The sequence below is a fragment of the Typha angustifolia genome, chromosome 7 (genome assembly GCF_048772165.1).
Source record: "Typha angustifolia cultivar Huaian chromosome 7, ASM4877216v1, whole genome shotgun sequence".
Lineage (NCBI taxonomy): Eukaryota > Viridiplantae > Streptophyta > Magnoliopsida > Poales > Typhaceae > Typha > Typha angustifolia.
Window position 1 is genome coordinate 5,253,404 of NC_133245.1, and position 60,948 is coordinate 5,314,351.

Consider the following 60,948-nt stretch of genomic DNA (forward strand, 5'->3'; position numbering starts at 1 on the left):
GCGTATAAAGGTGTGATTTTGTTCTAATTCTTTCTCTTTAGGTTTTCATTGTATTCGGTGATACTTGAGAATAAAGGTATTTTGGCCAGGGTTTGGACTTTTTCAATGGATTTACTTGCACAAATATCTCATTTTCATAATTTTAAAATTAAATAGTTGTATGCATCCTGGACATATGTCTAGTATTGAACAACAAATCTTCAAAGGACTGAAACAACATAATATTCAATTAGAAAATTATCTCTCTGAACGATTGTTCTTCAAAATGCTTGCCATGGCCATGAATCATTCCAGGTGCTTAGTGGACCTTCAAAACCGCCAATGAAGACTAGGACTAGGGTAACAAAAGAATGCTGCACGTCGACACAATATGTTCTCTTTGCCAAACCAATGTGGAAACGATCGAGCACCTACTCATCTACTGCCACTTCTCAAGAGCTACATGGTTTGCGAGAGCCTTGGGACTCTGGCTAGATCAAGACATATTTTCCCAAATCAATAGTTCCACATTGAAATTGTAGCCCTCCTATGCTCCAAGCATTTTGTTGCTACAGGACTAGGACATGTAACCTGTTCTGAACCCAGCAACGGGAGAGGAGGCACAAAAGAGTTTTGCATGCTAGGTGGATGCGTCCTAGAGAGGAGGCAGCTATGGTTGAGTAGGAATCTTCATTACTAATGAAAGAGCAGACCAAACACGCTACAAATGCATCTTCCTTGCCAGCTGCAGCAATGCGCTCATGGGTGAAACACACGCCCTACTGTTGGGTTTACAAGAAGTGGCCAAATTCGATGATCAAAGGAACGATACTATCTACAACGATAGTAGTAAGATCGTGAGAGCAACAAACTCAAATGCTAATGATATAGAATGCCCTCGTTATGCAAGAATGCCAAAGGATAATCAAACGATTCTTATCCATCAAGGTGCTCTACTCAAGTAGGATAAACAACTCGATAGCTCACAATCTTACCGGTCTAGCAATTTTGAAAATATGTTCTAAAGAATGGACCAATTACAACTCCATTAGAATAATTACTTAATATACAATGAATTTGTCTACAGAATTTGCCATCAAAAAAGAAAAAGATTAGGGCTAGGGTGAATTGGCATGCCCCGACTGGGGATTCTAACCAGATAAGGTCGAATGAATCCTTCAATAAACTAGATGGGAAAGCTAGTGGGATTACCTAGTTAGAAATTCTAATGGTAAACTACTCGTCCTTGACTCTGTATAGAGGTCAAAGCTCTTAGACTAGCCTGGACGAAAGCAAAGGAGGTTAATCTAGTCAGAATCACAATAGAAATTGATTCTTTAATCCTTATTAACATTTTGGACCACCGTGCTTTGGCCTATTGGAGGCTAAAGCATATTTTTCTTTAAATTTAATTCATATCCTATCATGTTTTCATTCTGTCTCTTTCTCTAACTATTTTTGAGAATCTAAACTGTGGCTGCATTATACTGTTTACTATATAGGGATGCCCCTAATATCATTATTTTTTAGGCTTTTTTTGCCCCTCGTTTGATGTAATACATTGCTTTATTCTATAAAAAAACCAGTTGCATAAATCTTGATATCTTTCTTAGTTAGATTTATTTTAAAAGAAAATATATTTTATCCCCTTAATAATTAAACCAAAATTTAATATATCTCTTTCAACTTTTGTTTATGTTACTTAATTTCTGATAGTTTTAATTTATGTGAGCAAGTTAGGTTTTTTTTTTCATCCAAAATTAACAATGTAGATAATTTTTTATTAAACTTCTTAAACTCTTGACCAGATTTCCCTTTATGTTGTTTCGTTTTGCAATATTATGATTGACGAAAGGATTTGACAAAAAAATACTAGTTTTAACTGGTTATCGCAAAACAAAAATCAACAATTTTATTTTCTATATTACAATTAATATTTGTCATATATATATATATATATATATATATAACTATAAACAAGTTTAAGTAACACAAACTAAAGTTTAGGAAGACACTCTCAATTTTGGCCAAATTATGTGGATGTTATTTTCATTTTATTTATTTTTATTTTTATTACAACTTTTTCCTGCTTTTTCTATCATAAAGGACACCATATTTTTTTCCTTGGCATTTTAATATAATTATTGTTGCCAACTTTCGAAATATCATAATTACCATCGTCAAAATATCATAATTGTCACCTAAATTATTATATTTTTCTAATCAATATCGTTCTATTAAGATAAATCTAACTAGTCATGATTAAAAAACACAACTCAAAGTATTAAAAATATTTTAAAAACTATCCAATATTATACCTAATACCATAGAACAACAAATATCTATTTTTTATGCAAAAAAATAAATTACTGAAATATTTTATATTCTAAACTTAAAAAAGAGAGGATATTTTAGTCATGTACATATATATCTTAATATTAATAATAATAGAAATATTATGTTAAACATGATGGCAATTATAAAAAGTTTAAAAAAAGTTATAAAATATTGGAATAGTTCTTTTAGAAATGGCAATTATGATGAGGGTTTAGGGTATTTTCAGTGGCAATAATGTAAAAAAGCCTTTTTTTATATAGATTCTGCACGCAAAGCATAAAGCTAGAGAGTCTCCTTGCAACTATAAATAGAGTCGTCTTGTAGCTAGAGGTAATTGATACACAGCTAGTGAGAGCCAATCTCATAGCAAGAGAAAGAAGGAGATGGCTCGTTTGATATCCCATTGCACCCATCCAAATCACGAGCTGGTGAAGATCCTAAGAGAAACGTTCTACACCTGCGACATGTGCAAACAACACGGTATAGGCATCCGGTACCGGTGCGATGACTGCGACTTCGACCTCCACCAGCACTGCGCGTTTTGCCCCGACACCATCGACTCTTACTTCGCCCATCCCTGGCACACCGTCACACTATCTCCACCTACAACCGATTCCCGTGTCTGTGACATCTGCCGAGAACCTGTGAAAGGATACTCCTATCGCTGCGTACCCTGCGGCTTCGACTTGCACCCTTTCTGCGCACTAATTCCGCAGACGGCGAAAACCAAGCTGCACTCCTGTCACAGGGTTACGATGACTCCTGCCAGCCAGTTCAAATGCAACGGCTGCGGGGAGCAGGGCTGTGTCTGGCGATACCGCTGCGGTCCTTGTGGGGTTAACTTCCACCCTAAGTGTGTCCATGGATCCCCGTTTAGAAAACTTAGTACTACTTAGTAATGGTGGTGGTAAGTATAGTAATCAATCGTGGAATCAACTATATTGGTGTAAGAAGAAAGCTGCAAGCACCGTGATTCTACTGTAAGAATATATTTTCTTTTTTCTTTTCTTTTTTTACTGAAACAAAAGAGAAAAGAAAAGAAAAAAGAAACCTGAACTTAATTACGGGTTAAGCAGGAAAGTCAGAATAAAACTATACTATGGTTAAGTCATTGTGCTTTGTAAATCTACTTGCATATGTATATATCTAATGAAGTTTGTATACCAAAAGAAATCGATCCATGGCCCCCGTCGAGTCGCGAAAAGGCGAGGAGAGGACAGTGGCAAAATGGATGGTGGTGTCAGCTATAGTGGAGTTACTAGGCAAATGGTGGATGGTGGATGGCGGATGGTGGAAGACGGACATCATCTTCAAGGGGAGGGGAGAGATGGCGATAGTTAGTGCACGGTGGAGTTGGGAGGAGGAACATTGGACTCTTAGGGGGAGAGAAGAAGAAAGAGGGAAAAGGAGGAGGAAAAGTGCTCCCCTCCCCTAAACCGTGGCTAGGGGAGGGGAGAGGAAAGCCTCGCCAACGGTGGCGAGGGAGAAGCTGCTAGGAGAGAGGGAAATAGCCTGCCCCAGTCATAGACTAGGGCCGGCGCAGAGAGAGGAAAGCCTTGCCGCCGACGAGGAGAGAGAAACTCCCTCTAGGAGGGAGAAAATGATTTCTATGCTAAACCCTAGTAGAGCTAGAGCCAGTGCAGTAATTATAACATCTCTTAGGTAGCTCTTTTCATTTCAAATCTAGAATTCATTTTATAAAAAAAGTGTAGTGAATCTTTCCTTAATTTCTAGAATTTCTCAAGGAAACCTTGGGTCCCACTAATATTTAAGTATATTTTATTATTGTTTATTGCTTAAGAGGTTGAGAGTGATAAATAAAGGAAGTGAATCTTCTCATGTCCTCTCTCTCTCTAATTGTGGGATCAAGAGAGATATTAAAATATTTTAACAAATTTGATCGCTCAACTGTATGGGGTCTACTACGTCAATTAATTAAAAAGTAACGAAGGATCGCAAAGAGCAATCAAATTCAAATAGAATAATATTTTTTTTTGTAGATGTTAAAGATCTTATTTAATTGTTATAATTAGCTATTAGAATTTTCATCTAGTTGATCTTCTATCCTATTGTTATTAGGGTTTTCTTTAATTTTAGCCAATCAAAGAGATATTAGTAATAATGAAAAATATATTTTAAAAAGAAGTTGTTGAAATATTGATAATTGTATATTAATGAATAAGAGAGAAAAAGAACTAATTTATCCTTAGTGCTTTGTACTTTTAGTCATACCCTTAGCGCTTTGTACTTTTGGTCCATTGATAATTGTTGGCGGCAACAATTTGATTCTAAAAAATTATAAATTTTTTTTGATCTAATAAAAAATAAAATTAAATAAATTTGGGCTAAGCTCTGACTGACTTGAGCATGAATTAGTAATGGGTGTCACAGGTTAGGCCTTTGCCCGTCTAGCCCTACTTGCAAACCCTACCCTTTACGCACACCTATAGCCCAACCCATCGTACTAGTTCTATGATTTTTAGTTCCACATTAGATATTTAGTTTATTGGATACCACTATATAAGCATATTCATATAAAAGCTAACTAAAATATTCGCATGGGATGCCCGTTATGCTCAACTTATTGTAATATAATATTTTTTATAACTTACCTGTTATGCTCGGCCCTGGCCTAATATTTCGCATGCTAGTAGACGATTGATGGACCGGGCTGTAAACAGAGACACCTCTATTCGGAACAAAAGAACAGAAATTAATCAACTTCGTAAGTGTGTTCATAGCCGTTCGAATGCACATAGCAAAAGTAGTCCAAACAGCCAAGGTCTTTCGAACGCCCGCAAGACGCGTTCAAACGCCTATTGTTTTCTTCTATCTTGGGAAAATGAGTTCAAATGCATCCGGGCCATTCGAACGCTCGTCAAAGCCCACTTCTCTCAAGGAAACGCATTCAAATGCTTCTAGCGCCGTTCAAATGCCTGTTGAATGCCACTGTTCTCCGAAAAACAAGTTCGAATGCTTCCGATGGTGTTAGAATGCCTTTCTAAACTGCTCCTCTCGGGATTTTGTGTTTGAATGCTAGAACGCTAGATAAAGGTATATCTTGCAGGTGACTTTTAAAGGATTCTATGGTATCATACTCTTTATAAAAATCTATCAATACAAATAAAATAGAATTTTGTTTACTTAATTGCCAATAAAATAAAGTTACAATTCACAAGGTAATAAAGATGCATATATTAAATCATAAATTTGATATAAGAGAAGCATTTTACATATTTACATACCGATTTAAGTTCTCGCTGATACTGTAGGATCTTCTCTGTGCTTATTTTTTGAAGCATTGTTGTTAAAAATCCGGGTTGTACTGCACTGCTTGTCTCGACAAATATTGCTATCTTTTTATAGTCAATCACATCCTCAAAAGGTAATTCAATGAAGTAGCTAACTATGACAGGTATGCACAAACTAACAATGGCATCAAACAATCGACAAGCTGAAGGAGTATCTCCAGCAGGATGTAGACAGAATTTGGATGAATGCATTCCTTGTGTTGCCATCCGCCGGCTCTCCCTAGACTGTGTTCCATGCTTAATGATAACATTCTTCTCATTCCCAAGTGTACTTGGAAGAGTATATCACGTACCATTCCACACCCTGAATCATGAAAAGAACTAAGTCATCTCTTGCTAACTATTACTTACCGACATGTTGTAGTGAAACATATCTAAGTGAATATTGTTGCATCCTCAAATCCGATAATACTTAAAATGTCATTGGTAAAGACTGTTATTAATATAATAATATCAGAATACATCACCTGGTGAAAGCAGTTGAAGTAATAGTAACATTATACACGTCATTCATTACCTAACTTTACTGCATGTAATTAAAAACGTTCAAACTCAAGATTTTTACAATTATTACAGGCTCCTGACGCACATAGAAACATATTAACCACATAAGGACTAACTCTAATATGGCAATTGCATCTGAGGGCCAAGTAAATAAATAAAAATGGAATCAATCTTCAAAAGATGATCATTGAAAGATCATGAAACAAAATCTCGTGCATAATTCTCGTAAGATTTGAGAAGATTCATATCGGCCTATTATTGGTGTGTTAGTGTCATTCTATCTACAATTCAATTTGTAACAATTTTACTCACTAAACTTTGCGATACATTATTTTAAATTTTCAAATCTCAGTGACCCTCAAGATTAATTATTCTAATATTTAATGACCTTTGAGATATAGTTCTTTTAGATTTTATGCAGATGTATAAAGAGATAATAAATTGCTTGTTTATGGTTAGATTAAAACCCCTTTTCTACTTCTTAGTTCTTCAAAAATTCTTTATAAATTATGTTAAAAGATTTCATGGAATAATGTAATCTGTGAAAAATCCTCGATATCGTTTGAATGCAGGTAATAATCGTTTAACGACTTGACTCTTACTTGATTTCAAAATCAATCTTTTATTTTAAACATCTCATAACCTTTGTTAATATATTTATTTACTCTCTCACACACAACCAGGAAAAAAGCTCTCACATTTTCTTCACAAATAATCTCTTAGGAAGAACCATGCTCAAGTTGCATAACCATGTCGTGGTTGTTGCTACATTGATACTTGAAAAAGAAACAGATCTAGAAATTAATCGGTTGCTGCTCCAACCTTAATTTATGTACAAGCAGATATCTACATAGATCGTCAATGGAATTAAAGAGAATATACCCGTGTAGTCACAGGTGTGACAAATGGGTAATACTAATTAAGGACCCATTACAGATCAAATATATCTGTATTAATTTTTTTTTTTTCCTTTAGATATAGATAATGAGTGGACAGTGGACCTACTTACTATATCCGCTAAGTGCATTCATAGATACGGATCAAATACTGTAGCAATCGGAAAGACATTGCTCAAGCATCACACTTCATAGTTTTATTGATTGACGAACATCAGATTACATTAGATTACAGTCTCCTTATTTATAACAATACGGAAAGGAAAGCACAAACTTTATTTTTTTTCTTTCTTTCCGATGGATACGTAGAAAGGATATTATCTACAATGATGATATCCCCGTTTATTATAGAAGCCATCTAAGTGGAGACCATAGCTTTTAAAGAGATAAGTAGTTGTTGCCAAAGCTAATTCGGGCGCAGATAAACCCCAATTGCATCAAGAAGTGCACCAGATCGCCCAAAGAAGCCTACAATCTTACCCTCTTGCAGAGGAATAGAGAAGGTAGTTCCCTGTTGCTCGCCATAGGGCCCATAAGTAGTGTTTAAATTGGTGCTAAAGCTAAGTGATCGAATTACAGTTATGTTCCCAAAAGAACCATAGTGGCCTGATATTGAAGTTAGGAGTTCCCCATCTTTAAGACTAATCTGCGAAAGCGAGCAAAGGAGTCAACGCAATATAAGAAACAAAAGGTTATATTATGTGTGTGTGTACACACACACACACAGAGGATGATACACACAGAGAGAGAGAGAGGATGATATATAGTTGATATATACCTCAGTGAGGGCTCCCCCATTGCCACCAAACTGAGTACTCCATTTCATCTTCCCATCCACTTCATACATAATCTGGATGGCATCAATGGCAGCTCCATGACGTATTCTGATATTCGCCAGCCTCGTGGCAGCTCCCATATCAAATGGGCCGCCTCCATCTCCTCCCCACTTACCCACCTTAACGACTCCGGCCTGCATTGCATTACACATATATGCATGGATAAAAATTTGAGATATCATCAAAACTAAGATGGATAAATACTGGAAAAAAAAAATGGATCAAATAAAGTATATTGGCATATTATTCACCATATATATATATATATATATATATCTTCGGAAGTGTGATTTATTAAGACACTTGCTATTTACGTGATGGAAGTACAATATGGAACCAATGGTGCATGGTGGCCTATTTATAAGACCCGAGAAGAAGAGCAGTTCCGACTTTTTCCGGCTTCGTGACAAGTTTCTGACCTGGTAAACCAATTAAAATACATGACTTTATTTGAGTCAATTGGATAATCCAACAAGCAACTTGCTAATCCTCCCTCCATTAAAAAATAGATAGTTGTTTAATTCTCAATATAAGGAAAAAATAATAATAAACTCCATTGACCAAGAATATTGTAACCTATAGTAGTGGTGTAAATAAGATGAGCATGAGAACCCATATACTATCTAATATTTATATATTTAGCTTAGCATATATATATATAATTATTTCACATATTATATATGCAGCTCGGCTCGGTTGGCTCAGCCTTTTGAGCTTAAAAATTCAGTTCAACTCGATTCGATTTGGCTCATTTAAAATTTGAGCCGAGTTCAAGTTAAGCTCTAAATGAGTTGCGAGTCTTGAAAACTGCCTAAACTTGTTTTTGACAGCCCTAATCCAGTCTATCAATTATGAAATAATAAAAAAATTAAATAAAAGTCTTCGCCCTTAATGATTGAGATGAGCAATTAATTCCTCCGTGGCATGTGAGCCATGAAATTAGAATACGTACGTGGCTTTATATCATCCATATATATAATAGGGACTGAAGCAAGCTGCTCCAGTCAATTGGATTATCCAATAAGCATCCTACCACCTAAGCCTCCCAATAGTTAAATTATATTTTGACCCTTTCTTCGCTGCAGCCAAACAAAGGTGAGTTAGAACTCGTGTTCATGTGGGGTCCACCCATCATCAGTATCCAATGGCGTTTTAGATAAACCCTAACTGTAAGCATAAACGATTGTGGATAAGGAAGGTACTAAAGAGTTCAGCTTTTTTTTCTACCACGAGTGCATTACTGGTTTTTCAAACCTGATTTTAATTGTTTTATTTAGAAAATAGTGATCTATGGAGATGCAAGGGAGCTCGGCTATTCAGAGGTGGACTGAGAAAATTTAAAAAAACTTAAAAAATTCTAAAAGTGTCTTGTTTGGCGAAACAACACAGAGACTATTGAACACCTTTTCATTTACTACCACTTCTCTAGAGCAGTGTGGTTTGCAGGTGCATTAGGTTTATGTTTGGGTCATGAAACACTCAATATAGATGGCTTGGTCAGTTACCTCACCTCAAAGTTAACAAAAGAGCAATTGTGCTATGCCTATTTATAGGATTAAACAAGCTTGACAAAGCGATGCACCATTTCGGATCTAAATCGATAAACGGTTTTATTGTAAAGGGATGCACCATTTTAAATTTGACCCATGTGCAAAGCAAGTCGGGCGGCACACCCGTGTGAGTTAAATTGCATAGTATAATTTATAAGATAGGGTGGTTCGTGGAGATGATGGTGAGATAGAATTAGGATTAAGTTAGATATACTCTTAGGAAAATAAAATTATCTTACTCTTACTGTTGAAATAAACTCAAAACTAAAATAATTTCTTAATATTTTGATACTTGGATAATTAAACAAAGAAGCTGAGTCCCTATATATATAGATGTTAGGTACAATTAGTCTTACTCAGACTAGTCCTAAAGGTTTATACGATTCGAACTAAGATTTGTCTTACAGGCTTATATGATTTAATTAAACTTGTCTTAATAACTTACATGATTTAATTTGACTTGCATTAGTGGTTTACACAACTTAACTAGACTTGTCTTAAGGGCTTACATGACATAATTAGATTTACCTAATAAAACTTATATAAAAAATAAATATAAATCAATTAAAAGATAAATAGACACAATCTATTGAACCAAATATTATTAATGGTGACGATGGTCAACCGGAGATCGATATACCTTACCGTTATTTTAGAGGAAGAGAAGAGAGGAAGAGGTGAGTGGGGTGAGAGAGAAGATATTGTTTTGATTGAATGGTGTAGTGTAGAAGAGAGGGGAAGGGGAGAGAGACGAGGAAAAATGATGATGTGGCAAATGATAAATGAGAGAAAAAATTATTATATATATAGATAATTTAGAAATACTACTATTCTTAAAATTATATCAAAATATTATTAGAAAAAACAGTCACCTCTTGCTTATCATATAATCTCTTATTCGAAAACAGAAATTCAATCGTGTGCAAGATATGTAGAGCAATTTATATTAAATAGAAATAAGAAAAACATCTATATATATATAGCATCCCTTATGGATGGAAATAGGACTAAGATAATAACTTTACTTCTATTGAATTAAATTTCAAGAGACAAAAAATACGGAAGAAAAGAAGTAAACACGTTATCCCTAGCGAACAGGTCTACTTGAGAATCCAAGCAGCTGTTTGTGAAAGGAGCCCTTGTCTTGCAAATGAGGCTGCTTTCTGCTTCTAGGGAGTGTTGTTTCCACAGGTCTTCCACAAACATTTCAACGCCGCTCTTCTCTTCAAATCTGATAGATTCGACCTTCAGAATGAACCACAAGCATTTCATTGCTTGAACAAAACCCTAGCTGAAGTGTCAACGAATAATGCAAATGAAAGACAGTAGTAGGAATATGCACAAATATAACTGGATCGATCAACACAATAATCCTCATTGGAAAGTTAAAGACAAATGGAAGAATCTGATTATATATTACAAATATCTGAGAAATATTGGACATCAAATACATAATCAATAGATACGGTTAGCCTAGCCGGAAAGACAAGCTTCTGAGGTTCTTCAAAGCATCCAACACCACAAAGAGAACTTTGCAATTCAGCTGGAATATAAGCATCACAAATCAGTATTTGACATGGGCCTATGATCCGACAAACTATGGAATCGCCTAATTATGCAGCTAAACCAGTAGCTGCAAGTAGGCAGTGCCCTCATATGATGGTCCGCCTGTTATAATCTGTCAACCTGAAAAGGTTTTACCTCTAGTAACAGCATCTAATAATTTAATATACCAAGCATTACAATTCCAATTTCATTCTGAATAAAATAAGAGCTTGCTTAATAATTATTAAATGACAGATTAATCTGCCAAAAGATAAAAAAACTTTATCTTCTTCTGAACATTAAAATCAAGCAGCCAAAAATTTAGTAAGTGGCCTTAAATTTTGACCGAAGATGAACATATAAAATCCTATTTTTGCTCTAATTGAGTGAAAGACTGTTCTTTCATCCTTATAGGAACTAAAGCTACAAGGGATATCAGCAAAGAATATAAATATAAATGAAAAAATTACCTCTGCATTACAATCTGCGGAGTAGTGTGATCTCATCAATTCAAAAAAAAAAAAAAAAGATTCTCATTCAATAACAGCTACAGCAGACTAGTGCCAGAAAGCTGTAAATATTTCATCATCTGGCAATGGTTGTCTCATTATTTCTTGAATAGATACAGGAGCAGGCATGATCATCTGGATCCCTCCTGACATGCCGTTTGTCACGGTTGATCATCAACTTTATTAGGGGTAACTTTGAAGAAACTTGGTGCCATATCTCACTCACTGTTCCATTTCGATCTTCATATTCAAAATATTGCCTCACCTGAAATAAATGTATAGACTAAGCGTATCAGATATTTATAAGATGTACAACACTTCATTTTCTTTTCCTTTTTGTTTAATCTGACTATCAAAATTTGGAGCTTCTGGAATGATAGATCATATAAATTTCAATAAATATGTATGGTCACCTACCATGAAAAGATAGTTGGACCATTGAATATAACCAGTAGCTAATAACAGGAAACTTGCATCTTGGCCTATTTTTTTTCAGTCAGACAAAATACTACAATACTACTTTATTAGCTTCACCTAAAATATAAACACCTGCTTTCTAATTGAGTACTACCTGAATAAAAGTCTATTAGCGCAATTATTCACTACCTGAATAGGTGTCTAGATAAATAGTCATGGTGGCTTCTCAGCCACAGTTAAGAGCAAATCTTTGGAACAACTGCAAATTATGTCAAGAACTTGCACGTCTAAGCAAATTCAAAGAGAATGGTGTGGCACTATAGATGTACCCTGCTTTTACCTAAGAAGCTTATACAATAAAAAAGGTTACAACATTACTTCATTGAACACTAAATTTATTATAATGAAACCTGCAGTATTTAAAATCTTTTGTGATACCTAAAACACAATTCGAAATATTGATCAGAATTCTCACTATTTTGAAACAACAAACTTGCATGTACAAGCACATCCATAAAGAATGGGAACATGATATGGACGTATATAGTATATAAAATGTTTCCTAGATTATTATTTGAGATGATAGAATGTAAGTGCAATGGAGATCATTGTCTTAAGCAAGGAGAGATGTCCAAATGCCATTTGTTGACCAATTTCCTTATTGCTTTCAAAGAGGATGAAATGTAATTCGGAAGTATATATTGTATAAAGTGTTGCTTATATTATTATTTGGAACGAAAGAATAATAGAATATTAACAGAGAGTGTTAAATGAAAATTATAAAAAAAATAGTAAGAGTCAAGTTATAAAACCTTAAAGACGAAGTGTAGATCACAAAATAGATAAAATGTAGAGTGTGATTTGTAAAATTTTTTTAAAATAATATTTATAATTTTATATAATAAAAAAATAATTCAATCTAATATAGGCGGCCGATATGACAGACAGCTGGCACGACCGATATATATCATTTTTTTTAATGGCTGAACACGATCTCAATGCTGAGTTTCGAAACCTTGATGAAAATTCATTCTAGAAAATGGCCAAATAAGTTTCTTCTAATGTTTTAGGAAAATTTTGACAGAAGAAGGCATAAGAGGTTACTTACATCATGAATATACTTAAATACATATGGAACTTCATTAATAACATGGACTGTAGGCAACTCCCTAGGTGGCTGCCTAGAAATCAAGGTGGATTAGAAAAAAACAAACAAATAGAACAAATAATAATTAAAATAAATATTAAAGTTAATACATGTATACAACAACAAAACATTTGATCCTAGCTATTAGCCATGGATGCCTGTGCTGACACTTACTGTGCTGATACTAGGTTGGCACGCAATACAGAAGGTGCTGATGGCACCCCCAAAAACCAATGTGGAAGGCTACAAAATACCTTCTAATAATGTTCCACAATAATATGAGGCCCTTCATGCCCACCCACAATGGCCGAAGAAGGTTAGGAGGCCAGGCCCCTATTCCTCTCATCTACTCTCTCAATCACTCGTTTCTCACTCTCTTCCTCTCTCCCACTCTCATACTCTCCATTTTGCTCTGTCTTGCTAAACAGAGAGGAAGATAACAGTAGGTGAGCAAAAAGGAGAGGTTGTCGGAGAGAGAAAGAGGTGAGGAGATCGCCGGAGAGAGTGAGAGGAGGGGGAGAGGAAATATAAAAAAAATGAAAAGAGAGAAAAACTACTTATCTGAGGTCGTCAGAGTGTGGTGTAACTGAATCTTTTACAGGAGAAGCTCATTGAACTTGTATTTTGACAGATCGGTATCAAAAGACTTCGTTGGGGTGTTTCAAGAGATAAGGTGAGTCTTATAGGATTGTTTTGACCAAAATGGGTTTGACCTAGACCGGGTATTAGCCAATCCGACTGGCACCCCACCAAAACCAATCAATTGACTGATTTCTGGGTGAGATCGAATCAGCTGAAACTTAGAACTTTAAGTAAGATGGTCATTTCTTAAAATCACAGCCTAAAGTTTCATCTAGGAAGGAGAAGGAAATAGTACGACCAAAAAATAATAGAAAATTATGGTTGAAATCTGGAACTTATAAATCAAGGTAAAATAAACAAAACTTATAAAATTGTTTCATCTTTGTCTTAAACAATTATTGGCTGAAATTTTCAGCCCACATTTTTCAGTTTTCCTCGTCTCAAACTGAAACTAATAGAAGCAAAAATTTTGAACCATGCTTAAAACAATGGTCAAAACATTAATTTTTGGAATAGAAGAGCATAAGGAAACTTTTGTTTTATTTCATCATTTGTCTTATTGGCTAATCGCAAAACACCTCTTGACTGCACTCTTTCATATATGGTTGCAGAAGGACGTGAAGGAAAGCTATCTTATATCTGGTTTTGTTAATTTAGGGAATTGCAAAACAAACTGTATCATGCTACCTTACAGGAAAAGAAATTCTACAAAGTTTGTAAATCTAAACATTGCCTCTGCAGCGTTATTAACTTTTAGAGATGATTCTAGGTACTAAATAAATCATTCACAAGGTAATAAACATGCATATATTAAATCATAAATTTGACATAAGAGAAGCATTTTACATATTTACATACCGATTTAAGTTCTCGCTGATACTGCAGGATCTTCTCTGTGCTAACTTTTTGAAGCATTGTTGTTAAAAATCCAGGTTGTACTGCACTGCTTGTCTCTACAAATATTGCTATCTTTTTATAGTCAATCACATCCTCAAAAGGTAATTCAATGAAGTCGCTAACTATGACAGGTATGCACAAACTAACAATGGCATCAAACAATCGACAAGCTGAAGGAGTATCTCCAGCAGGATGTAGACAGAATTTGGATGAATGCATTCCTTGTGTTGCCATCCGCCGGCTCTCCCTAGACTGTGTTCCATGCTTAATGATAACATTCTTCTCATTTCCAAGTACTTGGAAGAGGATATCACGTACCTTTCCACCCTGAATCATTAAAAGAACTAAGTCATCTCTTGCTAACTTTTTATGCACGGACATGTCGTAGTGAAACATATCTAAGTGAATGTTGCATCCTCAAATCCAATAATACTTAAAATGTCATTGGTAAAGACTGTTATTAATATAATAATATCAGAATACATCATCTGGTGAAAGCAGTTGAAGTAACAGTAACATTGTACTAGTCATTCATTACCTAACTTTACTGCATGTAAAAACGTTCAAACACAAGATTTTTATAATTATTGCAGGGTCCTGACGCACATAGAAACATATTAACCACATAAGGACTAACTCTAATATGGCAATTGCATCCAAGGGCCAAGTAAATAAATAAAAATGGAATCGATCTTCAAAAGATGATCATTGAAAGATCATGAAACAAAATCTTTTTCATAATTCTCCTAAGATTTGAGAAGATCATATTGACCTATTATTTGTGTGTCAGTATCATCTGTTCAAAAGAAGTGATCTTTCGGGAATAAATAAGAATTACAGTTTAGCGAATAGATTAAAGAATGAAAGAGAATAGCGAAGTTCTTACCTCCTTGCGATATCGGTTACCCATGAAAAAGAGTAGCGAGGGTCTTCCCTCCACCCCGACCTCCCCGTTATACATATTAATCCGATGCGAATAGGGCAAGATCACATCCTTGACCAGCGACGCCTGGTCAGGCCTCAACCTCCCAAAATCCGAGACAAGCAGGACTGAATTCCGGATTCGATCCACCACCTTATACAGAGCATTTGGGTCCTGGCAGATGAACACATGGTCCCTCCCCCCATTCCTCCTCCAATACTCCTGCCCTTCCAGCCAATTCATCAGCTCCTCCTGCATCCCTTCATCACTATACGACGCCGAGTTGGACAATCCGGCGCCTTCACCAACGCCCGGAGGACGGATTGGGTTAACAACTAGGCTGAGAGAGGAGAAGAAGGGAACGTAGAAGAGATCGGCGTCGGCGGGATCGTCGACACGAACAATCGGGGAGCCAGGAGGGCGATCCCGGCGGATGAGGTCAGAGAAGAGCCACCATTCGGCGGAGTGCTGGTGACCAGGGTAACGGAGTTCAGAATCCTCTTTGGCGGCGGCGGACGCGGCGGCGGGGGAGGAGGAAGAGCGGGCAAGGAGGTAGCTACGGATGACGCCGTAGGTGAACTTGGATGGGAGGTCGTAGAGGTAGATCTTAGTGGAAGGAGATGAAAGGAGGTGGTTTTGCTCGGAGACGCCGACGGACGGGAAGCGGTGTGGAGGGGAGAGGGAGGCGTGGAAGATGGAGTAGAGGGCGAGGAGGGAGAGAGCGGTGAAGAGGGTCGGCTTGAGGAGGGAGCGGCGGGCCATGCGGGCTAGGGTTAGGGTTAGCGATTTGGAAGGGGAGGAAGGAGAGAGGGGGTTGCTTCTCGGCTTTCGGGGCTTCCCGCGGTCGGACATGACGCTCTCCAGTCTCCACGCTGCCGCAGAGAAAGAGAGAAGCTTTTATTTTATATAGCAATGGAGGGGTTGGATAAAGAGTAGAGTAGGAATTGCGAAAGGTATCTCTCTTCTTCTTCTTCTTTTTTCCTCTTTTGAAGATGGAAAGACTTAGAAAGCTGGATTTGCTTACCAAATCTATCTGATTTGTTAAATCTATCTCTAGTTATGAATAGAAGCCCGAGATTCAAATCTAAACGAATCTCTATTATATATTTAGCTATAATTCTCATCTAAGGAATTAACTATCGCTTTGGAACTGAATATATTCATTGGTTAGCAAATATTACATTGGAGAAACAGCACTTATTATTTTCACTATGAAAGGAATAATTTGTGAACAAATTGAAGATACAAAATGAACCAGTAACCAAATATTCTTTTAATTTTTTTTTATATTTAACTAGTTTTATTTTCTAAACAAATTAAGACTAAATAACTCGACTAACTAATCTGAGCTTAGCCTCAAATTAAATTATACCTCCATGAAACCCTTTGATTTCTTTCCGTCCGAGAAGCATGATTGACTCAGTTGAGAAGTGAGAAGCTTACTTCTTGCTTCATGCTTCATATTTCATATTTCATAGGCTGAGAAATTCTTTTATTTTTTTTATTTAAATTTAAGGTAAATTATAGCTTACCCTCTATAGCTTGGCACAATATTTTTTACGCTTAAACATCGTATGGTTACCAGATTTTCTCATTTGAAGTGTGATTAATTACCAAACGAGGCCACAGAGGAAGTACGTTGCCTGTTACAAATAGGATCAATACCCAAAAAAGAAGAAGAAGCATTTCAAGATCTATCCTGCTCTTCGCATCATCAGCCTAAATTCATCCAATTATTTGCTACAAAAAGGGGAAAAGAAACTCCTATTTCCTGGCTTCTTTCTCAGCTTTCCTTCTAGCTCTGCGCTCCCTGGAGCTGGCAGAGGACCTGAAACCACCCCCAGTTTCTGATTCGGACGACTCATCCAAGTCTTTAAAAGATTTCTACAGAGAGAGAAAGAGGGAAAAGAAAATCAAAATTGAGGGATTTAGCATGCAGGAAACAAGGAGAATTGATGGGTATTGGATGAGAAGGAAGCATCACCTCTCGTATCTCCATGAAGCTAACAGCGTAAAAGGTAACAGCGGCCGCCGCTACTATCCCCAAAATGGGAACAGCAATTTGGGCAGCTCCGTCCATCTCTCCCCTTTGCTCCTTGCTGTTACTTAGTAACCAATCGAATTGGCTGTGGCGTAGACATCTTATCCCTACCATTTTATATATAATTTCGGAATAGAGGTGTCTCTCTTCACAGCCCGGCCCATCAACGTATACTACTAGCCTGTGAAATATTAGGCCAGGGCCCAGCAGAACAAGCAAGTTATAAAAAAAAATAGTATATTACAATAGGTTGAGCATAACGGGCAAAAGCTTAACCCGTGACACCCATTTCTATATCATGCTCAAGTCAGTCTGAGCTTAGCATTTATTTTATTTTATTTTATTTATTAGATCAAAAAAAATTTATAATTTTTTTAAATTAGATTATTACCGTCAACAATTATCACTAAGGGTATGACCAAAAGTATAAAGCACTAGGGATAAATTAGTTTTTTTTTCTCTCTCTTATTCATTGATATAGGATTATCAATATTTCAACAACTTCTTTTTAAAATATTTTTCATTATTACTAATATCTCTTTGATTGGGCATAATTGAAGAAAACCCTAATAACAATAGGATAGAAGATCAACTAGATGAAAATTTTGATAGCTAATTATAACAATTAAATAAGATATCTACAACAACAAAAAAAAATATTATTCTATTTGAATATGATTGCTCTTTGCGATCCTTCGTTACTTTTTAATTAACTGACGTAGTAGACCCTATACAGTTGAGCGATCAAATCTGTTAAAATATTTTAATATCTCTCTTGATCCCACAATTAGAGAGAGAGAGGACATGAGAAGATTCATTTCCTTTATTTATCACTCTCAACCTCTTAAGCAATAAACAATAATAAAATATGCTTAAATATTAGTGGGACCCAGGGTTTCCTTGAGAAATTCTAGAAATTAAGGGAAGATTCACTACATTTTTTTTATAAAATGAATTTCAGATTTGAAATGAAAAGAGCACCTAAGAGATGTTATAATTACTGCACCAGCCCTAGCTCTACTAGGGTTTAGCATAGAAATCATTTTCTCCCTCCTAGAGGGAGTTTCTCTCTCCTCGTCGGCAACAAGGCTTTCCTTTCTTTACGCCGGCCCTAGTCTAGGGCTAGGGCAGACTATTCCCTCTCTCCTAGCAGCTTCTCCCTTGCCACCGCTGGCGAGGCTTTCCTCTCCCCTCCCCTAGCCATGGGTTAGGGGAGGGGAGCACTTTTCCTCCTCCTTTCCCTTCTTTTTTCTTCTCTCCCCCTAAGAGTCCAATGTTCCTCCTCCCGACTCCACCATGCACTAACTGTCGCCGTCTCTTCCCTCCTCTCAAAGATGCCATCTGTCGTCCACCATTCGCCATTTGCCTAGCAACTCCACTATAGCTGACACCACCATCCATTTTGCCACTATCCTCTCCTTGGCTTTTCACGACTTCTTCATTTGCGTCGAGCGCCAGGGGCCATGGATCTTGCCTTCTTCTGCTCCTCGACCCTCTGCGACATCGGTGCCACCAGCTGCGGTGGACCTCATGTGCCCTGCTTCCACGGCACCACCGTCCACCACAACTGTCATGGATGTTGCTTTCCATAGTCTCGACCCTCAGTCGTAGTCGCCCTTGCCTGACCGCCCCTACCTCATATCGCTTTTTTTGCTTTGCCGTCATTATCCTATGCTTTGGAAAATTAGTTTCTTAGTTTTGTGGATGCATTTGGCAAATCTTTCACTGTCATCCTTTCGCTATTTTTCTTTCTTTTGTTGTTTTGTTCTCGGTGTTGTTCTTGGTTTCACAAGTTGCTCAAATGGAGTCTTCAGGTAATTTTGTTATGATCATTGGATTCTGCCACTAGTGAGCCTGGAATCCTACCTAGGCTTGCTCTTTTGTTGAGTGTTCAACATTTCAAGACTTATGTCGTTATATTTGTAGTGCATTTGTAGTTGGCCAAGTGGGAAGCTTGTTTTTAGAGCATTGTTATATCTCCTCTTTTCTTATGCTTGAATGCTTGTTCTTGATACTTGATGCTTTGTGTTTATTATAGTTCAGTTTGTAATACAGCCAAATGAGGGATTTGTTTCCAAGGTTTTTACTCTATTTCCTTTTTTTTTCTCTTGTATCTGGTTTGTTAAGTTCAACTTTCTTACATGCATGACTTCAATGCTAGGTCACTAACACTAACCCTGATTCAAGGTAGGAATGATTTTGATCTACGACAAGCTGTGTGTGGAACAGTTGTGAGATCGGAAGAGCGAGTTCGCGATGAGTCATGAAGAGCAGTTGATGACGTTACAATTAAAGCCGGACTAATGAGACAGGTTGGTGATTGGAAAAGAAATTAGATACAAAGTTTGATTATAAACCGTAGATTGGACTCAAGGTTTGTACTAGATAGAGCTCCCGGGGATTCTTTCACGAATTCTTCTACTGCTTCCTAATACTTTGTGAATCTCTATTAATATATAATCCATGCATGCATTTTACGACAACTTTGTGGTATATCTTAGCAGTATTTGGTAGTGTAATAAATTGAGGTAAGCGCAAGGAAACGATCGATTTCTTTTGGTATACAAACTTCATTAGATATATAGATATGCAAGTAGATTTACAAAGCACAGAATGACTTAACCATAGTATAGGTTTATTCTGACTTTCCTGCTTAACCCGTAATTAAGTTCAGGTTTCTTTTTTCTTTTCTTTTCTCTTTTGTTTCAGTAAAAAAAGAAAAGAAAAAAGAAAATATATTCTTACAGTAGAAGCACGGTGCTTGCAGCTTTCTTCTTACACCAATATAGTTGATTCCACGATTGATTACTATACTTACCACCACCATTACTAAGTAGTACTAGGTTTTCTGAACGGGGATCCATGGACACACTTAGGGTGGAAGTTAACCCCACAAGGACCGCAGCGGTAATGCCGGACACAGCCCTGCTCCCCGCAGCCGTTGCATTTGAACTGGCTGGCAGGAGTCATCGTAACCCTGTGACAGGAGTGCAGCTTGGTTTTCGTCGTCTGCGGAATTAGTGCGCAGAAAGGGTGCAAGTCGAAGCCGCAGGGTACGCAGCGATAGGAGTATCCTTTCACAGGTTCTCGGCAGATGTCGCAGACACGGGAATCGGTTGTAGGTGGAGATAGTGTGACGGATTGCCAGGGATGGGCGAAGTAAGAGTCGATGGTGTCGGGGCAAAACGCGCAGTGCTGGTGGAGGTCGAAGTCGCAGTCATCGCACCGGTACCGGATGCCTATACCGTGTTGTTTGCACATGTCGCAGGTGTAGAACGTTTCTCTTAGGATCTTCACCAGCTCGTGATTTGGATGGGTGCAATGGGATATCGAACGAGCCATCTCCTTCTTTCTCTTGCTATGAGATTGGCTCTCACTAGCTGTGTATCAATTACCTCTAGCTACAAGACGACTCTATTTATAGTTGCAAGGAGACTCTCTAGCTTTATGCTTTGCGTGCAGAATCTATATAAAAAAGGCTGTTTTACATTATTGCCACTGAAAATACCCTAAACCCTCATCATAATTGCCATTTCTAAAAGAGCTATTCCAATTTTTTTATAACTTTTTATAATTGCCATCATGTTTAACATAATATTTCTATTATTATTAATATTAAGATATATATGTACATGACTAAAATATCCTCTCTTTTTTAAGTTTAGAATATAAAATATTTATCAGTAATTTATTTTTTTGCATAAAAAATAGATATTTGTTGTTCTATGGTATTAGGTATAATATTGGATAGTTTTTAAAATATTTTTAATACTTTGAGTTGTGTTTTTTAATCATGACTAGTTAGATTTATCTTAATAGAACGATATTGATTAGAAAAATATAATAATTTAGGTGACAATTGTGATATTTTGACGATGGTAATTATGATATTTCGAAAGTTGGCAACAATAATTATATTAAAATGCCAAGGAAAAAAATATGGTGTCCTTTATGATAGAAAAAGCAGGAAAAAGTTGTAATAAAAATAAAAATAAATAAAATGAAAATAACATCCACATAATTTGGCCAAAATTGAGAGTGTCTTCCTAAACTTTAGTTTGTGTTACTTAAACTTGTTTATAGTTATATATATATATATGACAAATATTAATTGTAATATAGAATTTGATTTTTGTTTTGCAATAACCAATTAAAACTAGTATTTTTTTTTTGTCAAATCCTTTCGTCAATCATAATATTGCAAAATGAAACAACATAAAGGGAAATCTGGTCAAGAGTTTAAGAATTTTAATAAAAAATTATCTACATTGTTAATTTTGGATGAAAAAAAAAAATCTAACTTGCTCACATAAATTAAAACTATCATAAATCAAGTACATAAACAAAAGTTGAAAGAGATATATTAAATTTTGGTTTAATTATTAAGGGGATAAAATATATTTTCTTTTAAAATAAATCTAACTAAGAAAGATATCAAGATTTATGAAACTGGTTTTTTTATAGAATAAAGCAATGTATTACATCAAACGAGGGGCAAAAAAAGCCTTTAAAAGAATGAAATTAGGGGCATCCCTATATAGTAACCTGCATAATGCAGCCACAGTTTAGATTCTCAAAAATAGTGGGAGAAAGAGACTGAATGAAAACATGATAGGATATAAATTAAATCTTAAAACAATGTGCTTTAGCCTCCAATGGGTCAAAGCACGGTGGTCCATAATGTTAATAAGGATTAAAGAATTGATTTCTATAGTGATTCTGCCTAGATTAATCTCCTTTGCTTTCGTCCAGGCTAGTCTAAGAGCTTTGACCTCTGTACAGAGTCAAGGACGAGCAGTTTACCATTAGAATTGCTAACTAGGTAGTCCCACTAGCTTTCCCATCTAGTTTATTGAAGGATCCATTTGACCTTATCTGGTTAGAATCCCCAGTCGGGGCATGCCAATTCACCCTAGCCCTAATCTTTTTCTTTTTTGATGGCAAATTCTGTAGACAAATTCATTGTATATTAAGTAATTATTCTAATGGAGTTGTAATTGGTCCATTCTTTAGAACATATTTTCAAAATTGCTAGACCGGCAAGATTGTGAGCTATCGAGTTGTTTATCCTACTCGAGTAGAGCACCTTGATGGATAAGAATCCTTTGATCATCCTTTGGCATTCTTGCATAACGAGGGCATTCTATATCATTAGCATTTGAGTTTGTTGCTCTCACGATCTTACTACTATCGTTGTAGATAGTATCGTTCCTTTGATCATCGAATTTGGCCACTTCTTGTAAACCCAACAGTAGGGCGTGTGTTTCACCCATGAGCGCATTGCTGCAGCTGGCAAGGAAGATGCATTTGTAGCGTGTTTGGTCTGCTCTTTCATTAGTAATGAAGATTCCTACTCAACCATAGCTGCCTCCTCTCTAGGACGCATCCACCTAGCATGCAAAACTCTTTTGTGCCTCCTCTCCCGTTGCTGGGTTCAGAACAGGTTACATGTCCTAGTCCCGTAGCAACAAAATGCTTGGAGCATAGGAGGGCTACAATTTCAATGTGGAACTATTGATTTGGGAAAATATGTCTTGATCTAGCCAGAGTCCCAAGGCTCTCGCAAACCATGTAGCTCTTGAGAAGTGGCAGTAGATGAGTAGGTGCTCGATCGTTTCCACATTGGTTTGGCAAAGAGAACATATTGTGTCGACGTGCAGCATTCTTTTGTTACCCTAGTCCTAGTCTTCATTGGCGGTTTTGAAGGTCCACTAAGCACCTGGAATGATTCATGGCCATGGCAAGCATTTTGAAGAACAATCGTTCAGAGAGATAATTTTCTAATTGAATATTATGTTGTTTCGGTCCTTTGAAGATTTGTTGTTCAATACTAGACATATGTCCAGGATGCATACAACTATTTAATTTTAAAATTATGAAAATGAGATATTTGTGCAAGTAAATCCATTGAAAAAGTCCAAACCCTGGCCAAAATACCTTTATTCTCAAGTATCATCGAATACAATGAAAACCTAAAGAGAAAGAATTAGAACAAAATCACACCTTTATACGCTCGTCCTCTATGGAAGTAGTCTTCGAGCAAATCGCAACTTGGGAACCTTACTGCTATGGACTTGTGTGGAATGATCTTAACCAGTCTCCGGACCACTCTCGCAAACTTTTGGAGGAGTATACACTTTGTCCTCTTATAAATACTTCTTGGAACAATCACATTTAGCACCCTGTCTTTCAGCTATTTAGTATACACACATTGATATTTATAATTGAGCCCTATTTTTACTAAATATTTATATAAATTATCTGCCTATTAGATATATTAATTATACTTAACTAAACTCCTAAGTTAAGTTAACCGTTCTATAAAGATTACTAACTATATACCTCCACCTGACTAAAATAACTTATCGTGATACCGGAAATCAATTATTTATTTTATTCTAGTATGATAAACCTAATTGCTTGCTAAGCGAATAGTGCTATAATTGTTATAAATGATTTTGATGTTGTCATGCTTCAGTCCTAGTTCCTTAGCCAAGCCCTCGGCAGCTTTCACTATACTTAAACTCCAGTTGTGGATAAAGCGAGTCTTAGACTAAAGCATAGCTTTCAAACTGATAGATCCAATTGCCAAAGTAAATATATAACTCTTCTTGTCCAGTCGCATCCATAATTTATCCTATCCTGCACCATCTTGTCACTCAAGCAAGATGTCAAAATCCATCGTAGAATATCTACTAAATTTCGATCGCTTAGTCCTTTTTCTGGGTCTTCCATGTTCCTATTAGCAACACTAGCAAATTAAATCTTTCTAAAATCTTCACCATATACTTCTTTGGAATCCATATTATTTTGTTTTCTACTCTACTTCTCGGAGATTGTAGTAGTTCAGACTCTATCTTTCCATTGATGCATCATGAAGAAAGGAGTACTTCTTGTAGGCCTCATCATAAAGAAAGGAAAGCGCGTTGCAAGGAAAAGATATAATATGCATGGTGTATTGTGGGGATCGATTATTGTCTTTCAAAAAGCAAGACTCATAAATTTGAAAGAAGTGCGTATCTTATTGTTTTGGAATATTTCATATATAATAGAATATAGTGTACTAGATTGATACTTCACCCGACTATATACCAGAGAATAGGACAAGGAATTTAACACGTTACGAGATTAGAATGGTGGAGAATAAAAAAATCCACTAAATGGGACGCTGAATCAAGTAATAATGCTTACTTTATACGAAAGTGGATGCTGTGAAATAAGTGATTACATAATTCTAAGTATTTTTTTCTTTTCGCGTGTTTTAAAATGTAATTGTCTGGATTTTTTTTTGCCTAAAAGTGTTATATTTACCCAGACTATGTATGTACGTCACTTATCGAGGCAATCCTATATATCTAGAATGGGCCCTCTATTTAAATCTCATTACGATAGGTGTGCTGGGGAATTATAAAAAAGTTGTAGGAGTAGAGGGTACACAAGATTATCGCATATTAGGCCTTGTAATTGGGGACACTGGCTTTTGTTGTCTAGTTTACTTAGTCTATGAGCTGTTACTAATGAATAGAGAATATTCTGCGATAGTATTGATTGAGCATATCAACTGCCCAAAGAGAGAGTTTGTGACAGGATAGAGTGTGCAGCAGCACTTCAGAATCGCACTCTAGCCAGAGTGCAGATATATCTTCATGTCTACGGTATTGAGTAGTGTGAGACGGAGACTGAGAGCAATGGTTTCAATGCGCAGGGCACTTAAAGTTTCTTCTTTGGGTTTCATTATCCGAGAAAACTCCATCAATGTTCAATTTGATCCACCCACGGGAGGAGGCTACCATTTAACCCAAAGTTCCCTTAGAGAGGGCCTGAGTCGAGCTTGTAATAGTACTCAGAAGCAAGCCCAGTGAGATAGGCTTAGAATGCAGATCCACTTATCACTAGTAAAGAAAGTTATGAGAAGATGGATTAATTTAAGGATAGAATCCGCAAGAGAAGGGTTCCCATTGACTTACAAAGTTCGATCGCCGGAGTTACTCACTATATTATCTCGAAAGAAAATGTTCTCTCGCACACACAATATTTGAGAGAGTGAGAGTTTATTAGATTATAGAATTACTATTAAAATCTAAAAAAAAATTATAGATTATAAGTGCGGCTCTATATGCACCATCTCATCTTCTATGTCCCTTATATAAGCATAGCTACCACTAACAAATTCTTAGTGCACCAACCGAGGGACGTTTTTAGGTTCTATACAAGAAAGAAGAGAAAGAAGGAACTAAAGTTATTTTAGTTATTTTTAAAAAAAATAATTAAATTTGATGGAATATTTTTATTTGTTTAAACGGTTTTAGTTCAAATCTAATCTAAGATATTTTCTGTATATATTCGCTAAATTATAGATCTGAATTTATAAATAATAAAAATTTTAAACATAAACTGTAATTTAGAGTGTTATATACAAATTTTTCTAGATAAAATTGAGATTATTGGAGAACTTTATGCTCTGCTAACAGTTCAATTCTCCCTCCACCCTCCATCATCTCCGCTCCTCGCCTCCTCCTAATCACCGTTTTTTCCTTGCCCCACTCCTCCCCTCCTCCATCCTCCTGACCCACCTGTACCCATTAATTCACCCCTTCTTCCTATATTTTTTCTTATCCTTCCTCTCCTCTCCCTTACTGGGCTAGCCTTTTCCTTCTCTCTATATATACAAATATATAGATTCTTCAGTGGAGTGGCAAGAAGGGCATATTATTTTTTAAAGTACGAACTTCTTAATTAGATATGTTCATTAACACATAAAAATAGAAATATAAATCAAACGATTGAGAACATAGTTCTTTTTTAGATCATAGTTAAGTATACATCTCTCTCTCTCTTCTTTTCGAGCTTGAAACAAATTTATCACACTCACAATAGATTAACAACCATTTGTTCAGTTGTTTTATTCTGTAAGTCAACACACGGACATTCAAACCACTTCCGAAGCCCCAGGGCCAGTTTCTGATGATCTTTATTAAGTATCGCACCGGCAGCTGGCCACCGGTTATTAGCTGCATATATAATTAAATGGATAAAGGTTAGGCTCTCGAACCCGATTATCTGTTTAAAAGAAGAAAATGAAAGAAAAAAAGAAAGAAGAAAGAAGAATTTATATAGACAGGATAAATAGAAGGCCAAATTGCAATATATATATAGCTACTCACAGTAATATAGCGGAGACACCGTGAGCTAGAGAATGCAGGACTACTTGTTTTCCAACCTTCACTGCGACCTTACGTGCACGACCTCCACCTCCTTCACCACCACCATCTCCACCACCGTCGTTGTGGCCTGCACCATTACTGGTACTTTTAGACGGGGATCTGTGGAGGCACTGAGGGTGGAGTTCAACCCCACACAGACCACATCGGTATCGCCAAACCAAGCACAGCTCCCCGCAGCCGGAGCAGTAGCATGGGCCAGCAGGGATCAGCGTAAGCCTGTGAGCACGGTGCAGATTGGTTCGCACCGTCTGCGGCGTTAGCATGCAGAGAGGGTGCAAGTCGAAGCCGCAGGGTTCGCAGCGGTAGGTGTACCCGTTCAAGGGTTCGCGGCAGATGTCGCAGACGCGGGGATCGCTTGGAGGTGGAGAGAGTGTGAGGGGATGCCAGGGGTGGGCGAAGAAGGTGGGAAGGGTGTTGGGGCAAACCGAGCAGTGCTCGTGGAGATCGAAGTCACAGACATCGCACCGGTAGCGGACGCCGGCTGTACCGCGTTGTTTGCACAAGTCGCGGGTGAAGGATGTCTCTCTTAGGATCTTCTCCAGCTTGTGATTTGTATGGGTGAAATGGGATATAGAACTTGCCATCTCTCTTCTTCTTCTTCTTCTTCTTCTTCTTCTTCTTCTTCTTCTTCTCTCTCTCTCTCTCTCTCTCTCTCTCTCCCCCTGCCTCTTTCTCTTGGTAGGAGATATGCTTTGCAATTATTAATTTTTTCGAGGGTTTACTGCTTATAGTTGCATTTAAATATGCTGCAGTTGGTTAGCGATATTACTTTATTGCATTTAACAAGTTGTTTGATCCGGTCTTTTGTCATTTAATTCGTCATTGAGTGCTAGACTAGCAATCGCATTAGCCGGGCCACTTTGTCTCTTAGACCATTAATAATAACGAAGTCAACTCAATACCAAGTCTGATAGTAATTCTTTAATAAGTTTTATGTGAGTGGAGTTAAAATTTAACGTTAAAAGTAGCTAATTATTATATATTTCTTGGTATCTAATATACCAAGAAATGAAGAAAAAAGTCTAGCAACAGCGTGGAGGAAGAACAACACAGGGACTAAACTATTATTTCTTGGAAAAAAATTAGGTAAAATTAAATTTTCGGGCTCCCTCCGTGAGGGCTATAAAATGTTCTTCCTTTATCCATCTATTATTATAAAAAAAGTTGTGGTGAGAACCTTATGCTGTTATCATCATAATTAGGTATATTGGAATGTTGAAATCTTAAGGCTGACAACAAGTAAAATGGATAGATGGCAAACAACTAATGTTACTTAACGACAGAAGCTGTAATCTATTAAAACTTAATTTTCTAGAAGGAAAACAAACAAGTTGGAAAAAATAAGCTCCATGTTTCTAGACCTCGGGAGTTAGTTAAATCTCACGAAGAGACAGCCTCTATAATTAATTAACCTAGTTTTTATTAAGATAATACGTATATACTTTATACGAAATGTTATTTAATATTTAATGAATTAAAACTCTACTATTATATCCTTAGTTTTGTTAACCTTCGTTATCAGATGACTATAAATACAAATAACCCTAATCCCTTGAATGACTTTTTAAAGTTACGATAAAAAATAAATAGAGAACTAATTTTAAAATAAAATGTTTTTTTATTTATATATTTTTGTAAGTAACAAAATATTTTCTATTTTGTTTTAACTGCTATTAGAGTAAAATTAATTCAAGGTCCTTTTAAGTCATTTTAGATAAAATATAGGAGTCTTGACTAATAAATATCCATATAGTCAGTCGAATGTAAAATAAATTTAATAATAAAAGTAAAAGACAGTATTTTTGATAAATCTCCCTGTAATTTTTCCTAAATTTTTGATAAATTTGATCGTCGGAGTTACTCACTATATTATCTCGAAAGAAAATGTTCATATTCATAAAAGTAGGCATAAGAGAATGTCGAGAAAGAAGAGCGAGGTAAGACCTTGCGCGGAATGAAGGGATCCGTACTATGCCATTTGTGTATTGCCGTTTCTATGTGATGTGCATTCAACTTAGAGAAATATTTAAAACTTGGATAAATATATAAATATATATATATATATATATATATATGTTGACATGAATTATTAGAAATTTTCGGTTATTTATTATTTGTATCACTGTATATTTATTTATGTGAGCTAATTTTACTGTATAGAATTAAAAATTTTAATTGTTTGGCTTTCAATTTTTTATTAATTAATATCAGCCTTCCGGTGATCTTAATATATTTAAGTCCTGATAAATCCATCGAGCTATCAAGTCGAGCTCGAGTCTTGTCGAGCTGAACTGAACCGAACCATGTTTTTCTAACTTATTTGAGCTTGAGCTGAAAAATTTTATAATCGAGTCGAGCTGAGCTGAGCTAAGTCCACCTCGCTCAAGCTAGGCTAATTTACACGTCTACATAGGGTGCATTCGAACACTTTTAATTAGATTAAAATACTCTCCATCTATTTTTGTTCTTAAAATAGTTAAAACCATTATCTTTGAACACTTTTAAAAGCATTTGAATAGCACTAGAAGCATTTGAATGCGTTTACCTAAGAGAAGTGGGCTTTGGCAGGCGTTCAAATATCCCTGGATACATTTGAATGCATATTCCCAAGATAGAAGAAAATAATAGGCGTTCGAACGCGTCTTACGGGCGTTCGAATGACCTTGGCTATTTGGACTACTTTTCATATGTGCGTTCGAACAGCTATGAACACACTCACAAAATTGGTTAATTCTGGACCGACTTAAACTAGGTTTCTCATCTATCTTTGGAGACCTGTATGAGTCTTTAAAAGCCTAGAAGATAGGTAGAGATTAGAGAACGTGAATTGAAGCTTTGACAAAGATTTGAGTGGAAGTTCTTTATTGATTAAGAAGCTACAAATGTTGAGTGTTCAAAGATTGTTCTTGATCGTTGCAGTGTTGTACAATTTGTCTTGCGGGTTACTGAGACAAGATTTGTTTTGATCTCAATGGTTAAAGAGATCGGTCCAATCAACCACTAAAAGCAACTAGCAAACAAGATATCTTCAGATATAGTTGTAGGTTTCAACGGTTAATCTGTAAGCGATTCCTATACTTGCTTTTAGTTAGTGGTTGATTTGATCCTAGTAAAAAAGATCCGTTGTTTTTATCTTAGTTTGAATTTTCCACGTAAATCATGCGTATTTGCATTAGTTACTATTTAGCTTTCATTATTTATCATTTAGTCTACTCGTTAAAGGTGATATATTTAAGAATAAGGTTTGCCTTAGATATTCTTTGTTCATGAATCATTTATTTAGTACCTAAATGATAGAATCATTTCTAAAGTTAATAACGCTGCAGAGACTATGTTTAGATTTACAAACTTCGTAGAAGTTTTGTTTCCTGTAAGGTGTTGTAACAAGCGTGAAACAGTTTGTTTTGAGATTCCTTATAAACTAACAAAACTAGACATAGGATAGCTTTTCTTCTCTTCCTTCTGCAACCGTATATGAAAGAGTTCAGTCAAGAGGTCTTTTGCTATTGGCCAATAAGACAAATGGTGAAATAAATAAATAAATAAATAAATAAAGTTTCCTTATGCTCTTCTATTCCGGAAATTAATGTTTTGCCATTGTTTTAATGATGGTTCAAAGTCTTTGCTTCTATTAGTTTCAGTTTGACCTGAGAAAAACTTTAAAATGTGGGCCGAAACAAAGAAAGGTTTTATTTGTTCTATTTGTTTGTTTCTTTCTAATCCACCTTGATTTCTAGGCAACGCCTAGGGACCTGCCTTCAGTCCATGTTATTATCTACCAGGTTACGTTACAAGAACCAAATTGTCAAATGTGACTCACCATCAATGAATGGTTCTTATGAAGATTATTATGCTTCCAATATTTTCTAGTGAGAGAGTGGGAGAGAGAGGAAGAGAGTGAGAGATGAGTGACTGAGAGAGTAGACGAAAAGAGGAGGGGCATGCTAACCTTAGGAGGCCATCCCGATGGGCTCAAGATTCCTATAAGAAATTCAGGCTATATCGACAGTTAGAAAATACTTACTAAAAGTGGTCAAAATGCTACTATAGATCAACACCGACATTTTACAAAATGTTACGTAAAGTTGTGTCGATATTGACCAGCAGTTTTATCATATTCAGGCATATAATATATGCTGGTGAAAGTTATAAACAACGACATTTACACTGCTTTTAGCGACATTTTCAAATGCCGGTGAAAGGTTTTGCCAACAATCAGTAAAAATGCCAATAAACGCCTTTTCATTTAGTGGCATTTCAATAATTGTCGGTATATATAATTTGTGTCATTTGGTCAAATGTTGATAAACAACCAATAATTAGTGACATATTTCTAAATGCTGGTATTGTTCTATAGCAATGATAAATGAGAAGTTAAAAGAGTAGGTAAGAAAGATAAGAGAAATGAGAAAATAAAAACACTCATTTAAATTCACTAGAGTGCAAAGTAGCCAAAGAGGCTCACCAAACTAGCATCGAATGAGCTCGGTGAAGTGTTAGAAATAGGAGGAGAGTGTGTAAAAGATAGTGGGTAATAAGGCCTGAAAGACAATATTATCAATAAAAATGAAAACTTAAAAGAAGGTAGTTAAGGACATCAATTATAGACCGGATACTTTTTAGATTCGAATTGAATGTAATATATGCCAATGAAAGTTATAAAAAACGACATTTACACTACTTTTAGCAGCATTTTCAAAATGTCGGTGAAAGGTTTTGTCGACATCAGTAAAAATGCCAGTAAACACCTTTTCATTTAGTGGCAGTTCAGCAATTATCGGTAAATATATAGTAGCATTTTATTAATGCCGGTGTAGATATAATTGGTGGCATTTGGTCAAATGTCGATAAACAATCAATAATTAGTGGCATTTCTTATCAATAATTAGTGGCATTTCTCTAAATGATGGTATTGTTATATAGAAATAATAAATGAGAAGTTAAAGAGTGGGTAAGAAAAAGAGGAAAAATGAGAAAAAAAAGAGCACTCATCTAAATTTACCAAAGTGCATAGTAGCAAGAGAGAATCACTAAATTGGCATCAAATATGCTCGGTGAAGTGTAAAAGATAGGAGGAGAGTATGTGAAAGATAGAGGGTAACAAAGCCTGAAAGACCAAATTGACAATGAAACTGAAAACTTAAAAAGAAGGTTGGTGAGAACATTTATTATATATTAGATACCTTTTAGATTCGAATTGATTTTTCTTTTTAAATAGTTTTGGCCGGTCTACTCAGGTACATGCTTGTTGTATGCCAGTAGTTAGTAACTTAGTATTATTAGAGACAGGTGACAGCTTGAAAAGAAGGGATAACGACTCTTACCTCATTGGTTAGGGTGATCTATCTAAGGTTTTATAATGGGCTTCCCTGGATAGTGATTATCCAAAGATAACTATTCTATATCTTTTTATTGTTTCAAAACAGTGAGAATTCTGAGCAATATTTTGGAATTGTGTTTTAGGTATCACGATGGATATTAAAGGCTGCAGGTTTCATTATAATTTTTAAAAATCGGAACTTTAGTGTTCGATGAATTAATGTTGTAGCCTTTTTTATTGTATAAGCTTCTTAGGTAAAAGCAAGGTACATCTATAGTGCCACACCATTCTCTTTGAATTTGCAAAGACATGCAAGTTCTTGACATAATTTGCAGTTGTCCGAAAGATCTGTTCGTGGATGAGAAGCCACGACAACTATTTATCTACACACCTGTTCAGGTCTCGAATAGTTGCACTAAGAGACTTTTAGTCAGGTACTACTCAATTAGAAAGCAGGTATTTATATATCAGGTGAAGCTAATAAAGTAGTATTATAGTATTATATCTGACTGAATAAAAATAGGCCAAGATGCAAGTTTCCAGTTATTAACTACTGGTTATAATCAATGGTCCAACTATCCTTTCATGGTAGGTGACGATATCATATTTATTGAAATTTATGAGATCTGTCGTTGTGGAAGCTCCAAATTTGATAGTCAGATTAAACGAAAAGGAAAAGAAAATCAAGTGTTTTACATCTTATAAATGTCTAATACGCTTAGTCTATACATTTATTTCAGGTGAGGGTATATTTTGAATACTAAGATCGAAATGGAACAGCGAGTGAGATATGGCACCAAGTTTCTTCAAAGTTACACCTGATAAAGTTGATGATCAACCGTGACAAACGGCTTGTCTGGAGAGATCCAGATATCATGCCTGCTCCTGTATCTATTCAAGAAATAATGAGACAACCATTGCCAGGTGATGAAGTATTCACAGCTTTCAAGCACTAGTCTGTTGTAGCTGTTATTGAATGAAAATCTTTTTCTTTTTCTTTTTTTTGAATTGATGAGATCATACTAATCTGCCGGTTGTAATGCAGAGATAACTCTTTTATTTGTATTTATGTTCTTTGCTCATATCCTTTCATGTAGCTTTTGTTCCTATAAGGATAAAAGAACAGTCTCCACTCAATTAGGCCACTTACTAAAATTTGGCTGCTTGATGTTAATGTTCCAAAGAAGATAAAATTTCCTTTTCTTTTGGCAGATTAATCTGTTATTTATTCATCATTAAGCAAACTCTTATTTCGTCCAGAATGAAATTGGAATTGTAATGCTTGGTATATTAAATTATTAGATGCTGTTAATAGAGGTATTCCAGGTTGACATATTATAGCAGGCAGACCATCATATGAGGGTACTGCCTACTTGCAGCTACTGGTTTAGCTGCATAGTTTATGCAACTTCATAGTATGACAGACATGGGTGATATCGGATCGTAGACCCATGTCAAATACTGGAGAATATGATGCTTATAGTCCAGCTGAATTGCAATGTTCTCTTTGTGGTCTTGGATGCTTTGAAGAACCTTGAAACTTGTCTTTCCTGCTAACCATGTCTATTGATTATGTATTTGATGTCCAATATTTCTCAGATATTCTTAATATATTAGTAAGATTCTTCCATTTGTCTTTACTTTCTGATGAAGATTATTGAGAGCGATTCAGCTATATTCGTGCATATTCCTACTACTGTTTTTTTATTGAATTATTTGTTCATTCAGACACTCCAGCTAGTGTTTTGTTCAAGCAATGAAATGCTTGTGGTTCATTCAGAAGGTCTAATCTATCAGATTTGGAGAGAAGAGAGGCATTGAAATATCTGCGGAAGGCCTTGTGAAAACAACCCTCCCTAGAAGCAGAAAGCAGCCTCATTTGCAAGACAAAGGCTCCTTTTCACAAACAGCTGCTTGGGTTCTCAAGTAGAACTGTTTGTTAGAGATTACAACGTGTTTACTTCTTTTGTTCCTTACCTTTTGCCTCTTAAAATTTAATTCAAATAGAAGTAAAATTATTTTCTCGTCTTCCCTTCTCTCCTCTCCTGTTTCCATCCATAAGGGATGCTATATATATATGTATTTGCACTGGATGTTTTTCTTATTTCTAGTATATATAAATTGATCTACATATCTTGCACACGATTGAATATCTGTTGACAAATTAAGAGGTTATATGATAAGCAACAGACGACTGTCTATTATTATTATTTAATGACATTTTAAAATAAATTTTAAGATTAGTAGTGTTCTTAACTATCTATATTTTTAAGTTTTACTCTCAATTATGAGGGTTTCTTCCGTGCAATAGAATTAATTCTTTATCAATCAATTTGATGAAGTTCTAACGGTTAAGATCTTTAAGGGTATAATAGGAATGAAAGATATTACCGGTTCAGCAGGTAATTTTTTTTAGATATATAATCTTACACATTATTTTTTAACAATTATATTATCTTAATATTTTATTAAGTAAAAGATATATATATATCATTAACTGAGAGTAATGTATATATATCAAAATAAGGGTATTGATGTCTTTTAGCCCACATCATCATTTTCCTCATCTATCTTTCTCTCCCCTTCCCCCTCCTTCACCATAACATCTAATCAAAACAATTTCTTCTCTCCCACCTCATTCACCTCTTCCTCTCATCTCTCCCTCCTCTCCAAACTCACAGTTAGGGAAGGTAGGATCAGAATGTTGATGAGATTGAGAGAACGTGTGGTTCTTATTGGATGAGGGTTGAAGGATTCAAAATGACCCACTTTAACCGTCATTAAAACCCTTCAGTCATCTCCTCTCTTATCCCACACATTCACCACAATCGTAGTCGAGTAGGGTAAGAGAGTTGTCCAAATGAATTGGATCAAAGAAAGGTTTTCGTTCATCTTGGGCATTCCCCTCCCCCCTTCCTTGTTTGCACATTATTGTCTGCTTAGCTAGCCTATGATAAAGGCTAGATCGATATGGAAGCTTGGGCATAAATGTGCTTGTGCGTAGGGGAAAAGGAGGTCTAAGACTATCACAATAGGTTGCTAAAAATCCTCAGCCTTCGTGACAAAGAGTAGTGGCAGTTAGCTTCTCTAGGGTTGCCATAGAAGTCCCCAATGGAAAGAGGTTAGATGTGACGACGAGCAGGGTCCGGTTAGGTTTGGGCTGGGCATTTCGAGCCAACCGAGTTTAAGTAGTTATTCTCGGCCTGACCACCAATCACTCGGGCTAGACTAGGTTCACCCCGGATTAGAATATCTTAGCTCGTTACTACCTATTAGCTCATTAGATATTGAGCTTGAGTTGAGTATAATGGTCATAAAATAATAGGTTAAATATAAAAAATATTATATTTTGTTGGGTTGAGTTTAATGGGCTTATATGAAAATATTTTAGTTATCTTTCATAAGAACATACTTATATATTGATATATAGTTTACTAAATATTTAATGTAGGACTATAAAAATTATAGGAAAACGCATGCATTATGGGTTGGGCTGTAGATGAGAGTAGTGGATTGGGCTTTTAGATAGGGCCAAGTAGGCAAAGGCTTAGCCCATGCCACCCACTATCATCTCAGGCTCAAGTCAAGCTGAGCCTAAATTGGATTTGGGTCGGGCTTAGCCTGGTTAAAATCGAGCAGTGTTGGACCGAGTCAGGCCTAATGGTCATATCTAAAAGAGGTAGAGTGGACGATTTCCTTAAATGCCTATAGATGGTTGGGCTTCTATTGTAGATTGAGTTTTGGCTAGGGTGATCCTCAAACTCCTTTAGTCTATATCAATTACGTGCATCTTATACTAAGAATATTTAACTATTTAAAAAAAATATTTCTCCTTAACGGAATATTCTCACGGTGTTAATTTAAATTTAACCCACAATATTTTCTATACATATTTGCTAAAATATAAGGCTCAATTTATAAATAGTGAAAACATAGGGTGTAAACCACCGTTGTCGTTATATACAAATTTCCTAATATTAAATCTTAAAAAAGTCCTAGAGTTACAATCATGCAAGGGATAACATGTATCCTGTATATAAAAATAAAGATTACAACGAACGTGGACTGTATATATATATATATATATAATGGACTGTATATAAAAATAAAGTCCACTTAAGATGAGAATATATTATTAAGGGAAGAGCTGGTCTAGCCCAGGGGCTTTGAACCAACAAAAAAAATAAAGAAAAATTATATTTCGGCCCCTTTTTTTTTCGTTTTGACCCATTCAATTTTCATATGTATAAGTGAACCAGTTCTTCATAGTTACTATCTACTAGTATACCTTTAAATATCCTGTCATTAGCTTTTTTTAATATTTACTATCTACTAAACTCTTGTCGTTAGTTTGTGTCATAGAACTAACCGGTCTTCATGTTTAATTAACTCAAGGTACTAAAATAACTAGTATATCTTTAAATATCCATACCCATTGTAAAACCGACCCGTTATCTTCCGGAAACCTTCTTCTTTCCCGATGGACTCATCTTATTCTCCTGATGTGTTCTTCCTTGCCCTTAGAAAGAAAATTATGAGCTCGAGCTATGCTAAGAGTGAGCCATGGAAAACAAGCCATTAAATTAATAAAAGGTTACGGGCAATTTTCGCGTTTTAAAAGTTACATTTTAAAAATAAAATAAATTATTAAAAAAATATATCATTGTGTCCTATTCCGTTGGGTTAAAATTAATTAGAAGGTTTTTTTAAGACTAATAATAAAAAATAAGAGTCAATTTAGACGGGCGAAAAAAGAGGTGACAATATAGATTTTCTTAAAAACCTAAGAAAGAAATTAAGAAAGAGTCAATGCAATAAGTAAAGTAAATTAGAGTGAATATAATAACAAGCGTATTTGTGCAACTTTAGCTTTTTTATTTAGTATTGGAGAGGGCTAACCTATTGTCTATATGTACATATGCGCTACGGGCTTTCATCTAGTTAGTGTTGTAATTATTGTAATACATCAAATTATGTTATGCACTTGATATTGATCGATACGAACGTAAGAAAATTGCTATATTTTATATAGTGGTAGCTTTATGAGTTTAGGATTTTAATAGTTTTGGTTTCACGAGAATCCGATGTTGGGATGAAAAGTTATAAATGAAATAGTCGAGCAAGATCAAAATAGAATAGATTGATAAATAACCGACGTTATAGCGGTCGTCGGAGGGTGGAGAATAGCCAAGGGTGGTGATGGACGGCACTGTTGGTGGAGGAAGGTGGCTAGGGATTAGTGATCAGAATGCTTCTATGGCTATGATCTATTCCTAGAAAGATAAAAACGATCTAACTGCTATTGTAAAAAATAAAGATGAAAATAATAATTTGGCTAAACTCATATTCATTCAATGATCGATTCCATGATCATTATCAACACATATCCACTCCTATATAGTAGTAAAAATTCTAGCAGATCAAATCCACATGCAGATTATCCGATTTATTTAAAATTCAAAATAATAAGATAAAGTTAACTAACTCAAGTTGGCTCGACTCGACTAGACTCAACCAAACTGACTCAATCCGTAGTTAGATCATAACAATCCACCACGCTTTCGACACTTTATCCTCAAGGTAACTAGCACGCGAGCTAGATTTCGATTTATGTTGTGCTCGTAGGCCTACGAGTTTGCATGTATATACAACTCAGTCTAATGGCGCAAGCCTACTAGTTTGTTCTACCGGTCCTCCTCGGGCTTGTACTTGAGTTCGAGGTTATGCACATAGCCCTAAATTGGTTCGCACGGCATGGTCAAGTTGGATCATGAAAATTGAACACGCGTCGAGATACATGCACTTCATGTCTCCCATTCAATAGCCAAAAATCTAACCTAAAAAAAATTTGAAACCTGTGTGAATACTTAGGTATGCTCTTATACAAATTGAAAAACGTAAGAAACGTCTTAAGAGATGAGATCTATCACACGCTATCAATAAAAATAAAGCATGAAAAAGACGATCACAAACACAAAAGTTTTTATGTGGAAAACGCAAAACTAGGTAAAAAACTACGAATCCAAACTCGGATCGAAATCAACCATTAAAACTTGTAGCAATTAACAAAAAGCTTATAGATTACCCGTCGATCCCCATGACTCAATCTATACCAACCTTGCTTGCTAGACCCTGCGACACACTACTTCCCTGAGAGGTTTTCAAACCTTAATGACCCTTGAAATTGATCCTTCCGTCTCAATAACCTTCGAGACATAGTTCTTCCAAATCTGATATAGATGTGTAAAATTGAGAACGATTAGCACTTCTATCTAAAGTTGAGAATTGATCTTCAATGGCCTCCAAAAGATGATCTCCAATTTAATATTCTCAATCCTAATGTTAGATTAAACCCTTTTATATTCTTAGAGATAAAATAAATATCTCTTAGAGATAAAATAAGTATCTCTTAAAAATAAGATAAATCTCTTCAAAGATTCTTCATAAATTCTCTTATAGATAAGATAAATAGAGATAGACTCAAATCTAAGTCAGATCGGCCAAAGTCATTCGAACATCCATAAGGCCCGTTCGAACGGGCTCAAATGCCTATTATTTTCTTCTTTCTCGGGAAAATGCGTTCGAACAACTGAGTAGACTGTTGAATACAAAGTTGTTGTTCATATGCCTTTGGGTTTTAATCCTACTTTGACCATTATGACATCGTTTAAGCACTTCAATGACAATTCAAAACCGTTTCGAATACTTTGATTTTAAATTCAATCTTCCACTTCGAGCATCTCATAACTTCCCATAATTTGTACATATGCTTATATATAAAATCTAGACACATTACATAAATAAAATTATATTTTGAAACACAAGTTACCAATTATATTAGTATAAATTAAACCTAACATAACCCTATGGCTAAAATTATTTTTCAACCTAGGGGTGCCGTTGTGGGCTGCATGGGTGCCAGCGGTGGTTTGGCAAGGTTGGTGGTAGGTGGCGGTCAGCATCCAATGAGTCCATGTAGTGGCGGAGCGATGACTAGTAACGGTGGAAGCCAAATGTTGACCTCGATCTCGGGTGGCTATAGCGACCGAAGAGCGTCACCGACAGGTCCCCCGGCCCCTGGTGGCTGTAGTTGGTGGCTATAGTCCCACTGCCATGGAGCCGAGGCGACGAGGAGGCCTGTAGAAGCCACCCCGACGTGGCCACACTCAGGCAAGAACGTCACTAGCGTGATCATCGGGTTCAGCCATGCGGTGGTCTCCGATAGCTACGATGGCCAACATTGGGTGGCAGTTAGCCCGAGGAGGCCAACCGTGGTCGTTAGTGGTCTCTAGAATGCTGGACCCGTGGCCACCTACCAATTTTGCTATAACGAGGAGGGTCATCGACAACGCTCTTTCGATCTTCTATTCTAGCTACTGTCGACCTGGCTTGGTGTTGGAGTCCTATAGAAGGGATCGGAGGTGGCGACGGGGGCTGGGAGTGGCTAGATGGCCGTTGGTGAGAAGTTAGGATTTTTGACCATACTCTCCATCGCGCGCGGGGAATATGACCTCGACCCTTGTGATAGGTGCTTCTCCGACGAGGCAAAGGTGGCAGTGAGTGTTTTCGGTGGTGGAGGGGCCTCCACCTCAACCAAAGGAGAGGTCGAGGCAGCTGTTTAGGCCGGCCTCCCCTCCCTCACAGCTTTGTTCGTTCATGTCGCGAGGGCCAATTTTTGTTGTAGCCGACGATGCTGACTGTGGGGCAATGGAGGGAGGCTAGTAGAGCCTTTGTCAAGACCTAGATCGAGTCCTTGATAACGGTTTGGATCTCCTTCGAGTTCTTAGTTCGGCCAAAAGTTCTTTAAATATTGTCGTCACCCACGCTGGTGGCTCATTGTCGACGGTTGCTAGTGGTGGAGGGGGCGCTAAAGATACTCCCATAGGAACGAAGATGAGTTCCTAGCCCTCTATAGTCACTCCTTCCTCGTTCGTCTTGGATCGCATGTTAACCATCGTCCGAAGAATATGTCGGCTCTGATTCTAATATTACTCACCAGATCTTGACCAATCTAGACATAATAAAATTGTGATATTTTATATGGTAGTAACTATTTCATTAGCTTTTAGAAATATTAGAGTATCATCAGCATATCATAAATTGACGATTCCCCTACTTTAATATCTTCTCCCTAAACCACTAATCCAAGCCATCTATTTAGCTTTCTTAATAATCATGTTTACACCATCAACCACTAACAAAAAAAGAAGTAAAGGCATATACAACATCTAGAGTAATTATCCTCAGTTACATTCAGAATAATAGCCAAAGAATCAGATGTAAATGACTGCGTCACCCAATCAATCCGATTGCTAGAAAAACCTCTCCACCGAAGCACATCAACCAAGTAATTATCATAGGCTTTTTTAAAATCCAATTTCGAAATACTTCCTTACTCTACTTTTTTTTCACCCCAAAAATAAATTTATGAGCACAAACCATATTATTAAGAATAAATCTCTTGGTAAAAGCACTTTAATAATTCTCAATCACCTGACAAAGCCAACTGGAAAGCACTACTATAATAATTTATAGGGCTACATATGACACCCTATATTTTAATAAAATTATAGTTTATACACTATATTTTTATTATTTATCAATTATAGAAATCGAACTCTATAATTTAATAGATAGAAAATACATTATCGCTAGATCTATTAGCTAAACTTAACCAAATATCTATGTTAAACTATACTCAGAAGATTATGAAAATATCTTCTGAGTATTTTTACTTACATAACTTATACCAACCCAACTCAACCCAACTAAACATAATCTATACTAAAGACATTTTAGTCATTTTAAAAATAAAATATCTCTAATAAATAGTTATTCTCATGTTGTTAGTTCAATCTAACCAATGGTGTTTTATACACATATTTACTAAATCATAGGACTAGATTTATAGATAGTAAAAATATTAAGTGTAAACTATAATTTTATTAAACGACAAAATATTATATACGAATTCTTTCTAATTTATAATTTGTACTTCAAAACTAATAGGTCTGAATTTTTCAATTTTTTCAATTCTCATCGTGCTTAACCATTCCCTAGAAATGATAGTAAATTTTATGCTAAAATCATCTAGATCAAGAGCTTTATTTGCAACCATCTCAAAAACCTTCCATCTTACGTAGATTCATCCACAGCTCCAAACAACTTCTTATAATATCTAGTAATGTGATCTTTAATTTTCTTTTGATCCATCACCTGCTCTCCCTCAATCATAAGAGAAAGATAGCATTTTTCCTTTTCCTGTCATTTGCCACTTTGTGGAAAAAGATAGCATCTTTAATTTTCTTCTGGCCTTCCTCTCGGTCAACTCATTCTGATTCAAATTTCTCTCTTCCTCCAGTAGATCTAGCTCATTTAGGTGCTGCAGCCAATAACTTTTCTGAACCTGATCCATTTTTTTTTTTATATTTTTCTCCACCCTCTTTTAAGTTTTTTTTTTTAAATTTTCTTAGTCCACCTCTCAATAATAGCCTACTCAGTTGCATCTCCACAGATCACCATTTTCTAATCAAATACCATCAACATCTGGTTTAAAAAACCAGCAATGCTCCCGTCTAAAAACTGAACTCTTTTGTAGCTTATCCACAATCATTTATGCTTACGGTTAGGGTTTATCTAATACGCCATTAAATATTAATGCTAAGTGCATCCCACATGAATACGAGTTCCAACTCACCTTTGTTTGGCTGCAGCAACGAAAGAGAGCCGAATCGTCAAACTCTAACGCCTATTTGATGACTTTAAATTTGAGGATTAAATTGTAGAGAAAAGAAAACGAAAGAATGAGAGTGAAAAATCAGTATAGTTGAAGGTCAAAATTTAATTATCTGATAACTACTACTACCCAACTATTAACTGTGGGAGGCTTGGCTTTGGTCCTAGGATGCTTATTGGATAATCCAAGTAACTCGAGCAGTTTACTTCAGTCGTCCCTTTTATATACGTATTCTAATTGGCTCACATGCCAGAGGGGATAATGAGGAATTAATTGCTCATTTCTCGTCATCTCATCATTAATTAAGGGCGAAGACTTTATTTGTCTATTATTGTTTGAGAGTTGGTACGCTATAGACTACAATATTCTTGGAGAAGAGAGTTTATTATTAATATTTTTCTTATCTTGAGAACTAAACTACTATCCATGTGTTAACGGAGGGAGGATTAGCAAGATGCTTGCTGGAATATCCAATTGACTTAAATAAAGCTATGCATTCTAATTGGCACACATGCCACAGGGAATAGTTTACCAGGTCAGAGACTTATCATGAAGCCGGAATAAGTCAGAACTACTCTTCTTCTCGGTTCTTATAAATAGGCCACCGTGCACCATTGGTTCCATACTACTACTTCCCTCACGCTCGTCAATAGCAAGTGTCTTAACAAATCACAGTTCCGAAGATATATATATAGAAATGGTGAATAATATGCCAATAATACATAATTTTTTTCCAGTAGTTATCGATCTTAGTTTTGATGATATCTCAAATCTTATCCATGCATGAGTTACGCAATGCAGGCCGGAGTCGTCAAGGTGGGTAAGTTTGGAGGGAATGGAGGCGGCGCGTTTGATATGGGAGCTGCCACGAGGTTGACGGATATCAAAATACGCCATGGAGCTGCCATTGATGCCATCCAGATTAAGTATGAAGTGGACGGGAAGATCAAATGGAGTCCTCAGTATGGTGGCAATGGAGGAGTCCTCGCTGAGGTATATATCAACTATTTATCATTTTTTCTCTGCTCTTCTCTCTCTCCCTCTCTCCCTCTCTCCCTCTCTCTCTTCTCTCTTTATATATGTATATACATATATACATAATATAACCTTTTGTTTCTTAAATTGCGTTGACTTCTTTGCTTCTTTTCACAGATTGATCTCAAAGATGGGGAATTCCTTACTTCAATCTCAGGCTACTATGGTTCTTTTGGGAACATAATCGTAGTTCGATCACTTAGCTTTGGCACCAATTTAAACAGTACGTATGGACCCTACGGTGTGCAACAGGGAACTCCTTTCTCTATTCCGCTGCAAGCGGGTAAGATTGTAGGCTTCTTTGGGCGATCTGGTGCACTTGTTGATGCAATTGGAGTTTACTTGCGCGCAAATTAGCTTTGGGAGCAACCTATTTAGCTCTTTAAGAGCTAGAGTCTCCACTTCTATTGCTTCTATAATAAATGGGGATATCATCATTGTAGATAATATCCTTTCTACGTATTCGTCGGAAAGAAAGAAAGAAAGAAAGAAAAGAAAAAGTTGGTGCTTTCCTTTCTGTATCGTTACAAAATAAGGAGACTGTAATTTATTGTAATCTGATGTTCGTCGGTCAATATATGTAGTGTGATGCTTGAGCAATGTCTTCCCGATTGCTATGGTAACTAGGTCCACTATCCACTCATTATCTGTATCTGAATAAAAAAAATGGATCCAGATATAATTTTGCCAATATTCCATCCCTATCCGGTCTGTTTTCACCCCTAACAAAGAGCAACAAATCATATATCCGAGGTGTTAGAAACAAATCAAACTAACAAACACCATGTGATAAACTTTTATATGTTGTACTTGAGATTATCTCTTGTAACACCGAGAACACTAATTTTAATACCTTTATATCTTTTCTAAAACCCCACTCAATTTCTAGTCTTACAAATATTCTTATGCAAGTGGTGAGCAGTGCTTCACGTCAACCATGGGTCTCCCTAGAACGTATCTTTACCTTCCAATCTAAAGTTAGAAGCACGTAGATACAAATGAAACTAAGCAAAATCTATGAATAGTGCATCTACAATTGCTGACTATTTTCAGAGATTGAGAAGTTCTACTGATTCTTTAGCAATATAAGATAACCGCTAAACAATTTAGAGTTGATTTCATATCTTTCATTACCATTTGTCTACATGGGTATATTCTCTTTAATTCTATTAATGATCTTTATACAAATGTGCTTGTACAAGCATCTCCAATCGAAGCTCCAATGGCTCCAAAAATAGAGTCAATATGGAGCCAAGAGCCCGGTGCACTCTAACACCGAGCTTCATATTTATTAAAATAATAATACAATATATATTTTATATTTATCTATTTTAAATTACTTAATAAGTACTTTTAGTGTTATTATTTTTTAATAAAAAATATATGGTTGAAAAACTCTCATCGAGATCTTTAAAATAAGACTAATATTCAATAGTTTTATAAGTAATTTTAAATAATTAATTTTTTTAATTTAATGTATCAAAATTATATTACACGAAATAAACATCGAAATAAGCATTACATTTCATCAATTAAAAATATTAAAATTATATTACACAAAATAAAAAGAAATTCACACTTAATAATAAAAATAATAGATATTTAATGTAATCTTTATTTGATGTATTTTTATGTTTGATGTATTTCATATCTGATATATTTTAATATTTTATATTTACAGTAGAAAATAAATAATTTAAATTAACTCAAAAATAATTTAATATTAGATCATTTTGAAGGTTTCGATGAGACCTTTCTAACGATAATATTTTTGTTAAAAACTAAATAGTATAACTAATTATATACTCAATTTAACTAATTAGATTATTTAATAAAAACTACAGATGCATTAAAATTATTGAATGTTACCAGACAAATTTGAAAATTTTAAAAAAACTTTAGAAAAAATAGAGGCTGGGTTCCAAATAGAATTGCTCTACATGCTTGATAAAATATTTGATAAAAAATATTAAAATAAAAGATTAATTTTAAAATCAAGTCAAATCATTCCAACAACTATTATCCACGTTCGAACAACATTGAGGGTTTCTCATATTATACATTATTCCATAAAATCTTTTAACATAATCTATAAATAATTTTCAAAGAATTAAAAGGTATATAAGAGGTTTTAATCTAATCATAAACAAGCAATCTATTATCTCTCTTGATCAACATTTGAAAGGTATTAAAGATCACTTCACAATTTTAAGTGAAATTAGTTGAATAACTTTTAACTTCATGTACTACATAAAATGAATTATGTTTGGAGGGTCACTAAATTAAATGATCAACTTCAAAAGTCACTAAAATTTAAAAGAAAAATAAATAAATAAAGAAAATTCCACAAGCTATAGCCGGTAGCCTTTCCCTCCTCCTCCCGGTCTCCCGGTGTCACGTATTGCTTCACTCCTCACTCTCTCGCTCTCTCTGTATATTTCGCCAACGTTGCTCGCTCCTCCTAGATGCTCTCAGAGCGGGAGCGGACTCGCCTATAAAAATCCCCCAGTCTACCCCATTTCTCCCCCTCTTTTCCTCCGCTTATCATCTCTTTCCCGTCCTCGTCGAGCTAGTGCTTCTGTTTCGCTTCGAGCGCGAGATAAGATCGAGATGGCCGGCTCTTCGCCGCCTCTACCGTCGGAGACGATAGGTGAGTCCGATCGAGCGGCGCGGAATTGCTGGATTCCGAGCTGACCTCCACGAAGGCGTCTCGGTTCCGATATGCTCCGCTAGGTTTTCTTGCACAAATTTGGTCTTCTTGGATGTGTCGCTTGTTTCTTTGTTACTCTTCTTGCTTGATTAGAGTTCCTTGAATTTTGTCACCGTTCCTTGGGTTCTAAGTTACAATGATCTGTTTCTGTTCTTCTTGCGCATATCTTTGCATGAATCTGTGACTAATTTTTGAAATTTATGGTGAATAGATACAATTCTTGTGGATCATTTTCTATGTATGTTTATTTGTGCTGTTCTTGCATTGTGGACTTATAGAATTGGAAATGTATGTTTAATTGTCTACCTCTGAAACTTGGATCTCTTTTCGTGAATCTGTTAGTACTTCTTGAAACTTTTAGGTTCAATGGAGTGAATTCTTGTGAATTATTTCCATCTATTTTAGTTTTTTAAACTGTCTTTCTGTTTCTTGTCTTCTAGATAATAAAATTGTAATTGCAGGATGTCATTATTTATCTCTGTCTTTCTTGTGATGTCTTCGCTTGAGTAGCTTAGTTGTTCCTGAAATTTTGGTTGATAAAGTATGGTATGTGATCAACATTTGAATAGAAGTTTTTCAAATCCGGTGACCTTTTGTACTTATCCTGTGGGCCTTGAGTTTGAAACAAATGCAAATCCAGATTGTGTCAACACTTATGTGTTAGCATTCAGTGGTGTAGAGTTCCTTCTGTTGAACAAGGTCTTAGCCTCTTAGGATTTCCCAAATCCGGGTTGTTCCATTCTTTTATATTGCAACATGGTTCCCAATCTTGCTTCTGTAAAGTAACTTAAAGTCATAGAATTTTTTCCTGAAAGGATATCATCATATCACGTAGTATGATTATTGGTCAAGACTATTTTTGTTATTGTGTGGATCCGTGGATGTTAGCCCTTTTCTTTTAGTTTTCTTTGATGTTCTATATCTGGTTGTGCAGACAAGTTTACTGGTAGAAACTTATTAAACTGCAAATATTTATTCTTCAATGATGCCATCAGGTACAACGGAATCATCCCAGGGTCATAACACACAAACAACTGAGCTACCCTTAGTGGAGATTGAGGAAGATGAATTATCAAAACATGAAGAAAAGCCAATGTTTCTCAACATTGATCTTGTTGAGGAGGATGATTCATTGAAGTTTGAAGATGGGCCAAGATTGCTCAACATTGAGCGCAACTTATCTCTTGAAGTTAAGACCTTGTCCAAGATGGCTCTTGGTAGTGCTTCACCTCGCATGCTTCGTAGGCCTCTAAAGTTGAGAATTATGGAACATCCTGAGAATATAAGCTCTCCTCATAGGGGATCTTGCTTGAACACTCCTAGTATGTCCAATAGTTCTGAGACATCTTCAATCTTTAAAGAAGCTTGGGAAGCCTTAAAACACTCATTGGTGTATTTTCAACATCACCCAGTTGGAACGATTGCTGCATTGGACCATTCAGAAGAAGCACTGAACTATAACCAGGTTTTTTCTTCTAGTTTTCAAGTAGTTACTAAAGAGATATGTTAATCTGGAAATTAATGTTCCATCATATCCAAAATAGAACTATATTCTTGTTGTAAGTCTGAAATCTAGTAGGACATTCATTTACTTACTCTAATCTCACCTTTCTAGTTTCATATTGTTCTGTTGGGTTCATATTGTTGCAGATTGATTTCCGTAGTTCTTCATACATGGCCCGTTAAACATAAATAATACAAGCTATAATGTACTACACTATGTTTAAATTGTGTCTGGAATAGTTAACTGAAGTTTCACTGGGATAGTTAGAATTTTGATTTATTATAGTTTGCATTCGTTAATTCATCTAGTGGACTGATTATGTGTCATATTTTGTATATTAACATAGTTTCAGTTGATAGTTTGGAGAATGTGACTTTGTCTCCTTTTTTTTTCCTTTTCACTTATATTCCTGAAAGTTGTTAAATTCTTATTTGCTTAAAATCTTCCATGGGTGATATTTTAAATTAATTATTTTATTAAAACTGCTACCAGTCTACTTGGTCCAGTCAACTGTTTTTCATTTAAGAACTGCAATATAAACAGGAAGCAAAATGAACTATGGTTAGCATTTTTCCTGCCAGGTCTTCGTGAGGGATTTCATTCCTAGTGCCTTAGCATTTCTGATCAAGGGAGAACCAGAAATAGTTAAGAATTTTCTTCTACAGACTCTACAGCTTCAATCACGGGCAAAAATGATTGACCGCTTCGTGCTTGGTGCGGGTGTAATGCCCGCAAGCTTCAAAGTTCTGCATGATCCAGCCGAGAAAGTTGATACCATAAATGCTGATTTTGGGGATACAGCTATTGGAAGAGTTGCACCCGTTGATTCTGGATTTTGGTGGATAATATTACTTCGTGCCTATACAAAATCCACTGGAGATTCATCTTTGGCTGATTTGCCTGACTGCCAAAGGGCCATGCACCTTATTCTGAATTTGTGTCTATCAGATGGATTTGATACATTTCCCACTTTGCTCTGTGCTGATGGCTGCTGTATGATTGACCGCAGAATGGTGAGTCTCTTTGAATAATTGAGAACCACATTCACCTCAAGGTTGGGTTTGAAATCAGATCGTGCTTTATGGACAATTGTCCAGACTGATGGAAAGCCACAAGCAAGAGGCAACACCTTGCTACTGATATAGAAATAGACTAAGGAAAAGCAGTCTGTTTTCTATAGCCTACGAGGTTTAACTAGGTTGTCATGATGATTTGTTAAATGTAGGAAACTTGCATTTGATACAAAGATTGTAACTCATAAAAACAAAGTTTCTAGCTTTAGAAGAAAAAAATAAAAAACCTAACTTTGACTCCACCTCTTGATTATGTAGATTATGTATGTGGAGGAATTTTATTAGCTGTTGACATATATAAACTATTTTGGTTTTTAGTATATCAAATTATCAACAACATATCTGAGCATGTTTAATTCCATGGAAATTGAGAAGCTATGAACTGTAATACAAGTGGATGTCTAAATGTAATCATTTGCTCACCATATGTCAATTACAGAGTATTTTATCAGAATTAAAGCAGGGATTACTTTTGCTTTTCACTTTATTGACATATGAAAAATGTTACTTGATGAGCAATTAGTTTTCAGAAGATATCTGCCTGATTTTATTTAAGTTTGAATTAGAATTTTGCTAGTTCAAGCCTTCAAAGTATTTCCTCTCATACCATTAGTTAGTTTTTTTTTTCCTTCTGCATGTCATGAAAAATTAATTATAACAATGAATTAATCAGAGTGATACAAAAGTTAAGGGACAAAGACATTTATCTTATGGAAATTAGCAATATTAACAATCAAGGGAAAAATCAGTGAAGCTAAGAGCACCTATATAGGTAAGCAAAGTACTTAGATTAAAAGGTCATAGAGATTTATGTTATATTCCATTGTTCAAGTAACTTTGAAAACCTTTTACTTCTCTAGTACTCACCTAATCTTTCTCAGTGCATAATCGGTAAGTTAATTGTTCAATGGTTCTTTCCTTACCATGTAATATAGTTTAGTTCTTGTAAACAAAGATGAAAAATATCTGCATATTGTTCACTGAAACTGTTATAAAGCTATAATTGTATCTTGTTTGTTGGCTTGTGGGAAAGTAAAATTATTCATTAACTATTTTGTGAAGATTAAAGGCTCTCATTAGAGAAATTTCCTCCAGTTATCTAACTTTAATTCTGCAGGGTATTTATGGTTACCCGATTGAAATACAAGCTTTATTTTTTATGGCTCTAAGATGTGCTTTAGTTTTGCTAAAGCATGACGATGAGGGAAAGGACTTTATGGAGCGGATAACAAAGCGCCTCCATGCCTTGAGCTACCACTTGCGGAGTTACTTTTGGCTCGACTTCAGTCAGCTTAATGACATTTACCGCTATAAAACAGAGGAGTACTCTCACACTGCAGTAAACAAATTTAATGTGATGCCAGACTCTCTTCCAGACTGGGTATTTGATTTTATGCCTCAATGTGGAGGTTACTTCATTGGAAATGTTAGTCCTGCTAGAATGGACTTCCGTTGGTTTAGTTTGGGTAACTGCATTGCCATTATATCATCCTTGGCAACACCAGATCAATCTGCAGCAATTATGGATCTTTTGGAAGCACGATGGACAGAGCTGATTGGTGAGATGCCTTTAAAAGTTTGCTATCCGGCCATAGAAAGTCATGAATGGCAAATAGTTACTGGGTGTGATCCAAAGAATACTAGATGGAGTTACCACAATGGAGGATCGTGGCCAGGTGAGAGCTTCAGAATAAGTAACTGAGATAAAGAATTAGATTAATTCTTTCTGACTTGCAAATATTTAATTTTTAAATAAGTGCAGTAGAGGTATTCATACAGGCCTGTAAACTGGTCATAGTCTATGCATACAGACCTGTAAAGTACTGAAAGGGGAGGTCTGATATCCTGATTAAACAGCAATCAAAATTCTAGAGTTAAGTCATAGTGTTCCTTAGTCCAGTCATCCTTGCTGGAATGAATATGTATGAGTTACTTTTCCATTTTCTAGAAACCATCCTCGAAAGAGTCATGCTACAGCGAGTAATTAGATGTTCAGCGGTTTCTATTTTATCTTGGCATCAGACACATTTCAGATCGTGTTGGAGTTTAAAGGCAATAACCACTGTTGAGTCAGTAGTATACCTCCACATTAAAGGTTTCCAATTTTTTAGCAGTCAGCGACTTCCTGAGAAGTATTTTCCACATCCATTGATCCTTTGCTTCATGGGGCTGACGCACTCTTAATCATCATGACCAAATTCTGATGCAGTGTTTGATATAATTTGTCACTGAATTTTTCACGCAAATGTTTGGTATTGAAAAGATGATGGTGTCAATTTTGTTTGTTGTACGTAATATTAATTACTGCTGCTTGTTATGGATTCTCAGTTATACTTTGTGGTGCTTTGATGTACTAATATTCTCTTAGTTACCAGAAGTCAGTCTTCATGTTAGTTCTGTAATTTTACAGCTTATGTAGGTTTTCCAGATTGTTTCTATGAGCTAATATATGACTGCATATAGACATCACGTGTTTAGTATCTTATTTGGAACTTCAGAAGATAGACATCCTCCTTTTATGTAATTACATTTTCACAACTATCTGTCATATGTGCCATTTATATATGTATATATTCATCCATTTTATCTGTTGTGCTTTTATAGTGCTTCTTTGGTTGCTCACCGCTGCATGCATCAAGACGGGGCGCCCTCAGATAGCAAAGCATGCTATTGAGCTTGCAGAGAGCCGATTGCTGAAAGATAACTGGCCAGAATATTATGACGGAAAGCTAGGGAGATACATCGGAAAGCATGCCCATAGATTCCAGACCTGGTCAATTGCTGGCTACCTGGTTGCCAAGATGATGCTTGATGATCCATCTCTTGTAGGAATGGTAATGCTAGAGGAAGACAAACAGATGATATGGCCTCCATTGAATCGATCAATTTCGTGCACAATATGATATTGCGACTCTTTCTACCAGAACCCTTATTTTCTGGATCTCAATGACATCACTCATGTCCACTGATTCTTAACTCAGGAAATTTCAGGAAATTTCAGTTTTGGCTCCTCGAAAGAAACTAGGACAATGAGCTTACAACTTCTGACCATTTTTCTCTCATAGATGAGAATGAGATTCGTGAATTCTTAACTGGCTTAGTCTTTCGTTAAGGAAGCATCTGAATTGCTGGAATATATAGATTTTGCTATCATATATCATCTACACTATTGGATGAATACCTCTACAGCACTTATTTTGAAACTAAATATTTTCAAGTCAGAAACAATTTTAATCTAATTCTTTACCTCAATTACTTATTCTGAAGCTCTCACCAAGTCATGATTCCTCATTGTGGTAGCTTCATCTAGTGTTCTTTGGATCACACCCAGTAATTATTTGCCATTCATGACTTCCTATGGCTGGATAGCAAATCTTTAAAGGCATCTCACCAATCAGCTTTATCCATCGTGCTTTCAAAAGATCCATAATTGCTGCAGATTGATCTGGCATTGCCAAGGATGATATAATAGCAATGCAGTTGCCCAAGCTAAACCAACAGAAGTCCATTCTACTAGGACTAACATTTCTAATGAAGTAACCTCAGCATTGAGGCATAAAATCAAATACCAAGTCTGGAAGAGAGTCTGGCATCACATTAAATTTGTTTACTGCAGTGTGAAAGTACTCCTCTGTTTTATAACGGCAAATGTCATTAAGCTGACTGAAGTTGAGCCAAAAGTAACTCTCCAAGTGGCAGTTCAAGGCATGAAGGCCCTTTGTATATTTGTATAAAAGAGGTTATTTTAGTATAAACTATAAAAATTATGGTGTTTAGATATATGCTAGTATAGTAATGCAATTATTACGCTTCATTTGACATGAAAAGTATAGATATTTTGACAAATAACTAAAATATAAAACACAATGAATGAGGAGAAGAGTGAGAAGAGACATAGCAAAAAAGAGAAAAAATAATTTAATTAATAGTTGTTTAAAATGATGTCTTTTTAAGAATAAAATAGTAATTAGTAAATATAAAATATTAGATAAGAAAAGCACATAGAAAGAGGAGTAAGAATTAGTAAACCAGTATTACAATAGAGTGATTATTTACTTACTATACTAATATAAAATATAAAGAGACTTATATTAAAATAAGAGTTTTGTCTAAGTAGTCTTAACACTATCCAATTTTGAGAGGGGAAAAAGGGAACCAATTCAAGATAAGCATGTAATAATAGTCCAAGATAGAGCTTATTCGCACGACAGCATGCATTTCAAAATGATAATAAATCGATTCAAGATAAGCACGTACGACAATGATACTTTGCATATATGCTGACTAGGCATAAGTAGGTGAGATTAATCCATGTGTCAGCTTGGATATGCATCACGTAAGTTAGGCAAAGAAGTATATGCACCCAAAACACGTTTTAGTGATCTCTCATCATATACGTGAGACAAGTTTTCTCTTGGAAAAACTGAGTGTTAAACTTTGGGCGCTCTCTTCTTTCTTCATCCTGATATTTATCTCATTAGAAGATGAATACTTTGGTGGAGGCGTTGGCGACCAAAACACTACTAAGGTAGGATGATTGACTCACGATGTTTTCCATTCCACTTTGATTATCGTGTTGAAAGGCAAAGTACGTTTTCCAGCTCAGAAACTTGTCAGCAAGCAAGAATAAGTCGGATCTGCTATTCGTCTCGGTTCGTATAAATACCCCACCATGCACCCGTCCGTTCCATCACGTAAACAGCAGCGAGTGTCAGAAGATATGGTGAATAATATGCCAGCATATATACTTAAATCGATACTTTTCCCAGTAGTTATCCATCTTGTTTTGATGATATCTGACAGCTTAATTATCCATGCATGCAGGCCGGAGTCATCAAGGTGGGAAAGTGGGGTGGTGATGGAGGGGAGCCGTTCGATATGGGAGCAGCCACGAGGCTGCTGGCTGTCAGAGTACGCCATGGAGCTGCCATTGATGCCATCCAGATCTTGTACGAGAGAGATGGAAACGTTGAATGGACTTCTCAGTTTGGTGGCGATGGAGGAGAGCTCGATGAGGTATATATCAACTGCCATCTTAATTTTGCTAGCTCTACTCTTCCGTTCCTCCGCATATGTTTTGTTCTTGAAATTTGGACTAAATAGATAATTTTGTTATATTTCTTCGACCTCGTTGCTTGTTTTTCACAGATAACTCTGCAAGAAGGGGAGTTTCTTACATCAATATCAGGCTACTATGGTGATTTACAGAGCATAAATGTGGTTCGATCGCTTACTTTTGGCACCAATTTAAGCAGTACTTATGGACCCTATGGTGTAGAAGAGGGTACTCCTTTCTCTGCTCCTCTGGAAGAGGGTCAGATTGTAGGCTTCTTTGGGCGATCTGGTGCACTTCTTGATGCAATTGGAGTTTACCTGGGCCCAAATTAGCTTTGGCAGCAGCCTACCTAGCTCCTTAAGGGCGAGAGTCTCCACTTGTCTGGCTTCTATAATAAATGGGGATGTCATCATCGTAGATAATATCCTATCCGTGAATGATAATTTGTTAAGATAGTAAAAAATATATATATATCAGTTGTGCTTTCGTTTCTGTATTGTAACAAATAAGGAGACTCTATACTCTATCTATTGTTATTCTTGGTCGATCAATAAAACTATGATGTGTATTTCCATTACGTACATTGTGGGATGGAGATGTGAAAATAATAGATATACTGCTTAGTTTCTTATACAAAAAATGAGAATTTATTGAATTGAAAAGCTTATAGTGTGAGCCCAGCAATTTGCTTGCCATAGAGGCATAGAGCTCCTATCAGACAGAGTACCATTGTTGGACAGGGAGTCATAATGTAAGTGAAAGAAGATCTGACATTGCTGGAATGTGCCTTCTTATTAGGAGTCTTAGTCTGGCAGATCAGACTAATTTATCTGTCTTTAGCCTCCTAAATGAAAAAAAAAAAAATGGTATGAGAGATCTTCTAGTTAAATTATGAGATAAAAGAGATCTCGAATTTGACTAGGAGAAGAATATGAGATTTGGATGTCTATATAAAGACATAAGAGGGTCATCGTTTCAAATGAGTTATGTATACAGCTATCTGTCAAGGAATACCACACCTGCTGCACAAATGTAGCAGGTCTTAAAAAGCTGACAGATATCAATAAAAAGCTTCCCCCAAATTCGTTCTAAAGTGTATGAATCCATCAGATATGTTTAGTGTTCCATTATCACCATCAAAATCAGGATCATCAACCTTTTAAAAGATAATTCTGATGAACTTAGTAGTAGTATAATTGAACAGAGTGAGTACAATAATAGTGCAGCTACTAAATTAAACCATGAGAAACTATAGTCTTATGACGTGAATCATCACAATTAATGGACAAAGCTACTGTAAACAGGAGTTGCACCAGAAACTGTACTACAAGTATGAAGCATCTGTTACTAACATTGTTATTATACAAAGGACGTTTCTTCTTGTTGCAAACCTGACAACAGTTTTCTTTTTTTTTCTTTTTTAAATCTCTGATGCTATCTTGAATTCATGGTTGCACACAGAAAGTGGAGGTATTCAAACTGAGACCCAAAAAATAAAAATGATAAGGTACCTGCTACTCCATGAGGAAAACAGAGACATGGCATAAATGTGAAGTACCTACTAGTTCATTGCTTGATTTCAACTTACACTGTGCTGGCGTGCTGCTCCGCTTATAAGCTTTCATTCATATATCCAATGAGAAAATAAAAATCACGAAAATGAAATGAAAGAACAAAAGAAGATATATCTTAAAAGTTAGATATTAAGATTCTTCGAATGTCCCCGTTAATTTAAATAGAAAAATTAATGGTTTATGTTCAGTCATAAATACAGGAACTAGTTTGAGACTTTTTTAGATACATGAATATAAAATAATTTTATGTACTAGTACGAAAGATAAAATGTATTTAAAGCTTTGTTTTTTTTTTTTTTGTGATAAAGTCTAAATATTATTTCCTATTCTTTCATATTACACTTGACTATTAAAACAAAGGAAAACCTACATATAACCTTATTCATTTTCACTATTTATAAATAAAACCTTATAATTTAGCGAATATGTATAAAAAATACCCTGCCGTTAAATTAGGTAGCCAAATTTAATCAAATGTCTAAGTTAAGTTAATTATAATAAAAAAATTATCAAAATATCTTCAACCAAAATATACTAAGAGCATTTTAGTTATTTTAAAAATAAAATATTTCTTCAATTCTCACGATGTTCAAACCTAACCCAGAATATTTTTTATCAATTTATAAATAATAAAAAATAGGATGTAAATTATTATTACGATATAAAACTTATATACAAATTTTCCTGGAAACAAAAGAGAAAGTGGACTATGGCACAATCACCTATGGGCTCATGCTGCTCCTGGCCCAGAGCAATGGCCCTTTTGAGCTGGTGTACGGCGTCGCTCATGCTCTGCTCGTCTACACTCCCCTCTAGTAAATGCGAATGCCATTGTTCTCATTTTAATTAATAATATTATCTTTATCCCCTCCTATCCAGCGAACCCCGAAAAACCGGCTCACCGCTCTATCAGTCTTCTCGAACACGCACACCCGCTCTCTCTCTCTCTCTCTCTCTCTCTCTCTCTCTCTCTCTCTCTCGGCTTCTCTCACCAACCCAATCCGAACTCCGTCGTCACCAGCGGTGCGTCTCCATCACGCCGGAGGACAGGTGAGACTCTCTCTCCTCTACTACTCTTATCTAGAGTCTCTCTGTGTGCTTCTTTCACTCTCTCACTCTCTTCTCTTAATTTCTACTCCTTCCCCTCCTCTTCTTCCTTTCCTCGGACCGAACCCGCCGCCACCATCCTAACTCTGCCCTGCTCCTCTCTCCCTCTTTCTCTCCCCATTCCCCTCCTCCGTTTTCTCCCATCCCTTCTCCTTGCAGCTAATTGCCTCTCTCCCTTCTGTCGCTTGGCTTGGACCAGCCCAACCTAGTAAACAATTCTTTCTCTATATTCAGGTATTTATGTTTGTGTTTTAAATTCTGTTTTCATATTTGCTAATTTATGAGTGAATTTAACGGAAAAACACAGTTGGTTTTTATTTTCCCGTTTTAGTTTTATCTTACATGGTAGGCTTAGTATTAATATTCTTTCCAAACTTTTCCCTCAGCACATATAAGGAAGTGAGTTGTACAAATCATTTATTAGTTTTCTTTTACAGTCGATTAGACATGCTGGTATTTTATAATAATATAAAATTCTCATCTTCTTTCGCCAAATAAAACAATCGATTAGACATGGAAATACTCTATATTAATTTAAAAAAATTCTTCTTCCGCTAGAATATTACTTATTCGTGATTATTAAACATAATTCACAAATTTTAGTTAATGTATGTCACTTTTATACTTGTAATTTTACGAGTTTCATAGTTTTATTATGTAATTCGCAGATGCATAATACTTGTATTTTTTGTTTCGCAGTTTAATTACATAATTTGTAGATATTGAACGCTTATTTTTAATTTTTTACAATTTTTGTACATGTATGTATAATAATTAGAATACATTTATTATTATGCATTATATTTAGACCCTAAATTCCATACAAACAAAAGTTATTATTTATGAACACACACACATACATATATATGGTTGTAAACCCAGCAAGTACCCGAAAAATGTGTCTAGTATAAGGGACCCCAAGTTGTGTTTCGGAGTAAAGAGTCTCGGATGCCACACATGGCGCAGGATCATTCACCTAACGTCCTTAGAAGTCTGGAGCCAACAGATATTCAACCACACGCTCTTTATTTTCAACTATTATGATTTTATGTTGGCTATCTGTTAATTATAGTTAATGGTGCTGCAGTGATTATGGTCTTGGTATCACTATATGTGGATCCAATATTTATTTGAGTTGTTAGATAGCTAGAGTAGTCTGTAGTATGTACAAGTGGACTAGTCAGAGTCTGGTGCTGTGTTAACCTCCTATTAGACGAGGGTTTTATTGCATTTGTTATGAGTTTATTTTCCGCGTGCACCTATCTACCTGTTAGTACTTTGATGGCTGTTTATATATGTCGCTCATATACTGTTGTCTCATTTTTTTGTTGTTGTTGTTGATATCTCTTATTGCCTTATTGGCTATTTCTATTTTCTTAAACTCCTGTCTTGACATTCTCTGTCTGTTGTTTCTATTTTTTTCTTAGAGGAAGTGTTGAATCATTTGTTTCTTTACCTTTTCTATGTGCTCGGAGATGGTTTAATGTAGCTGCTTGCATTACTTCTTTTGCCCTTTTATTCTGAAGAGCTAGGAGAGGATAGTATTTGACTGTCAGCTGTGAAAATTGAAACAGTGTGTAAAAATGACCATGGGCCTCCAAATCCTCCCTATATGCAACTACTATCACTCCTTTCCCGCATCACCTTTCTGCCGTCATGGACGTCAATCAAGCGGCAGGAGAAATTTAGAGGTCAATGCGTCATCAGAGGTGCAGCAGGTCGCCCAGCCCACTGCCACATTATGCTCAGTCCCTGTTCACCAGGTCACTGTCCACGACCGTCAACATGGAGTCGTTCATCAATTCGTCGTACCTGAGGTATATTTATGTATATTTATAGCAATGAAGTAACACAATTATTTCCTTTTCATATTCTCTTTCACCTACTACTGCTTCTGCTTGTCGATCCGCAGGATCAATACATCCTACACACCGCCGAATCCCAGAACATATCCCTTCCCTTTGCCTGCCGCCATGGTACTACTCCTCTGTGAATCGTGTTTGGATGTCATCCACTTCTAAACAAGTAGCTCTGTGATTTCCTTATGCTCAATGCCTGCTTTCAATGAGCATTCCTTCCCTATTGTCTTCACTCGTTTCTTGCTTTTGCATTCTGTCCAATATGGATACCTCAGATCAAATTACTCACAATTTGTGGAGCTTGCCTCAGAGCTTAATCATAGAAATTTAGCAAGTGTTCCACCTTTAAAGAAACAAGTCCATCTTCATGATGCCATGATAGCATCAGTATATTATCATTGTAAGCAGTTATGCTTAATCTTTTCCAATTTACCTAAGAAATTCAATTTAAAATAGGTGTGACTCTCAGTGTCTGTTTAGCTAAAATTCATCCTTGCTTGATGTAACCTAGTAAGGGGTCAGAAGTTCCTACTAATGCACTAGGAAAAACAAGATGATGCATCATGCATACAATTAAATGTGCTTCGTAATTTGCATCTCTTTAAGTTTTGATCCACTTATCTTTTTTCCTCTTATCTGTAATTACAACTAGATGCATTACTATCAGTTATCTTTTCCTGATCAGGTTGCTGTACCAGCTGTGCAGTCCGAATTAAATCTGGACAAATTAGACAACCTGAGGCTCTTGGAATATCTGCGGAACTAAGATCCAAGGTTCATTTCACTTATTTCATTGTGTTAGTTGCTCTAAAGATTGTCCTTAATAATAACAATTAGGCTCTCTTGGCATTCTCATTCTATGCCTTAAGACCTATATTCTGAGCTCCAAGTTTATCTCAATTATGTGTTCGTTATCAACATGGGCATAAATATATAGATGGGCTGCTGCTTAAGGAAGAAAAAGGAAAAATGTTATTTGAGATTCATTGACTCATGACCCTCTCAGTTATACCTTAGGCCAATGGATGAAACTCTACGAGGTGATGAATACATAGTGCATGAAGAACTGCAAGTAAACTTGTAGCAAATTACCTGTTTAGCCTTTCATAAGAGGTAGAGAAATTAGGCTTCGACATTTTTGAAGTTCACATACCAAATTCACTAACAATCCCGTGTCTTGGATGATATTTTAGTGCTTAAAATAGAAGTATAGGTGCAACATTAAAGCTTTAATGTGGATGTTGTCTTAAAATTATAATAGCATGAGCATTTGAAAAATTAAAAGCTCCCCCCGAAAGTTGTTAGTTGTTACCTACTACCCCATTGTAAAATCTTAAAGTTATGAGGAAAGTATAGTCTTCTAAGTTTTATCTTGGTTTCTTATCCAGAAAATCAGAAAATTCACTTCATTTATTACATTTGCCATAGAAGAATACGTAAGCAGTTCGTTTTCTCTTTCCATTGTATGTCTATTACCCCAGGTATTATTGGGATATTATTTTAGAGGACCACAAATCTTTCATTTTTAGTTATGAAAATTCCAAGAAAAAGGAAGATATGTAATTACCTGTATCAGTATTATTGTTCTAGGTTATTTTTCAGTTTTTCACCTTGTTGGGAATCCATAACAAGCGATATGAAGACCTGGACTTGATCCTAAGATTGAAACAACTTTCCTGACAGCTGACATGACATTGAGATTTTTAGGCGTTGATTTTAAAAACGAGAATTTACTGATTTACGCTTACGCTAATACATAAGGCCCTATCCAGGTACCTATAGAATGTCATTTTAGTTAATATTCTCACTATTTCAACTTCATTACCTTTTCTGTAGTTTTCCTCTGTTATAATCCGCATTGCTAGAGTTATTGAAGTGTGCAGGACATTAACTTTGATCTTTTCTATTAGGTTATGCTCTTCATTATCCTTTTTTTATGGTATTATAAACTTTTTTCTGCATCTGTAGTATGTCTCAGAAGATTGAAACATCTTAAAGATTAAGACAAAATTGCTTTGACATTCTTTTCAGGGTTATGCATTGTTATGTGTTGGCTTCCCATCTTCTGATATTGAAGTTGAAACTCAAGATGAGGATGAGGTAGCACACTTTAAGAGGCAATCATGCAATTAGAGAAATTCCCTAGATATACTTGAACTAAGAACAGCTAACTATGCTATGCCAACACCAGTGTACCACTTATAACATGATATTTTCACTTTCTGCAGGTATATTGGCTCCAATTTGGAAGATATTTTGCACGAGGACCGATTGTGAGTCTTTGTGTTTCATATGTGAAAATATGAGATGATACTAGATTAAAAAAGGGCAATAAATTTCTTATGCTGCTAAATGCTCAAAACATCTTGAGATTGTGGTACCTCAAAATTCCCTCACAATCTGAAAATCTAACTTTTTGAATGAGTAACTTATCTTCCGTTGATTTCATCAGTGTTATTATGTTTATAGTCGATCATATTTTACTCATGTGGCCACAAGTTTTGTGTCATTCCAGATAGCTGCTTGTGAGATTCTTTTGCATATCATGCATAAAGATATGAACATTACTGTGATAGTTGCAGCATTACTTATTTTTTCAGAAGCATATTTTTAAAGGTCATAATTGAGCCATGATCTATCTAATCTGCAGGAAAGGGATGATTATGCACTGGAGCTGGCCATGGGTGATGAATGATTTGCATATCAAACCGCCCGTCTGTGTAATTGAAGACAAATAGGATATGTTCAGAGCCGTCTCTTTTCTTTTTGTCTTTTTGTATCCAATTTCATACATGGAATGCTGTACTTTTTGTCATATCAACGGAACTGGAAACAATATGTTCAAAGATGCATATACTGAACATGATATCTCATAATCTTATCCTCTCCTGGCTTTCTTCAGAAGCATGATTATTCTGTGAACTCATGGAGTCTGCATAAAAAATCTCTTAATTTCTTGAGAGTATTAAGATCATTTTGCGTTTATAGTTAATTTAAACTTTTGATATGCTAACTGACCGTTAAAAGAAATTATATTACAATAGAGTTTACTTTGGACCCAAATAAATTAGCTTCAGCATCATACTTAGTTTCTTCTGTGGGTCTCAACATGTCTAGTTTCTTTACAATTGGGGATGTTGTCATCAAAGATGATATCCTATGCCCCTGAAGACTGACTGGGTGGCAGATCTTTGGGTGCTCATATTTAGTTATATAGGAAGAATTATTGAAAGAGATTAAGTGAGCCTTCTTCGCAATCAAAGTGTCGCATATTTAA

General features: G+C 35.8%; 10 protein-coding genes across 11 annotated transcripts; 5 read left to right on the forward strand and 5 right to left on the reverse strand.

Annotated features, from left to right (window-relative positions):
• The first annotated feature begins 2,699 nt into the window (after window positions 1–2,699).
• LOC140762170 (protein VACUOLELESS GAMETOPHYTES-like) lies at window positions 2,700–3,212 on the forward strand. The gene has a single exon (XM_073099796.1). The coding sequence runs from the start codon at window positions 2,700–2,702 to the stop codon at window positions 3,210–3,212; it is 513 nt and encodes a 170-aa protein (XP_072955897.1).
• Window positions 3,213–7,198: 3,986 nt separating this feature from the next.
• On the reverse strand, window positions 7,199–8,003 carry LOC140762173 (protein GOS9-like). The gene is made up of 2 exons (XM_073099803.1): window positions 7,806–8,003; window positions 7,199–7,673 (listed from the first exon to the last, which is right to left on the reverse strand). The coding sequence occupies exons 1-2, from the start codon at window positions 8,001–8,003 to the stop codon at window positions 7,434–7,436; spliced, it is 438 nt and encodes a 145-aa protein (XP_072955904.1). The 3' UTR covers window positions 7,199–7,433.
• A 2,771-nt stretch (window positions 8,004–10,774) lies between these two features.
• On the reverse strand, window positions 10,775–16,853 carry LOC140763460 (probable arabinosyltransferase ARAD1). 2 transcript variants are annotated; one of them, XR_012104830.1, is made up of 4 exons: window positions 15,397–16,853; window positions 14,472–14,837; window positions 11,429–11,732; window positions 10,775–11,099 (listed from the first exon to the last, which is right to left on the reverse strand). XR_012104830.1 is itself a non-coding variant. In XM_073101660.1 (3 exons), exons 1-3 carry the CDS (start codon window positions 16,282–16,284, stop codon window positions 11,544–11,546), a joined length of 1,443 nt encoding a protein of 480 aa, XP_072957761.1. In that variant the 5' UTR covers window positions 16,285–16,853; the 3' UTR covers window positions 11,143–11,543. The 2 variants fall into 2 exon arrangements, 1 of the variants encoding a protein (XP_072957761.1); XM_073101660.1 differs by lacking the exon at window positions 10,775–11,099 and having other exon boundaries at window positions 11,143–11,732.
• Window positions 16,854–17,005: 152 nt separating this feature from the next.
• Window positions 17,006–17,556, reverse strand: LOC140763461 (uncharacterized). Its single transcript, XM_073101661.1, has 2 exons — window positions 17,417–17,556; window positions 17,006–17,316 (listed from the first exon to the last, which is right to left on the reverse strand). Exons 1-2 carry the CDS (start codon window positions 17,510–17,512, stop codon window positions 17,197–17,199), a joined length of 216 nt encoding a protein of 71 aa, XP_072957762.1. The 5' UTR covers window positions 17,513–17,556; the 3' UTR covers window positions 17,006–17,196.
• Window positions 17,557–20,302: 2,746 nt separating this feature from the next.
• LOC140762174 (protein VACUOLELESS GAMETOPHYTES-like) lies at window positions 20,303–20,815 on the reverse strand. The gene has a single exon (XM_073099804.1). The coding sequence runs from the start codon at window positions 20,813–20,815 to the stop codon at window positions 20,303–20,305; it is 513 nt and encodes a 170-aa protein (XP_072955905.1).
• Window positions 20,816–26,254: 5,439 nt separating this feature from the next.
• On the reverse strand, window positions 26,255–27,388 carry LOC140763504 (protein VACUOLELESS GAMETOPHYTES-like). Its single transcript, XM_073101721.1, has 2 exons — window positions 26,638–27,388; window positions 26,255–26,484 (listed from the first exon to the last, which is right to left on the reverse strand). The coding sequence occupies exons 1-2, from the start codon at window positions 27,279–27,281 to the stop codon at window positions 26,481–26,483; spliced, it is 648 nt and encodes a 215-aa protein (XP_072957822.1). The 5' UTR covers window positions 27,282–27,388; the 3' UTR covers window positions 26,255–26,480.
• Window positions 27,389–42,328: 14,940 nt separating this feature from the next.
• LOC140762438 (protein GOS9-like) lies at window positions 42,329–43,388 on the forward strand. The gene is made up of 3 exons (XM_073100240.1): window positions 42,329–42,453; window positions 42,555–42,746; window positions 42,906–43,388. Exons 1-3 carry the CDS (start codon window positions 42,451–42,453, stop codon window positions 43,143–43,145), a joined length of 435 nt encoding a protein of 144 aa, XP_072956341.1. The 5' UTR covers window positions 42,329–42,450; the 3' UTR covers window positions 43,146–43,388.
• A 3,220-nt stretch (window positions 43,389–46,608) lies between these two features.
• Window positions 46,609–51,599, forward strand: LOC140762434 (probable alkaline/neutral invertase F). The gene is made up of 4 exons (XM_073100234.1): window positions 46,609–46,963; window positions 47,584–48,015; window positions 49,193–49,751; window positions 50,680–51,599. The coding sequence occupies exons 1-4, from the start codon at window positions 46,706–46,708 to the stop codon at window positions 50,976–50,978; spliced, it is 1,548 nt and encodes a 515-aa protein (XP_072956335.1). The 5' UTR covers window positions 46,609–46,705; the 3' UTR covers window positions 50,979–51,599.
• Window positions 51,600–52,673: 1,074 nt separating this feature from the next.
• Window positions 52,674–53,708, forward strand: LOC140762436 (protein GOS9-like). The gene is made up of 3 exons (XM_073100236.1): window positions 52,674–52,798; window positions 52,900–53,091; window positions 53,224–53,708. The coding sequence occupies exons 1-3, from the start codon at window positions 52,748–52,750 to the stop codon at window positions 53,461–53,463; spliced, it is 483 nt and encodes a 160-aa protein (XP_072956337.1). The 5' UTR covers window positions 52,674–52,747; the 3' UTR covers window positions 53,464–53,708.
• Window positions 53,709–55,577: 1,869 nt separating this feature from the next.
• LOC140762435 (ferredoxin C 2, chloroplastic-like) lies at window positions 55,578–60,640 on the forward strand. Its single transcript, XM_073100235.1, has 7 exons — window positions 55,578–55,755; window positions 57,387–57,629; window positions 57,725–57,788; window positions 58,357–58,445; window positions 59,703–59,771; window positions 59,900–59,944; window positions 60,322–60,640. Exons 2-7 carry the CDS (start codon window positions 57,396–57,398, stop codon window positions 60,364–60,366), a joined length of 546 nt encoding a protein of 181 aa, XP_072956336.1. The 5' UTR covers window positions 55,578–55,755; window positions 57,387–57,395; the 3' UTR covers window positions 60,367–60,640.
• The last annotated feature ends 308 nt before the right edge of the window (window positions 60,641–60,948 follow it).

Excerpts from the sequence above, each read along its gene's own strand:
- LOC140762170 (XM_073099796.1), top strand. The coding sequence starts at position 2,700 with ATGGCTCGTTTGATATCCCATTGCACCCATCCAAATCACGAGCTGGTG.
- LOC140762173 (XM_073099803.1), bottom strand. The coding sequence starts at position 8,003 with ATGCAGGCCGGAGTCGTTAAGGTGGGTAAGTGGGGAGGAGATGGAGGC. Across the intron at positions 7,674-7,805 it reads ATGGGGGAGCCCTCACTGAG|ATTAGTCTTAAAGATGGGGA; the intron begins GTATATATCAAC and ends TCGCTTTCGCAG.
- LOC140763460 (XM_073101660.1), bottom strand. The coding sequence starts at position 16,284 with ATGTCCGACCGCGGGAAGCCCCGAAAGCCGAGAAGCAACCCCCTCTCT. Across the intron at positions 14,838-15,396 it reads GTAACCGATATCGCAAGGAG|GGTGGAAAGGTACGTGATAT; the intron begins GTAAGAACTTCG and ends TTAATGATTCAG. Across the intron at positions 11,733-14,471 it reads ATCAGCGAGAACTTAAATCG|GTGAGGCAATATTTTGAATA; the intron begins GTATGTAAATAT and ends CATTTATTTCAG.
- LOC140763461 (XM_073101661.1), bottom strand. The coding sequence starts at position 17,512 with ATGGACGGAGCTGCCCAAATTGCTGTTCCCATTTTGGGGATAGTAGCG. Across the intron at positions 17,317-17,416 it reads GCTTCATGGAGATACGAGAG|AAATCTTTTAAAGACTTGGA; the intron begins GTGATGCTTCCT and ends CTCTCTCTGTAG.
- LOC140762174 (XM_073099804.1), bottom strand. The coding sequence starts at position 20,815 with ATGGCTCGTTCGATATCCCATTGCACCCATCCAAATCACGAGCTGGTG.
- LOC140763504 (XM_073101721.1), bottom strand. The coding sequence starts at position 27,281 with ATGGCAAGTTCTATATCCCATTTCACCCATACAAATCACAAGCTGGAG.
- LOC140762438 (XM_073100240.1), top strand. Across the intron at positions 42,747-42,905 it reads ATGGAGGAGTCCTCGCTGAG|ATTGATCTCAAAGATGGGGA; the intron begins GTATATATCAAC and ends TTCTTTTCACAG.
- LOC140762434 (XM_073100234.1), top strand. The coding sequence starts at position 46,706 with ATGGCTCTTGGTAGTGCTTCACCTCGCATGCTTCGTAGGCCTCTAAAG. Across the intron at positions 46,964-47,583 it reads AAGCACTGAACTATAACCAG|GTCTTCGTGAGGGATTTCAT; the intron begins GTTTTTTCTTCT and ends TTTTCCTGCCAG. Across the intron at positions 48,016-49,192 it reads GTATGATTGACCGCAGAATG|GGTATTTATGGTTACCCGAT; the intron begins GTGAGTCTCTTT and ends TTAATTCTGCAG.
- LOC140762436 (XM_073100236.1), top strand. The coding sequence starts at position 52,748 with ATGCACCCGTCCGTTCCATCACGTAAACAGCAGCGAGTGTCAGAAGAT. Across the intron at positions 52,799-52,899 it reads AGCGAGTGTCAGAAGATATG|GCCGGAGTCATCAAGGTGGG; the intron begins GTGAATAATATG and ends CCATGCATGCAG. Across the intron at positions 53,092-53,223 it reads ATGGAGGAGAGCTCGATGAG|ATAACTCTGCAAGAAGGGGA; the intron begins GTATATATCAAC and ends TGTTTTTCACAG.
- LOC140762435 (XM_073100235.1), top strand. The coding sequence starts at position 57,396 with ATGACCATGGGCCTCCAAATCCTCCCTATATGCAACTACTATCACTCC. Across the intron at positions 58,446-59,702 it reads CTGCGGAACTAAGATCCAAG|GGTTATGCATTGTTATGTGT; the intron begins GTTCATTTCACT and ends CATTCTTTTCAG. Across the intron at positions 59,945-60,321 it reads ATTTTGCACGAGGACCGATT|GAAAGGGATGATTATGCACT; the intron begins GTGAGTCTTTGT and ends TCTAATCTGCAG.